The 50,997-nt window shown below is 51.5% G+C and overlaps 7 protein-coding genes across 9 annotated transcripts; 2 read left to right on the top strand and 5 right to left on the bottom strand.

The window, feature by feature from the left end:
- The first annotated feature begins 1,052 nt into the window (after window positions 1-1,052).
- On the top strand, window positions 1,053-11,697 carry OTUD3 (OTU deubiquitinase 3). Its single transcript, XM_058818833.1, has 8 exons — window positions 1,053-1,246; window positions 2,394-2,542; window positions 3,519-3,631; window positions 7,282-7,404; window positions 9,582-9,701; window positions 10,263-10,359; window positions 10,600-10,781; window positions 11,096-11,697. The coding sequence occupies exons 1-8, from the start codon at window positions 1,053-1,055 to the stop codon at window positions 11,267-11,269; spliced, it is 1,152 nt and encodes a 383-aa protein (XP_058674816.1). The 3' UTR covers window positions 11,270-11,697.
- A 3,607-nt stretch (window positions 11,698-15,304) lies between these two features.
- Window positions 15,305-17,071, bottom strand: LOC131567233 (basic phospholipase A2 caudoxin-like). 2 transcript variants are annotated; one of them, XM_058818782.1, is made up of 5 exons: window positions 17,035-17,071; window positions 16,757-16,904; window positions 16,439-16,545; window positions 15,781-15,962; window positions 15,305-15,657 (listed from the first exon to the last, which is right to left on the bottom strand). In XM_058818782.1, the coding sequence occupies exons 1-4, from the start codon at window positions 17,060-17,062 to the stop codon at window positions 15,820-15,822; spliced, it is 426 nt and encodes a 141-aa protein (XP_058674765.1). In that variant the 5' UTR covers window positions 17,063-17,071; the 3' UTR covers window positions 15,305-15,657; window positions 15,781-15,819. The 2 variants fall into 2 exon arrangements, with proteins under 2 accessions (XP_058674765.1, XP_058674764.1); XM_058818781.1 differs by having other exon boundaries at window positions 15,305-15,962.
- Window positions 17,072-19,444: 2,373 nt separating this feature from the next.
- LOC131567234 (phospholipase A2, membrane associated-like) lies at window positions 19,445-21,554 on the bottom strand. Of its 2 annotated transcripts, none has more exons than XM_058818784.1 (5): window positions 21,438-21,554; window positions 20,867-20,923; window positions 20,586-20,712; window positions 19,965-20,071; window positions 19,445-19,869 (listed from the first exon to the last, which is right to left on the bottom strand). In XM_058818784.1, exons 2-5 carry the CDS (start codon window positions 20,904-20,906, stop codon window positions 19,742-19,744), a joined length of 402 nt encoding a protein of 133 aa, XP_058674767.1. In that variant the 5' UTR covers window positions 20,907-20,923; window positions 21,438-21,554; the 3' UTR covers window positions 19,445-19,741. The 2 variants fall into 2 exon arrangements, with proteins under 2 accessions (XP_058674767.1, XP_058674768.1); XM_058818785.1 differs by having other exon boundaries at window positions 20,867-20,997; window positions 21,438-21,492.
- A 310-nt stretch (window positions 21,555-21,864) lies between these two features.
- On the bottom strand, window positions 21,865-22,733 carry LOC131567236 (basic phospholipase A2 sphenotoxin subunit B-like). Its single transcript, XM_058818787.1, has 4 exons — window positions 22,688-22,733; window positions 22,276-22,420; window positions 22,065-22,171; window positions 21,865-21,989 (listed from the first exon to the last, which is right to left on the bottom strand). Exons 1-4 carry the CDS (start codon window positions 22,725-22,727, stop codon window positions 21,865-21,867), a joined length of 417 nt encoding a protein of 138 aa, XP_058674770.1. The 5' UTR covers window positions 22,728-22,733.
- A 2,305-nt stretch (window positions 22,734-25,038) lies between these two features.
- Window positions 25,039-27,473, bottom strand: LOC131567235 (phospholipase A2, membrane associated-like). Its single transcript, XM_058818786.1, has 4 exons — window positions 27,437-27,473; window positions 26,590-26,734; window positions 26,288-26,394; window positions 25,039-25,184 (listed from the first exon to the last, which is right to left on the bottom strand). Exons 1-4 carry the CDS (start codon window positions 27,471-27,473, stop codon window positions 25,039-25,041), a joined length of 435 nt encoding a protein of 144 aa, XP_058674769.1.
- Window positions 27,474-34,886: 7,413 nt separating this feature from the next.
- On the top strand, window positions 34,887-35,762 carry UBXN10 (UBX domain protein 10). The gene has a single exon (XM_058818912.1). The coding sequence runs from the start codon at window positions 34,887-34,889 to the stop codon at window positions 35,760-35,762; it is 876 nt and encodes a 291-aa protein (XP_058674895.1).
- A 2,374-nt stretch (window positions 35,763-38,136) lies between these two features.
- LOC131567343 (ATP-dependent RNA helicase DDX19B) lies at window positions 38,137-50,524 on the bottom strand. The gene is made up of 12 exons (XM_058818919.1): window positions 50,396-50,524; window positions 49,409-49,457; window positions 48,941-48,994; window positions 47,937-48,072; window positions 46,055-46,147; window positions 45,363-45,465; window positions 44,316-44,430; window positions 43,983-44,160; window positions 42,709-42,946; window positions 41,569-41,731; window positions 40,134-40,325; window positions 38,137-39,735 (listed from the first exon to the last, which is right to left on the bottom strand). The coding sequence occupies exons 1-12, from the start codon at window positions 50,450-50,452 to the stop codon at window positions 39,674-39,676; spliced, it is 1,440 nt and encodes a 479-aa protein (XP_058674902.1). The 5' UTR covers window positions 50,453-50,524; the 3' UTR covers window positions 38,137-39,673.
- Between the last annotated feature and the right edge of the window lie 473 nt (window positions 50,525-50,997).

The raw sequence follows: 50,997 nt of genomic DNA, 5'->3' as shown, positions 1-50,997 counted from the left end.
AGGCGTCTGCCTCAGTGCTAGAGGAAGCAAGGCGCGGAGCCTCAGTTTTATTACACTTATCACATTTAATTCATCATCGCTGTCTCGGCTCGGCTCCTGCCCTGCCGCTGCTGTCAGCCCTGCTCTCCTGGTGCCACCTCGCGGGTACTCCTTCTGCTCAGCTCCCTGTTTGCTGGGGGTGCATTTCTGGGGCTGAGCAGCGGGACTGGGGCTGAGCAGCGGTGATTTGGGATTGAACAGCGGGACTGGGGCTGAGCAGCGGTGATTTGGGATTGAACAGCGGGATTGGGGCTGAGCAGCGGGATTGGGGCTGAGCGGAGGTGATCTGGGATTGAACAGCAGTGATTTGGGCTGAGCAGCGGGATTGGGGTTGAGCAGCGGGATTGGGGCTGAGCAGTGAGATTGGGGTTGAGCAGCGGTGATTTGGGGTTGAGCAGCGGTGATTTGGGTTGAACAGCGGGATTGGGGTTGAGCAGCGGTGATTGGGGTTGAGCAGCGGTGATTTGGGGCTGAGCAGGGGTGATCTGGGGCTGAGCAGGGGTGATCTGGGGTTGAACAGCGGTGATCTGGGCTGAGCAGCGGGACTGGGGCTGAGCACTGGGACTGGGGTTGAACAACGGTGATCTGGGGCCGAGCAGACGCGGTGGCGTGTCCGGTGCAGAGCGCCCACCCGTGAGGTCAGGGCCGGGAGCTGTGCTGGGCAGCAGGGAAATGCTCTTGGACGGGGGCAGTGCAATTAGCAGCAGAGGCCAATTAGGGGGAATCCGGCAGCTTTTGGTACAACATCGGTGACTGTGGCGCCTCCCCAGCCCTTCCCCACGCACACGCCGCTCCCGGCGCTTGGCTGCGCCATCCTTCCCTTGGCCGCTCCTGCTTTTCCATCCGCAGCCTCAGTTTCTCCCCGGGACCCCTCTGTCCCCTCTCTCCTTCCTCCCCATCCTCCTCCTCCTCGAGGCTCCCCGGCGCTCACGTGACTGAGTCCCGGCGCCGCGGTCACGTGAGCCGCGCCCGGTTTTGGTCACGTGGCGCGGCCGGTGCCCGGTGCGGCGGGGATGTCCCGCAAGCAGGCGGGCAAGGCCCGGCCCGCCGTCCCCGCCAACAGGAAGGGCCGCCGGCCCCGGCAGGCCCCCGCCGGAGCGGCCCCGGGCCCCGCTGCGGGCGGCGACGGCGACGGCGGCGGCGGCGGCGGCCTCGCCAGGCAGCTCCGGGCCCTCGGCCTCAAGCTGCGGGAGGTGCCGGGAGATGGGTGAGCGCCGCGACGGGTGTCCCCCGCCACCCCGGGGACTCTCCCGGCATCCAGCCCTGAAGGCTGAGGGCTTCCTCCTCCCAGGGCGATGTGAGCCCGTGTCCCCGGGGCCGAGGGCTTTCATTGCTCCCGGGGTGGGAGCCCAGGGCCGAGGGCTTTCATTGCTTCCGGGGTGGGAGCCCGTGTCCCCGGGGCCGAGGGCTTTCATTGCTCCCGGAGTGGGAGCCCGTGTCCCCGGGGCCGAGGGTTTTTCCCTCCCGGTTGAAGTGAGCCCTGCGCTCCACAGGGGTGGGGATTTCCCCGCTGTGCCCCTCAGGGATCTCTGCTGTTCTCTGCGGTTCTGCAGGGCATGACGGCTCGGCCAGTGCCAGCCCTGGTGCCCAGGGACCAGTGTCCAGCGGAACTGAGCCCCCAGGTCAGTTCCAACAATGGCCCCAGGAAGGGCCATTGTCACAGACATCTTTTATGAAAAAGCCTTTCCTTAGGATTTTTCCTCCTGAGAAGCTGAGAGGCCTCAGGGACAAAATGCAAACAATGGTTATCTGCTGCTGTGGAATGCAACAGGTGCATCTGGGATTGGTCTCGTGTGGTTGTTTCTAATTAATGGCCAATCACAGTCAGCTGGCTTGGACTCTCTGTTATCATTCCTTCTTTTTCTATTTTTAGCCAGCCTTCTGATGAAATCCTTTCTTCTATTCTTTTAGTATAGTTTTAATATAATACATATCATAAAATAATAAGTCAAGCCTTCTGAAACATGGAGTCAGATCCTCATCCTCAGACCCCGGTGAATGCGGTCACAGGCCATAAATGCTCTTACAGAATACTTTCACCCCCTTTTTTTCTAGAAGGTGAAAAGGTAGAAAACGTTCCTGCTGAGTAGTTGCTCAGTGGGGCATTTGTTTGTCCTTTGGTGCTTTATGTCCCTTGTCTGGTGTCAGTGTGGGACAGTTGGGCCCAGCAGTTTTCCCATGACACGATCATTCAGGGCACAGGGAATGAGCAGGAAATTCAAAGCACAGGGAGCGAGCGCTCCTCCGCATTCACAGCCTCACTAAACGGGGCAGAATGAGCACGGCCCCTTTCCCTGTGCCCTGTATTCCTTCTGCTGCCCCAGGCACTCCCTCCCCTCATTCCATCCCCGCAGGAACTGCTTGTTCCGGGCGCTGGGGGATCAGCTGGAAGGGCACTCCCGCAACCACCTGCGCCACCGCCAGGAGACCGTGCAGTTCATGGTGCGGCAGCGCGCCGACTTCGAGCCCTTCGTGGAGGATGATGTGCCCTTTGACAAGCATGGTATGGGCTCCCTGGGAGGCATCCTTGTGTCCTGCAGCTCCTTACTAAGCTGTTCCCCCTCCCAGAACTACCTTAGGGCTCCTCTCTAGTTTTTAGAAACAGGGGCTTTATGTTTAGGGCTGTTGTGGTGCTGTGGGAATCCTCATTGAATTTGTCCTGGATGTTATTTAAATTTAGGAGAAACTTGGAGAAGGAAGGAGAGACTAAAAAGGCAAGGAGTAAAAATTGTGTTAATCCCTATTGAATTTGTCCTGGACATTATTTAAATTTAGGAGAAACTTGGAGAAGGAAGGAGAGACTAAAAAGGCAAGGAGTAAAAATTGTGTTAATCCTCATTGAATTTGTCCTGGATATTATTTAAATTTAGGAGAAACTTGGAGGAGGAAAGAGATACTAAAAAGGCGAGGAGTAAAAATTGTGTTAGTCCTCATTGAATTTGTCCTGGACATTATTTAAATTTAGGAGAAACTTGGAGAAGGAAAGAGAGACCAAAAAGGCAAGGAGTAAAAATTAGGTGTTTTCAAAAGGAACTTAAGAAAAATTGTCTAGTTTTCCTTGAATATTGGTGGGTATTTGGCTGTTTTGGTGAGTGGCTGATTTCTTTGGGTTTCTTTCTCCTTGGCACTCAGTATTTCCTCCTGGGAAGCGAGGGGAGGATCCAAACCAGAGACAAATACAGCTTTTGATGTATCAGGAACCATGGAGGTGATGCACAAAGGTAGTTTGGTCATGCAGTACATGGCACTCCTCCTTCTGAGGCCTTACTTTGTCTAAGGGTGGAGTGCCTTTTTTAGAGATTTCTGTGGTCCTCTAAATGCTTCCCCTCATGTTGCAGCCAAGTTCTTGTTTCACAGGTGGGATTTCCCTTCCAGAATTTCTTGGGCTCATGTTCAAATCTCACCCCTTGTTATCCCTCCACTGCTTTTGGAAGTATCAGAAATCAGGTTCCAACTCTTGTGAATGTTTTTTCCTTTAGTTGCCAATTTGGCCAAGCCTGGTACTTTTGCTGGCAATGATGCTATTGTGGCCTTTGCAAGGAACAATCAAATGAATGTGGTTATTCATCAGCTCGACACTCCACTGTGGCAGGTGAGACACAAAGCTTCTACATTTTTGCCTAATTTTTACCTGAGGGATATAAATACTGTGGAAAATTCCTGATTTATTAAAAAAGAGCATTAGCTGCAATGATCTGGGCATGGTGCAGAGCTATGCTTGGTCTTTGAAGAGGGGAAACACTTGAGATTTTGGTTAGGAGGAGAGGGAAAGAAAGAAAACAGTGAGTGCATGAGATGGGTATGTGGGGGCAGAGCAATGTGTTGGGTTTTAAGCTGTGACCTTCAGTGCCATGCTCTGTCTCCTGAAGCTCAGAGTGCATTTGAGCTGAGTTTGCTGCCAGGAATCCCAGAATGGGTCAGGTTGGAGGAGACCACACTGGATCATCTTGTCCTGTCTCCCAGGCCCAGCTTCCTCAGCCTCTCCTGGGCAGAGAGATGCTCCAGGCCCTTCCTCATCTCTGCAGCCTCCCCTGGCCCTGCCCCAGGAGCCCAGGGCTGGACACAGCACTCAGCTGTGCCCCCCAGGGCTGGGCAGAGGGGCAGGGTCACTCCCTGACCTGCTGCCAGTGCTCCTCCCAGTGCACCCCAGGGCCCCCAGGACACTCTGCTGGCTCCAGGACAGCTCAGTGACCATGAGACCCCCAGGTCCTCCCTGCAGAGATGCTCCAGCAGGTCACCCCTGCCTGTGCTGGTACTTGGGGCAGTTCCTCCCCAGGGGCAGGACCTGCACTGCCCTTGTTGAACTTCAGGTGGTTCTTCCCTGCCCATCTCCAACCTGGTGAGTCCTTCTGAAGGGCAGCACAGCCCCTGGAGTTTCAGCTAGGCTTAAGGAATCCTGTGCAATAAGACTCAGGAAGGTGGAAATGAAGGTATAGCAGGGTGTTGTGTTCACTCACTGTGTTGGAGTGAAGCTCCATCAATTCTGTGTGGGATGTGGAATGCCAAGGTTTGTGACAGATAGAGAAACAAGGTTTTAAAATAATTTTTAAAACGTTAAAGTGGTGTTTAGTCAGCTCATGAAAAGAACTGTGTGGTGTGGTTTCCTCTGACAGGGACACTGAAACAAGTAATCCATCAGGTCCCTGGTTTTCTCTTTGTTGTTGTTTTCCATGGCAGGTGAGAACCTGTATTCAAGCCAGGATTGTTTCTGGCCTCTATTTACTGACAGAACCAATGAAGTGTATAGATTAAACAGGGCAATAAAGATAAAAAACCAGATGAAAGCTGTCAGTGCCTTCTTAACTGCATTTAAAACAGCCTCACGTGGATTCCTGAAATCAAGCAAGTTTAAACTCTCATTTATGGGCAGCCATGGGCAGAGGGACAGGTGGGTGAAGTACCTGCAGGGGAGGTCACAGGGGTGCTTTTCATGTGTTGTTCCTCAGTGCAGTTTTGATGTCCTTGATTCTTTCATCTCCTCTCAGTGACCGTGTCAGGGTGTCAGTACAGAGTTTGTGATGAGGTTCTGTCCTGCCTGAGCAGTGCTGTTAGTGAAGGGTTGTCTCAGGCCCTTGGGAATGGTGTGGGTTAGGAGAACTGTGAGTAGTTGTACCATCATGAAAAGCTCTTTGCAGATGGACATCTCTGCATGGAATTTTTTGGTCTTTGAACACCCCTTAACTTTTTTGTAGTGACTGTAAATTATAGAATTGTTAAAGTTGGAAAAGACCTTTTAAATCATGGAGTCCAACTGTGTACTCAAGTTAGCTGAGATTTGTAGGTTATTTGTTGGCTTTTTGGATAACAGGCTGGCTTTTTTTTCTCTCATTTTTTAATCAGCAGCTCTAATTTACTTACCAGTTTCAGTGTATTCATAGAATGAGAGAATCCTGGGTTGGTTTGGGTTGGGAGGGACCTTAAAGCTCATTCAGTGCCACCCTTGCCATGGCAGGGACACCTCCCACTGTCCCACTGGTCTTGGGCACTGCCAGGGATCCAGGGGCAGCCACAGCTGCTCTGGGCACCCTGTGCCAGGTCCTCAGCACCCTCATAGGGTGGAATTCCTTCCCAGTATCCCATCCAACCCTGCCCTCTGGCAGTGGGAGCCATTCCCCCTTGTCCTGGCACTCCAGGCCGTTGCCCACAGTCTCTCCTCATCTTTCCTGTTGGCTCCTTCAGGCACTGGAAGGTCACACTTAGGTCACCCTGGAGCCTTCTCCAAACTGAACAATCCCAATTCTCCCAGCCTTTCCTCACAGGAGAGCTGCTCCATCCCTCTAAATCAATATGGTGACCTCCTCTGGGCCCACTCCAGAGTGGAAAGAGGCTTCCCTAATGAGAGCTAAATTGGCTCATTTTCAAATCTTTCAAGAGCTTTGGGATTTGTTAGATACCTATTCAAGCTCTGGCAGAGGAGAAATGTTTAAAATAAATCTTACCAACTTTCTACAGTGGAATAATTTAATAGAATAAAAAGCTGGAGTTAAATGTAACCAAGTGTTGAGTTGGAACCTGAAGGTGAGCAAGTGTAAAATACAAAATAGATGAATGGAGAATTATTTGTTGGAAAACCTGATGTCATTAGTGCAGCACAGACTGCAGGCAGGGCTGAAAGGTGCCTTGGTGTGTGGTCTGGGAGCTGAGATAAGGCAGTTCACAGACGTAAAAGGGTTGGGAAACTCTGGAGCCCTAAGCAAGGAGTTCTGGTCCTTTGCTTGCTGACGTCTGGAGAGCTTTGGGTGAACTTGGGCTGGCAGGTCAGGCCAAGCTGGTCTGCAAGTGCAGTGGGACTTTCTGCATTCCTGGCAGGAGCTGGAATGCTGTGTAGCTCTTATCTAATAGTTCAAGACACTGATAATCAGGGTAGGAACTATCTCACATCAGTACAGATAATACTCAGAGCAGGAATTTTCTGTGGAAATTTCTGTAACTTGGTGCTGACAAAGCAAAGCAACATTTGGTTGTTAACAGTGTTCCTGAATGGAGTTAATACATTTTCATGGATTTGCTTTCTTTTAAAAACAATACACAGCTGCTTGGAATGCTGTTAAAACAGCATCTTGTCCCAGCTGCAAATCAAAATTTACTCTGTTTCCACTGTTGCTGTCACTTGAATGGCCTCTCTTCCCTCGTGTTTGAGAGTAAAATGACATGGTCCATTCGTGTTTGAGAGTAAAATGACATGGTCCATTCGTGTGTGAGAGTAAAATGACATGGTCCATTCGTGTTTGAGAGTAAAATGACATGGTCCATTCGTGTTTGAGAGTAAAATGACACGGTCCATTCGTGTTTGAGAGTAAAATGACATGGTCCATTCGTGTTTGAGAGTAAAATGACATGGTCCATTCGTGTTTGAGAGTAAAATGACATGGTCCATTCGTGTTTGAGAGTAAAATGACATGGTCCATTCGTGTTTGAGAGTAAAATGACTTGGTACATTCCTTGGGACCTCTTGCTGAAGCTGGTTCTGGGAAGATGATCAGATAACAGATAGCTCCAGTGGAAAGTTCAGGAAATAGTTCTGAGCTTTCCACAAAAATATTTTCATTCCACATTTTGTTTGTTCTGATGTAACTGCCCAATATTTTGCATCTGGCTTTCATACTTCTTCTCTTCCTGTTTCAAATGCTCAGCAGCCACATACTTACCTTCTTCCCATCGCTGCAAAAAACGAATACTCTGAGAAATCAGGTGCTGGAGCCGATTGCAGATGCTCATTTGCAGTTTGTTTCTTTTGTTGAGATCCGGGGCACGGACAGGAGCGGCGCCAGGGAGCTGCACATCGCCTACAGGCACGGCGAGCACTACGACAGCGTCCGCAGGCTCAGCGACGACTCGGAGGCGCCGGCACACCTTCAGATGGAGGTGGGTTCTGGTGGGATGGGCCAGCTGGGGTGGCACACAGCGCTGGGCAGTGCTGCCTCTTCATTTCCATCCTCGTTTGTGTTATGAATAAGAAGCTTGACTAGGCCAATATTCAAGCAGCAAGCAATTTATTGTTTAATGTGGTAAAGTATGAGCAATACAGCGCTGGGTACAGTGGGGGAAGTTTTTCCCTTCAACTGCACACCGATAATTGATGGTTACAGGTATTTATAGGGGTACTTATCAGCTTTTTTCAGCAGTTTCTATTTCCAGTCTTTTACTCATCAGCAATTTTTATTCCAAATTATTACATCACAATTCTATACACTATTGTGATTTTAATTTCTCAGGATGTATCTCAAAGGAGTATCCCCAGATGGTGATGGTCTAGTTTTGGAAAGAAGGAAGACCAATCCCATCTGGTGGGGTCCAGCTCCCCTGATGTGGGTCCACCTTTTAATTGCAGAGACTCTAAATCTCATAACAGCGATGTCCAGCTTCCCTTTGGTCGAAACCATAAACCCTTGAGGTGATGTTCATCTTCCTTTCTCAAGCTGTTTTTCTCTGCTTCAATACGGCATGAGATAAGCATATTTCCTTTATATATATTCCAAAGCTATAGTTTCAAGGATACAAGAAATATTCTAAAATTATACTTCAAAAGGTTATTATTGCAGAGCTCTTTATGGATTAAATGCAAGCAAAAAGCAGCATCTTTAACACCTTAATTCCAATGCTCCTAAATCAACCAGGGTTAATTGCAAACAAAAGATAGGTTCAAAGGCCTTTTTCTATGCTTTATTCTCTTCAGTTATTATTAGAATTCACAACTATCCCATTGTCAGTGTCCACACATTTCACATTCGCAAGTACACACGTCGCCTGTTTGTACCTGACACGAAACACAACTTTGCATCTCACATTTGGGAGGGAGGGAGGAGCTGGGTTGTGTTATGCTGGGAGAGCAAAGCCCTGAGGGTGTGGCTCATGCTGCTGGCTCTCTCGGAGGGGCTGTGAAGGATTCAGCCTCTGGGCTGGAAATGAATTCAAAGCTGATGCTCTGATGTGGGCTGTCTGGAAGCAGCCTCATCTAAAAGGTGTAATCATGAACCTCAAATGGAAAAACAGAGGGGAGGGAGGAAAGAGCTGGAAATGCAACAGCTGGATGTAGTTGTCTTCCTCGTATCTCCTTTTTTGATGCTGAGGAGTAATTGTGCTGTGCTTGAGGTTCTCTGCACACAGCTGAGGTGTGGTATTGATTTATTAAAAATATGGATATCGATCTAGTACTGATATCCAGCTGTGATGGACAAAGACTCTCTAACAGTTTAAAGTTAGGAAGTGTGTGTTTATTGTGGGATAGCTCCCAAATACACCCTGTGATTTACAGGTGATTACAGAGTCTTTTTATCTATACAAGTATTGAATATCCAAAATACAAATGCATATTCATAACTTTGGTACATCCCATTCCCCACTTCCCATGGTAATTAGTTCAAAAGCCATTAAGCATGCCTAGTTTGTTCCTCAAAATGAGTTGGTGGTCCCTTTCATGGGGAGGGGTCCCAAAATGAGGAAGTAAGTGAAGTGTTCCTCGTTCTGACCTTTCTGCCTTTTCAATGCAAATATGACAAATGAGCCCTTGGTAGAACTGCTCCCTGTCTTCAGTTGGTTTCAGAACAGAGGAGGCCACAATTGTCTTTGTTCCTAAAAGCTATTTATCAGTTTCTATATTCTTCATTATAAACCCAGCTAACCAAACATTGTGCTGACAAGCAATCAATTCTTAGTTAACTACTAACTCTTAACTTCATCAAGGCCTACCCATTTATTTTAATTAACTCAAATAAAGCTTATCTCTAACTTAAACCTCAGCTCCTCTAAAATCCCTAAATTCTTTAAAGTATGTCTCAGTATTGTATTAAAAATACTCAGTTTAAAAGCTCATTTATTGTGATTCATGTTGTTGTAGTGCACTGGAGTTTGTTCAGCAGTGCAGGAGATGTGGGAAGCTCTCAGCCATGGTGGAAGTTACAGTTTCCAAGAGGGCTTGACACGGATGTTCCCAAGAAAAGTGTGCCTTGATAATTACTGTTGTTAGGATGTCAGACTTTGTTGGATTGCATGCTTGTGTGATCTGCTGGGTGTGTGATCTGCTGTGCTTTGCTCTTCTTCAGATGCTTTGCAAGAACGATTCCAATAAGGCAGAGGAAGTGAAGCCACAGAAGGGCAACTCTGAAGCTGAGACTGAGGTGGAAGATGCTGTACAAAAAGTGTGCAGTGCAACTGGGTGTTCAGTAAGTATCAAGGAACCTTTCTGGGCTTAATGTTCAAACCTTGATACATGGACGTAGTCCTGGGAAAAGTTCTAAAAAACTCTCATCTTGTACAAACTTGAGTACCATGGCCATCAGTCAGGGTGCATCTCATCCTAGAGTCAGCCCTTTAATGCAGGTGAAATGCCAGCTTTTTTGTGGATGCCTGATAATTTTAGAAAGTTTGTTTTGAGGCTCTCCTAAAAATTCACTTGGAAACAAATCCTGTAAGTTCTGAAATCCTTTGGGGGTATTGAAGATCCCAGATAATTGGATAATCTGTGACTTTTGGCTATTGGCACTGTGCAGATGCACAGAACAGAAAGGGCCAAGAGGGAAGCTTACACTGAAACCAGCATATTCCTCTTTCCTGATAGCTTCAGGAATTTAAGGTTTTCCCCCTCACCCTTTCAGAAATGAAGCACAGACCAACTGAATGATCATAAAAGCAGCAGCCCCCTCTCAGTGGTGCAGGTGTTGTTAAGTGTGTGTGGGTCACAGATTTGAACTTCTTCAGTGTTCTCCTTCCCCTCTTGTGGACAGGACATGGATTTAGTGAGCCACATTCTTGAGGTGGAGGACTACAACGTGGAGTCTGCAATATTTGTCATCTTGCAGATGAAGGAAGTGGAAGGAATAGGTGAGTGCACAGTTTGTCCCCTGGGGCTTTGGGTGACCATGATGTTGGTGTTGGGGACAGGAGCAGGAGGGGTGGGGTTTGTGTGCTGCCATTTCAGCCTCCTGTGCTCAGGAAGGTTGTTAGTGAGGGCAGCTTCAATCCAGCTTCCAATAAACCCCAGGATTTCTGGGGAAAAGAATTGGCTGACAGTGCAACAGCTCCTGGGTAGAGCATGTCTGAGGAAACCTCTGGTGTTGGCAGGTGCTGAGGAGCAGCAGGAGCCCTCAGGCAGGGAGCAGAAACCCTGCAGCAGGACACTGTGGGAAGAGAATGGAACAGGTTCAAGAATCTTTGGAAATCAGAGCTTGCATCAAGGTGAAGCAGAGAACAACAAGGGACAAGGTGGATCCAGGGAAGAGACCCGAGCCAGCAGGAACCCAAAGGTGTGTGAGGGGTTTGGCAGCAATGTGAGCACCCTTCAGTGGTTGTGGGATGCCTTAGCACTGCTTACCCAGCAGCTCTCTTCTCCTTTCAGTTTAAAAGAGCTCCTGCTTGCTGCAGTTTGTCACTGCTGCAGCTGTGGGTGCTCTGCCACAAACATTTCCTGGTGACATGCAGCTCAGAATAAAGTCCTGATAAATAGTCAGGAATGTCCTCTGGCAGCTGCCTTGCTATCTGCTTGTCTCCTTTATTACTTTTCCCTGGCTGAGCAGAGCACGTGTGGTTTGAACTTTGTGTTTTCATCCTTCCCCTGCAGGGGGCCAAGAGGCAAAGGAAGGAGCAGCAGCGGCTGGAGAAGAAGAAGCGGCAGGAGGAGAGGCACAGGCAGAAGGTCCTGGGCACCAAGAGGGACAGTGCAGACACCAGCACAGAGACAGAGCCAGCCAGCCATGTCACCCTGGTCAAGGCCATGGCTGCCCTGAACATATGACTCAGTGCTCTGATGAGAAAAGCAAATAAAACTGATGAAGACAAAATTCCCCCAGGAGAATTTCCAGGCACCCGTGTTTATCTTGAAATCCATCTCTGCTGGGATTTCCAAACACAAGAGAGCTTCCTCTTCCTTTGCTTGTGGGGAGGACAAATGCTCATTGATTCTGCATCAATCTGTGGTGAGAAGAGCTGTTTAAACTTAACAGGAAGTAGAGACTTGGGTCTGTAATCTTGGAGTTACATGAAGGTCAGGACCTTTTCTTCACACAACGGTGTCAGATTTATTTTGACATCTCTTGATGTGCCTGATTTTATTTTGTTTTGGTTTTTTTCTTTTATTTGGTTATGCCTGGAGGAGCTTTATTTTACCTCGCTGTCAGGGTGTCAGACAATCTCTTAACAAATCTCAACTCAGGAATATCTCTAGTGGATCTTTTTCTATTTAAATTCAAATAAAGTAAGAAAACAGAGTCCCAGAATCCTTTCCAAAGCAAAGTGTGTCAGCCAGCACTGCTGTCTCAAACATGACATTCCTGTTTTGTTTGCCATGCAGGAATACAGTGACAAGTTTTAATCTCACTGGAACTGCTGGCAGTGCACTGAGCAGGTTCAGAAGTGATGAATTCATGGAGGGAGGTGGAGATTGCTGCATCCATGCTTGCTGAGGTTTGGTATCAGCTCCTTTATGATGAGACCTGTAGGAGGGAAAAAAAACCCCCAAAACAATAATCCCAGTTGACTCATGAGAATGCAGAGCTGATTCTTCTGATCAGGTAAAATGTGACAGGAACAGGCTTCAAGTTTCTGATGAGTGGTGTTACTTGGACACCTGGAATCTTGTCCCCTTTGCCCTGTTCCAGAGCTTTTGGGCTACTCCAGGGCTTTAGTCTAAGTCAGGAGGTGTCAGTCTCCAAATGAAGTTAGTATAGCCAAACAACCAAGAGTCCTGGGAAGAAGCTCCCAAGCAGCATTGATCCCAGGAAAACCTGCCTGTTTCACTTCATAAATCAAGCTTTTTTTCCGGGGTAGTTTTTTTTTTTCTTCCTAAATTCCATTTTAGTGAGGTCACCAAATAGGATGCACAGCTTGACTCCTGTGATGTTTTCCACTGTAGGACTGAGAATTTGGATTTTAGGTGAAAGGACTGTGGGACTGATCAGCCTTTGATTTATGGCTCCCAGTGTTTCAGCTCCACTTGGGTTTTTGGGCTTGTAACAAGCACTAAGCTTGAGGAAAGCACGTGTGCACTTACACACTGAGACACCTCCTCAGCCAGGGCAGAGGTGAGAGGGATTTTTTAAAAGTAAGGAGTGTTGCATTTGAAAAACTTGTCTGTGCTTAAAAGTTTATAAATCAGCATGGAAATATTAATGTTTTTTTTACTGAACTGCCAAGAACTGGGCTGGTACTTGAAGAGTAAGAAGGAAGGACTCTCCTGTAAGAACTGGTGGTGTAGGAATTCCTTTTTCTCCAAGACAGTCATTTTTACAGTAGTGGGAAGGGAGGTGAGTCACAGCTTAGTGGGGAGAAAGTGCAAATTCTTTCAGGGGGTGATAAATTGTGACAGCAGGTTTGGCAAGGCAGTGCAGGTGACTGTGTCACCCGTGTCCTGCCCTGTCCTGTGTTTTGGTCTGAAAGGCAGGTGTGTTCTGAGGTTTGAAGAGGTAAGAAATTGCAGTTGTGCATTGTGAGTAAGAGGTTTGATCTCAGTGATTTGGGTTTTGTCCTGTGGAGCCAGAGCTGACAAGGCATTCATTGTTGCCTGGAACCTGAGAGCTGTGAAGGGAGTTGGTGTGGAGGGTGAGGAGGGAACCCAAACCTCACCCCATGGTGTGCAGGAGGAAAGGAGGGTCTGCAACAGCAGCACCAACAGCAGAGGGAGAGAGTGCCCCACAGCTCATGGCCTCTGATACATGAACAAAGTCTGGGGCTGAAAATGCTTTCATTTCCAGGTGTAACATGATTAAAATAAACTCTTAATGTGCTGGGCTCATAAATCTTGACAAACCAGTCAAATTCCCTTTATCTTGCCAGGGTAGCTTTGTGCCTGCACACCCATTCCATATCCAAAGATGTTAAAGCTGATTTTGTCTCTTTCACATTTTTCCTGTTGAAATTTCCACCTTCCCAATGTATGTTTTTTTCCTAGGGAATCTTTGTGCAACATTCTTCACAAAACTCAGTTTATGCAGTGAATTTGCTTTGCAAACTGATGGTGGGTTTTCCTGGGAGGAGGAAGGGAGGCAAGAGAGCAGAGCAGGACAACACCATGATTCATGCATGGTGTGTGTTTACTCCTTGGTGGAGCTGAGTGCTCCGTAATCCACGGGCCAGGGGTGGACAATGAGCCCTGGATGTTCCCCTGGGCTCTGAGGAGCATGACTGTTTGTTCTTAGCAGCTGGCTGACACATAGCAGGGTGTTCTGGCTGTTGCTGCAGCAGGGTCACTGTGAGCCTCTCAAGGGCAAATACACAGCAGGAAGATGTAGAAAACCACTGTCCCTGCCTCCTGTCTCCCTCCATCATCTTCCCTGGAATTATTTTCCCAAATCCTGCCCCTGCAGGTCAGGAATTCAGTTGACCTGAAAGTTTTAAGCAGGTTCTGGCTGAGCTCCATAAGCATGGCTGTGGATGGGAAGGGTTTCTGCCCGTGCTGCTCCGTGTCTCCTTTCCCTTGTTCCTACTTAGGAGCTGCCTTGTGGTTTATCTCACATCACCCATGGCCTCCATGCCTGCAGAGCTTTGGGAGCTGCAGAAAGGGAGAGAAATTGGGCATGAAGAATGATCCACAATCCAGTGTGGGATAAAAGAACAGAAAAGGGAGAGAAATTGGGGATGAAGAATGATCCACAATCCAGTGTGGGGTAAAAGAACAGGAAAGGGAGAGAAATTGGCCATGAAGAATGATCCACAATCCAGTGTGGGGTAAAAGAACAGGAAAGGGAGAAAAATTGGGCATGAAGAATGATCCACAATCCAGTGTGGGGTAAAAGAACAGAAAAGGGAGAGAAATTTGGGATGAAGAATGATCCATAATCCAGTGTGGGATAAAAGAACAGAAAAGGGAGAGAAAGGGAGAGAAATTGGGGGTGAAGAACGATCCATAATCCAGTGTGGGATAAAAGAACAGGAAAGGGAGAGAAATTGGGGATGAAGAATGATCCACAATCCAGTGTGGGATAAAAGAAGGTGGTTTGTGCTGGTGTTGAGCTGTGGGGTGGTTCTTTGGAGCTTCCTGGGTGCAAGCACCAGCCTTAGAAGGCAGCATTGGCTCTGTCTCAGCTTCTAGAATCCTTATTGCCTGTAGAAAATGAGAAGAAATGGGTGGTTTGGAGTTATAAAGGTACCACATTTACTGTAGGAGCTTGAGGCAGGGATGCTGTTGCTTGTAGTGAAACACTTAACCAAGGCAGGAGCCCTCAGCACTGATGTGGAAATCAAATAAATTACTCTTAGACTCCTTTATTTTAGGCAGATCACATCTCAGAGGCAGCATTACAGCTGGAGGTGCCTCCATCAAGGCCCAGGGTGCAGCCAGCCCTGGCTGGTTAGACTTAATTAGGGCTAATTTGGGATCATGTGCAGCTGTGATGTGGGACAAGGTGGCTGCATGGAGCATGAGGAGACATCTGTGTGCAAGAAAGGGCCACCCAAAAATTGAGACCCCACCACTGGGCTGCCCTGTGCCTTCAGTGAGCATTAATTGCTATAACAGTCATTAGAGGTGGGATGGGGCTGGATTGTGGATTGAGGCTGAGCTCCTGGAGAGAAGCTGGCCTTGGAGCCTGCTTTGGGGTTAGGGTGCAGCAGCCACTTGCTGTGTCTGTGGGCTTTTTTTTTTTTCCTCTGGAGCTCTTAAGATTTACTGGTTGGCTGCTAGAAAGTCACTTCTGATCATTTTTAAAGAAAAAATGTATGCAGGAAGGAACATTTCTTCAAAAAATCAGCCCTCAATGTCCATGCTGTTACCTACCCCTTCCACCACTGATTCCCAAAACACAACACTGGCCACAATTTTGAAACATATCTTTATTTGCAGGCTTTACCTGATTTTTATGAGTTATGCAACCATGAGAAGCAGGATTTCCCCGTGCTAAGGCTCGGGGGAAGGGCGCTGGACAATTCTTCAGTGCCACAGGGAAGGCAGAACCCGCCGGTTCTGATGGTTCCTGGCAGGTTTGGAGCTGGGGCATGGCAGAACCTGCCAGTTGTGATGGTTCCTGCCAGGTTTGGAGCAGGAACACGGCAGAACCCTCCAGTTGTGATGGTTCCTGGTAGGTTTGGAGCTGGGGCATGACAGAACCCTCCAGTTCTGATGGTTCCTGGCAGGTTTGGAGCAGGGGCATGGCAGAAATCCCAGTTCTGATGGTTCCTGGCAGGTTGGAGCTAGGGCATGGCAGAACCCACCAGTTGTGATGGTTCCTGATGGGTTTGGAGCTGGGGCATGGCAGAACCCACCAGTTGTGATGGTTCCTGGCAGGTTTGGAGCTGGGGCATGGCAGAACCCACCAGTTGTGATGGTTCCTGGCAGGTTTGGAGCAGGAATGCTCAGCAGGAGGGTGTCCTGCCCCTGCACTTGGAATTGGGGTAGTTGCTGTAGGATTTGCGGTAGGAGCTGGCTGCCCTCTGGAAGCACTCCACAGCCCTCTTGTCGCACTCACACGCCCGCTTCTGGCACGGCTTCCCATTTCCTGGAAGAAAATTGGGGAGGATGGAGGCAGGGGAAGGGTGTGAGGGTCAGGGGGTGTTTTCTGACCGTCCCCACAGCCCCTGTGTTGAGTTTGGGGTGTCTCAGGTGGTGTCGTGTCTGGGGTGTGGAGCATTCACATCACTTTGTCTCTGATGTGTCTGTGGGTGTTTGCCTGCATCTCTGGGATGTGCTTTGTAACAATGAGCACTCAGGGCAGCTGTGCCAGGTCCCCATCCAGCATGGGAGGCTCCTCTCAAACCCTTGGTGTTTGGCCTCTTGGGAAGTCTCCAAGCTCTGACACTTCACCATAATCCAGCAGATGCTTATTTGCCTTATTCCTGGCACTTTTCCTCTATTTCCACCCACTTCCCTGTGTGTGATTTCCAGGCCAGGATGATCTAAAGGGGATGTTGGAAGCCAGGCTCCCCGGGTGTGGGTGGCTCCCCGCTCAGAGCGCTGCCCCCGCCCCGCTCTCACCGCAGGTGATTTGGTTTTTTCGGAAGCTGTATTTGTAGGTGGTCGTCTTGGGGCTGCAGCCGGCGGCCACCAGTTTCTTGTAGCAGCAGTCATGGGCGTGGCAGCACCTGGGGGCAGGAGAGCTGAGGTCAGGGACAGGTGGGACAGCAAGGTAAAACATCACCCACTGCATCTCTGCTGCTGTGCCACTTCTACAGAGACTTTAAGGACGAGCAACAATTTTCTCATTGCTGCTTCCACCCTCAAGAGCAGGAAGGAGATTGCAGCGCTGTACCCAGGGAGGGGAGGAGGGCTGGGGGCCCTGCCTTGTCCCAGTACCTGTCAGTGGCATCCAGGGGCTGCTTGGAGCCGCCCCAGCCGCAGTAGCAGCCGTACCCGTTGTAAGTCAGCGCCGATTTCCCCGTTTTCTTCTTAATCATCGCTGCAAACTGGGCCAGGTTGCAGCTGGCAAGGGCCAGTCCTAGGACTGCAGAAGGTGGGTTAAGAGCACCAGGAAAAGCAACCTCCCATCCCACATTTCCACAGCAAAAATGGGCATCTCACTGTGCCCACCTGGCCGTGGGCAGGGCCTGGGAGCTTTCCCGGGGGATACTCACAGAAGAGGAGCAGCGAGAGGAGCTTCATCCTGGCAGAGGCAGCTCTGGGGTTTGGTGAGCCCAAGGTGCTGCTGGTCCCACCTTTTATGGCTGTGCACCCTCAGCAGGGCCCCTCCTCTGGGGAGCCCAGAGTGGGCAAATATTGACAATGCTCACTGCACTGGTTCCGCTGCTGTGCAGGTGTCCTGGCACTGCTGGAGGCTGTGGGGTGCCTTGTGTGGGGGAGGTCTTGGCAGGAGGTTTGGGATGTGTGGAGCAGCCTGGGGCTGAGTCTGTGGGTGTCTCAGCATTCCCAGTGCTTCCCTGAGTGAAATGAAAGAACTTGAGGGAGAACAGGAACCACTTAGCATGAGGTGTCCTTGCCATGGTAGGGGGTGGAATGAGGTTGTCTGAAGAGTCTGTGATTCCATGATCCACCTTCTTCCTGGGTGACAGATTTTTTAATGCCTTGGCTAGAAAACACTGTTTTGTGTTTTACTGTTTCCATCCTGGCTTAGCTGGACAGGGGGAAAATGCAGCCAGAGCAAAGATTCCTCCCCTTCCAACTTACCAGAGTGGCTGAGATGCAGCATTTTGAGGGGAGGAAGGTCCCATGGTCTCCAGAATGTCTGTGGCTGGAGATAGAGCTGAGCAGAAGCCATGGTTGGTGGCTTTCTTGCTAGTGGGGCTTTCTGAGTGCCCAGATGCTCCCTGCATGTGGGGATGCTCCATCCCTCTCCCCATGTGTGCTGGGCACTGTTTTACTCTCAAATATCTCATGGCATGAGGTGTGTGGTTCACCTTTATTTAGAAGCAAAATAAGGCAAGTGGCAGAGAAGAAAAAATGCAAGTGATGATGTATGATGGAAGGTGAGGGAAAACAGGCTGCTTGTGTCTTTTGCTTGGAGAGAATCTGATTAAATTTGTGGTACTGAGCAATCAGTTAGCAGATACCTTCTGGCAGAGATTGCAGCTGCTCTGTGGTGCTTTTTGGGGAACCCCAGCATGGGCTGGCCCTGAGGCAGGGGAGGAAACCCCCCCAGGGCTGGTAGGGAAACTGAGGCAGGGAACAAGGATGCAACTTGTGTGGGAATCAGAGAGATGCTGAGAGAAGGGAACTCAGCAAAATCTCTTCCCCCCTCTGCCATGGGCCCTTTGCCTCATCACCTCTCTGGGCTAATTTAAGTTGTCCCCTGGGGTGGTGAGTTAATTGGCTAAACCAGGATTTGCTGTAATTCAGGATTTTCCAAGTCCACAAGCTGTTTTATGACAGGGAATAAGGGATATTCTTGTCCATTAAACTGGCTGAGCTCCACTGAGAGCCTCTGCACCCCACTCCCTCTACCTGTGGGAGGTTTGCAGGATCCCTTTTCCAAAAGGGAAATAAGACCCCCCAAGCCAAATGCCTCCTGGGAATCTGTGGATTTTGTTTCATAGTATGAAAACCACAACTCTTGCAGCCCAGTGTATTGCAATGCTCTGAGGGGCTGCAGCATCTGAGCCAAACCATCAGCATCTGGAGGATTTTTATGAATGGGTTTGTACAGCCAGATGTCCAAGCAGGAAAATTCAGGGATAGTTAAAATTCACCCAGAATTTACAAAGGGAGAGGGTGATGCAGTGTGTCCCAGCCTGCAATCTGTCTGGGCTATCCATGCTCTCGGTGAGGGTTTGATCCTTGATTTATGCCCTGCAGTTATCAGCTGCCGGGCAGAGAGCTCCTTCCTCCTCTCCCCCGGGATTGCACAGGAGATTCCCTGTCAGCATCGCTGATTTCAGGGCTATTTCCTGGTACCATTGACTGCAGCTATGGGGCAACCCAGGGTGGCAATTCCAGCTGGGCATCAGCCCCTGAGGAAAGTGTTTTGTTGCTGTTTCTGTGGCTTTATTTCCTTGCTGAGCCCCCCTAAGGCGGTTTGGAGCCAGAGACCTGCCGGGGTCAGCACCCCGAGGCACAAATCCTGGGGATGCTGAAGTGGGGGGAAGCAGCCGCTGCCTGAGCTGCCTTTTTCTAAGGAATGTGCTCAGGGTTGTTGCAGAACCGGGCCAAAACATTCTTTTCTGGTGAGAACTCTGTTTTGCTCAGCGCTGGGTGTGACGCAAGCTCCCGGCCGTGGTGTCACAGCAGAGATTTGGGGGCTCACAGAATGTCTCGCACTGAAAGGGACCCACAAGGATCACCCAGGTCCAAGCCCGGCCCTCCCACGGCACCGTGCCTGCCCCCAGCCCTTCCACCAGCCCCATTCTCCCTCTCTCAGGAAAACTGGGCATTTTCAGAGCCCGAAGGTTTAGAGCTGAGCTGAGGCAGTTCAGGGGTGAATGTGTCACCTCCCAAGCGTCGTTTTTGCGGGATACTTCAACAGGAAACCTGCCTGAGAGTGAGGGGCGCTCGCTGGGCTCAGCCGAGTCACTGCACGCTGCCAAACGCTGCTTTGGGCTCTCTGGTTTTATTTTGGAGCGACAGGAGGGAATTTGCTGAGAAGCAGAAGCGGAGGGAGCGGACGGGCTGCCCGGGGGACGCTCCCCATCCCGGGACAGGGCCAGGAGTCCCCTCCTCCCTTGTTTTGCTGTGCTGCACCTCGGGGAGCGCCGCTGCCCCGGAGGGCTCCTGTCCTCGCCTGGAAGCCCAAAGGCCCCGAGGGGGAGACTCGCCGGGGCTGGGAGGCGCTGCCGGCGCCGTCCCCTCGCCGATCAGCCCGGAGATGGTTCCGCACAGGGAGTTCTCGGTTCAGCAGCGCCCGGCTCGTCCCCGGCACCCGGCGCGGCGGCGGAGCTGAGCCCGGCCCAGCCGAGCCCGGCACAGCAGCATCGCCCTCTCGCACCTGCAGGCGCCTCGCTGGCAGCGCGTCCCAGAACCTGCGGGCACCGACAGCGGGCTGGGAGCTCGGAGCAGCCCGGGACAGGGCCCGCGGACGGGGGATGGTGCGGGAAGGGGCGTCCCGAGCACTCACTGCAGGCGGGGATCCCTGCCCGGGGCGCAGACAGCGGCTGGGCCGGTCCCGCTGGGCAGCGCCGCGCTGCCAGCCTGGCATAGCAGCAGGCTCGGAGCAGGCAGCACCTGCGGGAGGAGCAGAGCTCGGGCTCGTCGGGAGCCTGGCACCCGGACAGCCGAGAAATCCATTTCCTGCGTGCGGCACCGGCTGCTGGCACAGGCTCTGCCAGCTCTGCCTCCTCCTGCTCTGCATCGCCCAGAGCCTCCTCTGTCCTGCCCGTTCCCACGCCTCTGCCTCCCCCTGCAAGCCCTGCCCCGCATCCCGGCTCCAGGAACGTGCCCCTGCTCTGGTGCCATCCCACGGACCGGGCGCTGTCCCTGGCACCGCCCTGCCCTCTCCGGGATGGAGTTAGGGGTGAGCCCTGCATCACCTTCCCTGCTTCCCGAAAACCTGATGCCTTCCTGCTGCTGCTGCCAAGCACCCGGTCTGCATTTTGCAAAGCTTCGGCGGGGGCTGCTGGGGTGATGCAGAGCCCCGGGATTACCCAGTGTTATCCCTCTGGGACCAGCGTTAGCCCTGTGGGACCAGCGTTAGCTCTCTGGGGCAGCGTTATCCCTGTGGGACCAGCGTTGCCTGTACCGATCCACCGAAGCCCTCGAGGTGCCCCATCCCCTGTAGCATCCATGGGCAGTCAGGTTTCCTACGGTGCTTCCCTCGAGTCCCGGTGTGAACGGGCGTGGGTGTTTCCCGTGTGCTGTAAACACACCTAGAGTGACCGTAAAATGTGATTTGTTTTTTGTGAGTTATGTGCCTGTTGTGAGGCCTGGGGAGCTGGGGAGGGAAGGAGGCTTTGCTGGGAGTCCCCCTGAGGAGTTTGGGGATGAGCCTGGCTCCCGTCTGTGGGTGGGGGATGCACTTACTGCAGGCAAACAGCATCATCAGCACTAGCAGGACCTTCATCTTCCTCTCACCTGGGCCTGGGAGGAGAAACAGGGCACAGGCTTAGCCAGGCAGCGTGGAGTTTGATAGGAGCAGCCGTGAGAAGCTTCCTCTGAAATCGGATCAACCCCAAAATCTGGAGGGAGGAAAGCAGCTGTGCCCCCTCGCACCAGCGTTGCTGCCTCTTGGCCGAGAGCGAGCGGTGTCACCTGCTGAGCATCCCCAGCTCCTGTCCCACTCCTCCAGCACCTCTCAGCTCCTGTCCCACCCCTCCAGCACCTCTCACGTCCTGTGCCACCCCTCAGCATCCTCCAGCTCCTGTCCCACCCCTCCAGCACCTCTCAGCTCCTGTCCCACCCTCAGCACCTCTCAGCTCCCGTCCCATCGCTTTTGGCACCCAGCGCAGCTCTCCCCGCTCACCGCAGCCCCGCACCGTTTCCCTTTGGAAGCGATCTCACTTTTCCCACCGGCACGGGCCGCTCTCTGCCTCCTCCCAACATCCCCCCGGATTTTTCTCCCCGCAGCAGCGGAGTTGGGGAGCGGGTTGCTCACCGGGGCCCTGGCTCGCTGTCCGTCTGTCCTGCCGGGCAGAGCCTGCCCTCCGTGCGCAGCCCAGCTGGAAGCTCCAGGAGGACTCGTCTGTCCCAAGCCGGGAGTGCTACGCCCCTTCCCCGGCCAGCCCCCTCTGCCGCGGGTGACGCAGGGGCCGAGCCCGAGTTCTTGGAAAGTTTTGGGAAGATGTTGATTATTTACGGGGATTTCTCTCCCTGCCCAGCAGCAGCTCTCAGAGGACCGGGGATGTTGAACAAGAGCACTGTTTATTTCCGCGCTGGTTTAATTTACAGCGGCTCTGGTGTGGCCAGCACAGGCAGAGGGATGGAGGGCGATCCCAGCTCCCATCACGGGCACAGATTGTTGGGATAGAATCGGCAGCGTTTCTGGTGGCTCCAGGCGTTTCGGGGCCGCATCCCAGCTCCCATCACCGGCACAGCCAGTTGGGGTAGAACCTGTAGCGTCTCTGGTAGCTCCGGGCGTTTCTCCTCAAGCACAGCGCCAGGCTGCGGTCGCACTCGCAGGACAAGAAGTCGCACCGGGAGCCCTGACCTGCGGGACAGGGGGAGCCCAGGGTCAGCCCCGGCCTTGGGGGGATGGCACCCCCTCTTCCAGGGCCGTACTCACCGCAGGAGAGCCTGCCGTGGTGCCAGCTGTAGTAGTAGGGGCGTGCCTTGGCATCACAGTCGTGCCTCAGGAGGCTGCCGTAGCAAGCATCGTGCAGCTGGCAACATCTGGAGATTGAAGCTTTAGGGAGTGGCATCTTCGCCCCCTCACGCCACAAATTCAAAAATATTCAAGAAGGTGTCCGTGCATGGGTTTTTAAGTGGATTCTCACCTGTCTGTGGCATCCTTGGGCTGCCCCCTGCCCCCCAGCCCGCAGTAGCAGCCGTAGAAGCCGTAGTACACAAAAGCGTTTTTCCCTGTCGCCTGTGAGATCATCTGGTGCAGCTGCAAGAGGCTCCCGTGGGCTGGGGACAAGCCTGGAGGGGGGAAATCAGGGAGACCACACTGATTCCCTGCCCCCCAACAGCAGCTCCATCCCTCCAGCCCCCACACTGGCACCAGGGTGGGGATGTCTTAGGAATTATAACCCAACAAAGGGGAAATGTGCTCCCAGCTTGGCATGGGAGAGTTGTGGCATGTCTGGAGAGCTGGTGATGGGGACAGGTGGAGAAATCACCAGCCTGATCCTAATTTAAATGGACGTAACTGCACAGAGAGCCTTGGTACTGAGAGAAGACACTTACCCCACACAAAGAGCATGGAGAGGCTGAGGAGAGAGTTCATCCTTCTGACGGCTCTGGGAGAGGAAACCAAACCATTCTCTGTTACACCAACCCCTTCTTTCTTTCCTCATCACCCAGGAGCAGAGGTTCTCCCTCTCTCTGGGGAGTAGGAGCAACGAGGGGGTAAAGATGCTCTTGTTTCAGCACAAAGCATCAGGGATGGGAAGCGATGGGAATCAGATGGGGGAGAGGTGGGAAAAAGCAGAATCAGGAGAAAGGGAGAAAAATTGGAGGGATGTTCAGCCCTCAAGGGCTGCACCCACTGCTCCTCTTCTGGACTGGCATCTCAGCAGCATCTCCTTCAATCCTGCTTCCCAGCATGGCACTTGCACAGCTCCTGGTGAAAGGAGGAGAAGAGGGAAAGCAATCCTCCATCCCCACTTACCCTGGGAAAGCCCTGCTGGCTTGCAGTGCCCTGCAGCCAGCTCTGCTTGCTTTATATAGCTTGCTCCTGTCTGCCTGACCCAAAACTCGCTGACTGGGCTTCCCTGCAGAGGAGAAGGTGCCATCCTTCCCCTTTTGAGGAATGCCAGAAATCCCCCGAGGCCCCAGCCCCGGACCCCACGCACGGGTGGGTGCTGGGTGGGATGAGGTGGAAAAGCAGCGTCACTTCCAGCCTGAGGAGGAAGCAAACACACTCTGCATCTCAGCCAGAGATGCCTCATCCTCTGCCCTGCCCAGCACCAAGGAGCCACAGCAGGGGGAAAAGAACAGCTCTGGTTCAAGCTGGGCATGGACACAGCAAGTTTGGGGCTTCCAAGGAGGTGTAAGGTGGCTCAAGGAGAGTTATCACTTCTTTGGGCAAAGTCCGCGGGCAATACTGAAACCATCTCTAAATGTGCAGTTCCCAGAGTCACGAGGCTGGGCAGACACCGGATGATTCTCACTCACCATGAGAAAACAGAAGCAAAATTAATCTTCTGAGGTGAGAAAGCCCAACTTCCCTTTATTTCTCTCCTTGAGGTTTTCCCACCCCCTCATTACACCCTCCTGCAGAAACCATTCAGTCATCAACTGCCCTCCTAAATTAGCACTTGTCTAATGTATGTGGTCAAGGCTTTGAAATCTTCCTTCCTCTGTGGATGATTATTCTTTAACCCTTATTTCCAAGAGTTATGGAATCCCAGACTGATTTGGTTTGGGAGGTGACTTAGGGAAGGAAGGTGACTTGTCTGTGTCTTTTGTGCTAGAAAAACAGTTTTTTGTTGTCCTCCACTGACAAAGTTTTCAGCCAAGCCCTGATTCTGGCTCCACTTTGGTGTCACAAGTGATGCTCCCTGGCTGGCATGTGCCTTGTGCTTATCTGAATTGCTCACAGCCCATTAATGTTCCTCTGGCTAATTACTGCAGCATTAATAATTTGCAATTAATTTATGTACTCATGCTGTTTTCCTGCTTTTAGTGTGTTTGCATAACAAAATGTGTTTCTATGAAATGCTTTATATGGAATTGTTTATAGCAGGAAATAGATATAAAAGAGCAGTTGTGTCATTGCTAGTAAAATCCTCACGTGCCACAAGCCAAACATCCCAGAAGATCCTGGGGATACTCCCGTGAGCTTCTCCCTGTGCTGAGCTGTGCTTCAGGTGGACAAGAGGAACAGAAAAATGACATCCAGCTTAGAAATCGCTGTGATGTGAAGCCTCTTCTTGCATTCCTGGGACTGTTCTGTTAGCGTTCCTCACAAAGCTGTTGGGATGTGCCCTCTGAGCTGGGAATTGGAGATTCATTGAATCCCAGATTGGTTTGGGCTGGAAGGGACCTCAAAACTCATCCAGTGGGATGAGCAGGGACAACTTCCACTGTCCCAGGGTGCTCCAAGCCCTGTCCAGCCTGGCCTTGGGCACTGCCAGGGATCCAGGGGCAGCCACAGCTGCTTTGGGCACCCTGTTTCCCAAACTTCTAGCTCTACATTGGGATAGGTGTGTGAATTACACCCCTGTTGGCAGTTTTGGGGTGTCAGGAGATGGTGTGGCTGAGGGATGCAGAACTGCTCCCCAAACTCAGCAGCCACCATTGCAGTGCCTCAATCTCAGCAGCCCTTACACAAAAACACCATGGAGAACCGGTTTGCATCCCTTTTATTGTATCTGTTATCTTTGCTGGGAAATGAAATCAAGAGAGGAGGAAGGGACACAAAAGAGGAAGCTGGTGTGACTTTCCAGGAACTGGTGGCTCTCCATCCGTGGTGTGTGTGCTCTTCTCACCCTGAGCTGCACTCACAGGGGCTCTGCCTTTAGTGAGCCCCCAGCCCAAGCTTTTCTTGCTGGGGAAAAGCAAAACCTGGAGCTCTGTGTGCAGATTCACCCTCCTCAGCACTGGAGCTTGCTGCCTTGGCACTTGAGCTTGAAGTAGAAGCGGTAGGAGTGGTTGTAGGAGGGCAGGGAGCTGGCGAAGCACGAGGCCACCGCGGTGTCGCACAGGCAGGTCTCCCTCTGGCACCAGCTCTGCTCGGTACCTGCGGGGGCAGCACGGGGCCCTGCGGTGCCTTTATCCCCCCGGGGCAAGGGGAGAGAGCAGCGTGTGCCGGGACTCGCCCTGCACACACCCTCAGTGCCCGTTTAATCAGCACGGCCGGGCGGCAGCGGGGCTGGATTCAACCGGGGATGGATTCAGCAGCTCCCATGTGTGTGCCCTGCTCGGGGATGGGGCTGGGATGGGGCTGGGATAGGGATGGGATTGGGATGGGATGGGGCTGGGGCTTGGATGGGAATGGGGATGGGATGAGGATGGGGCTGGGGCCTGGAATGGGGATGGGGATAGGACTGGGATGGGGATGGGAATGGGGATGGGGATTGGGATTGGGATTGGGATTGGGATTGGGATTGGGATTGGGATGGGGCTGGGGATGGGATTGGGAAGGGGATGGGAACTGGAATGGGGATGGGGATGGGGATGGGGCTGGGATGGGGATGGGGATGGGGATTGGGATGGGGATGGGGATTGGGATGGGGCTGAGGACTGGAATGTAGATGGGACTGGGAGGGGATCGGAATGGGGACTGTGATGGCGATGGGGATGGGACTGGGATTGGGAAGGGATGGGGCGGGGGGCTGGGATGGGGATGGGACTGGGATGGGGATGAGAAGTGGGATGGGGATGGGAACTGGGATTGGGATTGGGATTGGGACTGGGATGGGGCTGGGGCTGGGATTTTGATGGGGCTGGGGATGGGGATGGGGATGGGGAAGGGTATGGAGACAGGATTGGGATGGGACGGGGACTGGGATGGGGATGGGGGACAGGGATGGAGATGGGAACTTGGATGGAAACTGGAATGGGGATGGGGATGGGGACTGGGATGGGGATTGGGATGGGATTGGGAATGGGATAGGGATGCTGATGGGGATGGGTATGGGATGGGGCTGGGCCAGGGATGGAGATGGAGACGGGATTGGGATTGGGATGGGATGGGGGTGGAATTGGGATGAGGATTGGGAATGGGATGGGGATAAGGTTGGGATGGGACTGGGATTGGGATAGGAATGGGGATGGGGACTGGGATGGGATTGGGATGGGTCTGGGGGCGGTGCTGCTGCCCGCTGCCCGCTCCGTACTCACTGCAGGTGATGTTCCCGTCGCTGGAGGTGAAGCTGTACGGGGTGATCAAGGGGCTGCAGCTGCCCTCCCTCAGCCTCCTGTAGCAGCAGTCGTGGGCTTGGCAGCACCTGCGGGGACACCAGGTCAAAGCGCGGCCCCAGAGCCCCCCGGCACAGCTGGAGGCCAGGGGAAGGTCCAGCCTCAGACTGAAGGCGACCAGCGAGAGGAGGTGGCGAGGGAGCGGTGCAAACCCCCCAGCGCTGGGGGGCAGACAGCTAGCACCTCCTCGGGGGCTGGGGGCGGTGGGGCCGCCCGGTACTCACCGGTCCGTGGCATCCACGGGGCTCCCGGAGCCGCCGATGCCGCAGAAGCAGCCGTACCAGCTGTAGGAGAGCAGCGCGCTCCTGCCCGTGGCCGCCCGGATCATCCGCTCCAGCTCCAGCACGGAGCCGCCGGCCCGGAGCAGCCCTGGGGGCACAGCGGGGCTGGGCAGGGCAGGGCAGGGACCCGCGGGCATCCCTGCACCGGGCACGGGCATCACCCTGCGCTGGCACTGCCCAAACGGGCGCTTTCAGGAGTGGAACCATGAGAGGCTCTATCCTCTCCCCCAGAATGGTGGAATCATGGAATGGTTTGGCCTGGAAGGAACCTCAAAGCCCATCTGGCTTTGTTCCATCCCCTGCCATGGGCAGGGACACCTTCCACTGTCCCAGGTTGCTCCAAGCCTCATCCAACCTGGCCTTGGGCACTGCCAGGATTGGGCCACAGCCTTCTCTCAGCCACAGCCTCCTCTCAGCCACAGCCTCTTCTCAGGGAGGATGGCTTTTGCAGTCTGGCATTCACAGCCTCTGTGAATGATATTTTGCCCCCTGGACACAAGATATTTTGCCCCCTAGACCGGCTCTGCCGTGCTGCAAACTGCAATCCCCCATCACCAGGATCAGCCATGGGCATGGCACAGGCAGGAAAGGTGACAACAGGCTCCAAGGGCCTCCCAAAAGAAATCTGGACATCCCAAAGTCTCCCCTTCCCCAGCCCTCCAGGACTGCAGCAGCTCTGCACGAAGCACTAGAGAGAAACTGCCAGATTTAAACAAAAACCTGAACTGTGCACAGAGGCTCAGGGGTTGTGGGTGGATTCTGGCCTGGCCAGGCACAGCAGGGCACTTACCACAAGCCAGGAGCACAGCAAGGAGCAGATTCCTCATCCTGGGCTGCCCTGGGGAGGGAACAAGGATGGGTGATGATCCAGGAGCTTCTCCAGAGGAGCTGGGTGCCCCCGGGCAGTGCCTCAGGTGACACTGCTGTCCCTGTGGGTGCACAGCCCTGGAAGCATCCCCAGGTGAATCCTGGCTGCTCTGTACCCCAGTTTGGGATGTGGGGCTTGGCAGGGACACAGTGGTTTCTCCTGCCTGGGGCTGCTGGAGCAGCTCAGGAGCTGCAGCCTTCCCCCCCTGCCCTGAGCAGCCTGAGGAGCACCAGGGCAGTGAAATCCCCTCCTCTCACCCTGCCTGGACCTGCAGTGCAGCGCTGCCAGCTCAGCAGGGTGGGTTTATATCCCTGCCAGGCCCACCCCCTCCTGGCTGTGCTGATGGTGTCAGCTGTCCTAAGCCAGGCTTGCCTGGAGCAGGGAGCTGATTCCCATCCTTCTCTTCCCCAAAACCCACGAGTTTTCCCACTGCAGTGAGCACCAACTCTTCCTCCATCATCCTGCTCATCACTGGGCATGAATCCATCCCCATCCCTGAATGAGGCCACTCAAGGCCTTGGCCATGGCCATGGTTTTAAAATCCATGGGATTTGGTGGCTGGAGTAGTGGGGCAGAAGTGATTTGTCACCTCAGAGGCCATTGAATCCTTGTTCCAGGTGTGGAGGCAGCACTTTGGGCTCAGTATTTCCCCAGTTTTGCCAACTCACCCTCTGAAGCCCCAAAGATGCTTTCTGTTGGCTCCTTCCTTGAAACTGCCCCCCAAATCCATGGCTGCATCCAAATTGCAAGGGAGAACAGCAAGCACCAGGATTGCAGTTCCTGGGTCTGCAGTTTTCCTGTTCTGCCCTCAGGTTTTCAAGGCAAGGGGTCTGTGAAATTGTAGCACCAGCAGCAAAGGCTGGAAAAGCCATGAAAGGAAAGGAAAAGCCATGAAAACCCAACTTGGAATGCTTTGGGAATACAGTTTATTTAATTACCACAGCCCAAACATGATACAGAGACACGGGGGAGACAGAAAAGCAGAGAAGATAAGGAACAAAAGCTGCTGTTTTCCCTTGAAGCCGCGGGGCCAAGAGCAAACACAGACACAAATGCAGGTATCAGGCAGGGCCCCACCCTCAGGGATTAACCACGCTCCTGGGGAAGGGAATCTGGGGCTGGGAATTGTGAAGAAATGACCTCCAGACTGGTCTGGAATTAAGAAAATAAACCTTTCAAATTCCTGAGAGCCACCAAAGCTGACACTGAAGGGATGTCACCTCTCAGCTGCCCTGCAGGGTGGCAGAGCTGTCTGTCCCAGGGTTTTCCTTCCCTCCAACCCTTTATTTCCTGCTGCAAGTGGAATAAAACCCCATCCCAGCCTGGTAAGGATGGGGGGGTGACATCTCACCGGCCTCTCCACTCACCATCTGCACAAGAAACCTCTCCAAAATACCCCAACCCCTGCTTTCCCCACCAGGCTTTTAAAACCAGGGCATCCCTAATAATAAATTAATCAATCCCTTTCCCCCATCCTCCACAAAATGTTTCCAAAATTGCAGAAGGTTTTCCCCACTGTGGCAGTTGCTGTCTGTGCTGCTCCTGCTTTGCCATTGCAGGCCCTTGGATTTGGGGGGGAAATCTGGGGTTTTGCTGTAGAGTTTTGATAAATCTGTGTGGAAAGCTTTGTCCAGAGACATAAATGGAGAGCAGAGAGCTGGGATCATGTGGATTTGGGATCCACACCTGGTTTTAACCAAATCCCCTCATTTTAAGCCCTCCCTCTCTGTGGAGGACCCATTCAGGGGAGTGCCCACATGAGGCTAAACCCTGTCTTTAACTAACCCACAAACTCAAGGGCTTAAAAACCACCTGTAGAAGTTATTATCCCATTGGAAATGTGGAACTTTTCAGCCTTCCTATGGAGCAAGGAGAGCTGGGTATCTCCCTCCCATCTGTTTGCTCAGGCCCTTACTGAAGTGCAAATACCCCGCATGCTTTGATCTGCAACATTGCTAAACATCCTGGGCTGGGGTGAGCTGATAGCAAACTATTCCCCCACTTATTTTATTTCTTTTTAGTGCTCAGGTTGGCCTTGATCCTCCCACCCTGCAGGGTGGAGACCCCAAGTTTATGGTGGAAATTTATTGCTTGTGTCTTGCTGCCTTCGATGGGCATCTGTCAGTGGGAGCAGCAGCTGCTTAAGGAGGAGTGGGTTTGGAAAGGGATTAATGGGGGGAGATGGAAAAGGTTGGTGCTATGTGGAGTGTTCCCAGAAGGAAAATTGGGATGTTTCCCAGAAGGAAAACTGACTCAGGGATCATTTGTAGCCGGGGGAGATCAGGAGGACTCCCCCTCCCTCCCAGCTGCACCTTTCCCAGCACAAAGAAACTCCCCCAAAAAAGTTGCATTAGGTCCCCTTGTGATCTTGTGTGTGAAGTATAATTTTAAAAAGGTGTTTTCCTCAGAATTCATGAGTTTGGGGTTATTTGTCTGGCTTGATTCAGTGGCCACTGAATCACAGGGAGGTTAAAGCCAGTCTTGTGCTGCTATCCTGCTGCCTTTGCTCAGGTGGGGCTGTAGCACCTTGGTTTTAAACTGTTGGCGCTAAACCCCAAAGATTTGGGTGTTTGAGCAGGGTGACACTGCTGTGGTTTTGCTTTGGCTGAGTTGGAGGAATGGGAATTCCTGCAGGAGGGCTGGGACACCCCAGTGCCAGGGTCAGCTCTGGCTGGGGTTTGTGAGAGGCCCCGAGGCACCCCCTGCTCCCCCCACTCCATGTCCGGCAGGACAAAGCTTCCAGAACCTTCCCAAAGCCACGGGGCTGCTCCTGTGCCACGCCAGGCCTGGGGCTGTGTCACAGAGCCCACAGTGGGTCACGGCTGTCCCTGAGCCTGGGACATCCCCTGGGACAGCACAGCCCTGGCTCCATCCACCCGGGACAGCCCGGTTGCCCCATCCCTGTGTCCACACTGGGACATCCCAGCCATTCCCAGCCCTGGGGCCACCCTGGGACATCCCAGCTGTCCTTTCCCCTGGATGTCCCTGGATCCATCCCAGGACATCCTGACCATTCCTCCCCCTCTCCCCCCGATCCCAGGATCCGTCCTGGGACATCCCGACTGCCCCACTCCTGCCTGTTTCCATCTCCATCCCCATCCATCCCTGTTCTGTCTCGCATTCCTATCCCTGTACCCTTTCCTGTTCCCATCGCTGTTTCCAGCCATCCTGGTTCCCATTCCCCATTCTCATTCCCCATTCCCCATTCCTATTCCCATCTTCGTTCCCATTCCCCATTCCCATTCCCTATTCCCATTCCCATTCCCATTTTCTGTTGCCATTTCCTTCCCCATTCCCTGCCCCTGTTCCTGTTTTCATTCCCTGTCCCATCCCCATTCCCTATCACCGTTCCCTTCCCATTCCCATCCCAGTTCCCGTTCTCATCCCCATTCCTCGTCCCTATCCCTGTTCCATTCTCCATACCCATCCCTATCCCTGTTCCCCATTCTCCATACCCATCCCTATCCCTATTCCCTGTCCCTGTTCCTATTCCCATCCCTATCCCCATTCTCCATTCCCATTCCCTGCTCCCATTCCTGATCCCTGTTCCCATTCCCGTTCCCTGTTCCCATTCCCCTTCCCCATTCCCCATATCCCGTTCCCATCCCCATTCCCATCCCTATCCCCTTTCCCATTCTTATTCCCTGTCCCCACTCCTGTCCCCTTTACCTGTCTCCGTTCCCATTCCCTGTCCCCATTCCCATCCTTATCCCCGTTCCCGTTCCCGTTCCTGTTCCCATTCCCTGTTCCATTTGCCATTCCCATTCCCTGTCCCCATTCGCCATTTCCATTCCCTATTCCCATTCCCATTCCCTGTCCCCATTCCCATCCTTATCCCCGTTCCCGTTCTCGTTCCCATTCCCTGTCCCCATTCCCCATTCCCATTCCCTGTCCCCATTCCCCATTCCCTGTCCCCATTCCCCATTCCCATTCCCTGTTCCCATTCCCATTCCCATTCCCTGTTCCCATTCCCATTCCCTTTCCCCATTCCCATTCCCATTCCCTGTCTCCATTCCCATTCCTATTTCCCATTCCCGTTCCCATGGGCGGTGCCGTGGGCGGGGCCGTGGGCGGGGCCGTGGGCGGGGCGTGGCGCGCGCCGGCAGCCCCGCGGTGGCCGCGGTAACGGCGCCGTGAGGCGGGCGCGGGGCAGGTGAGGGGCGGCGGGGCCGCTGCGGGACCGGCACCGGCACCGGCACCGGGGGAGGGAGCGGGGGCGGCTTCTGGGGCTCTGCAGCCGCGCTACAGCGCCCGGCTCTGCCGGCGGGGCTGCGCTCCTGCCGCGGGCCCGGCCGTGGGCTCGGCCCCCGGCCCAGCTGTGGGCCCGGCCGGGCGGTGGCACCGAGGGCTCTCCTGGGGCTGGGCCAGCCCGCACCAGGACAGGGGCACTGGGCAGGGAGTGATGCCCAGGAGGTTCCAGCTGAGCATGAGGAAGGACTTCTTTAAACACCTGGAACACATTGCCCAGAGAGGCTGTGGAGTGTCCCTGCCAGAGGTATCCCAGACCCATCCGCACACAGGCCTGTGCTCTGTGCCCTGTGCCCTGTGCTTTGTTCTGTGTCCTCTGTGCCCTGTGCCTTGTGCTCTGTGCCCTGTACTCTGTGCTCTGTGCCCCATGCCCTGTGCCCTGTGCCCCATGCCCTGTGCCCTGTGCCCTGTGCTCTGTGCTTTGTTCTGTGTCCTCTGTGCCCTGTGCCTTGTGCTCTGTGCCCTGTACTCTGTGCCCCATGCCCTGTGCCCTGTGTCCTGTGCCCTGTGCTTTGTTCTCTGTTCTCTGTGCTCTGTGCCTTGTGCTCTGTGCTCTGTGCCCCGTGCCCTTTGGTCTGTGCCCCTGGCTCTGTGCTCTGTGCCCTGTGCCCTGCTGTGCCCCGTGCCCTGTACTCTGTGCCCTCTGCCCTGTGCCCTGTACTCTGTGGCCTGTGCCCCGTGCCCTGTGCTCCATGCCCTGTGCTGCATGCTCTGTGCCTGTGCTCCATGCCGGGTGCCCTGTGCCCTGCTGGGTCAGGGAGGTGGCACCCCATGAGCTGCCCTTGTCCCTTGCAGCCTGGCCCCGCTGGGATCCTGTGGGTCAGGGTGTGCAGTGCCCACCTCCCGGGCCCTGGGGGCACCTGTGGGCACGGCCCTCCCTGGTTGTGGTTCCTCATGCCAGCCCTCAGCAGACCCCATTTCCAGCCTGTCCCCTCTGTCACACACTGTGCTGGGGCAGTGCAGGAGGGCCCCACCAGGGTTCTGCCAGCTTGTTTGGCTGGGGGTTCATTCTTGGCAGTGGCAGCGTTGCTGGGGATGTTTGTCAGTGCTCCCTGGGAGCTGTGCCTCAGTGCCTTGTTGCCTTGGAGTTTATTTGTTAGCAGCAGCAAGCGGGAGGCGCAGCCCCTGTCCCTCCCACGGGCTCCTGGGAAGCTGGGCTGAGTCACCTGGGCCCGTGTCCCTGTCCCCTTCCCTGGAGGCTCGGCAGGGACAGGTCTGTCAGTGTGACAGGTCTGTCAGCTGGGGCTGGGCAGGGTGTGCTGGGACTCTGCCTTGGCCGTGCTGAGCTGCAGGAGAAGTGAAATGTTAAATAACAAACACATCCCTGGCGAAGTGCCACAGGGGCTGTTCTCTCTGTTTGGTTTAGAATGGAGTCCCAGAAGGGTTTGGGTTGGAAGGGAACTTAAAGAACATCTTGTCCCACCCCTGCCATGGCAGGGACACCTTCCACTGTCCCAGGTGCTCCCAGCCCCATCCAGCCTGGCCTTGGGCACTGCCAGGGATCCAGGGGCAGCCACAGCTGCTCTGGGCACCCTGTGCCAGGGCCTGCCCACCCTCACAGGGAACAGTTTCATCCCAAGATCACATGTAACCCTGTCCCCTGTCAGTGGGAAGCCATTCCCTGTGTACTGGCATTGCCCAGCCCAGGTGTGCTGGCATTGCCCATCCCAGGTGTGCCTGGCATTGCCCCATCCAAGTGTGCTGGCATTGCCCCATCCAGGTGTGCCTGGCACTGCCCATTCCCTGGGGAGCCTGGGCAGTGCCAGCACCCTCTGGGGGAGGAACCTTTCCCTGATATCCAACCTAAACCCCCCTGGCAGAGCTCCAGCCGTTCCCTCAGGTAAATCATTCTCTGTTAAACAGAGAATTTTGGACACTTTTGGACCAAGCTTTTGGTCTCTGGAGAGTCAGAACAGGTTTTTGTGTATTGAATCAGGGATTTTCAATTTCAATGGTTTTGATACCTTTAAAATATGAAGTGAAATCTATCTTATCCCAAAATCCACAATGGGCACTGAATCTGCCCCTGCAGGAACAGTGCAAAGGCCAGAGTTGTGCTCTGAGCTTCACTCCTCTCCCATTTGTGCTGACTTTTCAGCTTCAGAAGAAAGAAATCATTATTTCCATCAAAAACTGACATTCACTGGCAAAGGGCACAACTCCCCAAAGCTCTGGGTCAGCTTTGCACAATCCCTGCCAAAGCCAGTCCCTACACAGAGCACAGCTCCCACCCTCTGGGACCTGGCCCTTACTGCACTGCAGGGTGAGTGCTGCCCAGTGATGCCCAGTGCTGCCCAGTGATGCCAGTGATATCCATGTGATTGATACCCAGGGATGCCCATTGATTCCCAGTGATACCCAGTGCTGCCCAGTGCTGCCCAGTGACGCCCAGTGCTGCCCAGTGCTGCCCAGTGATATCCCTGTGATTGATACCCAGTGATGCCCATTGATTCCCAGTGATTCCCAGTGATGCCCAGTGCTGCCCAGTGATGCCCATGCAGTGATACTCAGTGCTGCCCAGTGATGCTCAGTGATACCCAGTGATGCCCAGTGATGCCCATATGATACCCAGTGATACCCATATGATGCCCAGTGATTCCCAGTGATACCCAGTGATGCCCATGTGATACCCAGTAATATCCATGTGATTGATACCCAGTGATGCCCATGTGATACCCAGTGATGCCCAGTGATACCCAGTGATGCCCAGTGATGCCCATGTGATTGATACCCAGTGATTCCCAGTGATGCCCAGTGATTCCCAGTGATACCCAGTGATGCCCATGTGATTGATACCCAGTGATGCCCATGTGGTACCCAGTGATGCCCATGTGATGCCCAGTGATGCCCATGTGATACTCAGTGATACCCAGTGATGCCCATGTGATACCCAGTGATGCCCATGTGATTGATACCCAGTGATACCCATGTGATACCCAGTGATACCCAGTGATGCCCATGTGATACCCAGTGATGCCCATTGATTCCCAGTGATGCCCATGCAGTGGTACCCCAGGTTTACCTGGCATTACCTGCCCCAGAGCCCAGTGTGGGAGCCCCAGGGAGGCTGAGGGCTCCTGCCCAGTTCCTGTAACTTTTCCCTCTTTGCCACCCCACAGGTGCCATGGCCACAGCGGCTTTCCAGGACTCAGCACCAGCTCAGCTCCGCTCCCCTCTGGGCACAGCCACTCTGCTGTGGGCCAGCACCATCACCATGCACGTCTCCAGGCCCAAATCTGCCAAGGGACAGAGGCCAAGCTTGAGCCACCGTCAGGGCACAGAAGGCTGTCCATGCCCTGTGCCAGGTTCCCCGCTGGCACCTTCTCCTCGGGAATTAGTAAGGAGCCGGAGAGCGCCGCTCACAAAAGCGGCGTTCCCACCTGCCCAGGTGTCTCCTGGGAAGATCCCAAAGCTCCTGCAGCAGGTGCCTTTGAAGACTCCCTCCTCCTCCTCCCTGAACAGGTACCGGGTGCTGCCCTCCATCGGCCGGAAGGGGGCGGGGAGCAGCGCCGTGGAAGCCTTGGCTGAACGGACCAACCGGCTGGAAGTGAGCGAGGGCCAGGAGGATGCTCCAAAAGCCACCAAGGCTTTTTCTGGAGGACAGGGATGTGCCAGCACACTGTCAGGAAGCGGCATTCCCACCGAGGAGAGCTCCCGTGTCCTCTGTGCCCCTGAGCAGTGGGGAGGGCAGGGGAGGCAGGAGAGCCCCTGGGTGCTCCCTGCAGGCCTGGAAGAGCCGCAGGTGCTGCTCGCTGTCCGCTCTCCCTCTGGGCAGAGGTTTGAGCACCACTTCAAGCCCTCTGACAGCCTCCAGACCGTCCTTGCTGTGGCAGGACAGAAACTGTTGGCCAACTACCAACACTGCAGCGTTGAAACCATGGAGGTGCCCCGGAGGAGCTTCTCTGACCTTACCAAGTCCCTCCAGGAGTGCAGGATCCTGCCCAAGTCCGTGCTGTGCATCCGACAGCACAAGCAGCACGATGCAGCAGCAGATCTTTAGGCACACAGAGACACTGTGGTGCTTCTGCTCAGTGAGCTGCATTGCTTCTTCCAAAATACTGAGAGTCTGATGCTTCTTGCACCTACTTCTTAATCTTCTATCTCCCACAAAATCCCCAGGAAGCAGAGTTATGGATATTAATAGTACTTGAAATAGTATTTCAGAGAATAGCATTTCAGATGGATAAACCTGATTCATACAGAACAGCCTGTGTCACCTGTGCCATCACAAATTTCTGCCTCAGCACCACCAACCTTCAGCCTTTCTGGTTTGTTGAAGTTCCTGATGTTCTTTGAAAACTCAGGTTTCCAAGACCTCTCCTCTTGTCCTTTTCCATGTTTTGAGAAGTTAGAAACAGAACTGGTTTAGCTACAGGACCACCTTCAGTAGCTTGTAATTATCCTAAATGTCTTCTCAAGAGACTGAAAAGGAGATCAACCCCCAAACCCATCTGCAAATAACAGTAGTGACACAGGAATGAGTTATTGTGAAGTATTAAATTGCAAGACATTGTAAAATAGCTGTGAGGACTCAGGTGTTTCTGGATAACCTCAGTCCAGCTTTAACTGTGACTAAATCATCTTTTTAAGAAGAAATAGTTATTAATTTGGCTGTCTTGGGGAGCAACAGGATTTTCTCCTTAGTTTTTATTCTCTTATTTGGCTCATGTGATCCGTAGGTAAGAAGAGGTGGATAGTTAAGAAGGGATGTTACAGATAATTCCATTTAACCCTTTTGCACTCAAGTGAGTTAGTCCAAGGAGCAAGTGCTCCTTTGGGAATTTTAAATAAGATACTAATGGGATTTGACTGGGATCTGGCTCAAGGAGTAAGCCATCTTTGACTGCACCATCATTAAAATGCTGGTTGGGTGACTTGGCAGATTTAGGCAAACACAATGTCCTTGTGCTAAAAAGAGAAATATCTCCTAGTTTCTAATGGAATTTCAAAGGCAGTAATTTTTAATCTCCTTTAACAATGGACACTTGCCACACAGATGAGTGAGTTTAAATGTCTTGAGGCAAACCAAATTTGTTTTGAAGTTCAGTGTAAGTGCCAAACCAACTCTGCACAGGAGCACAAACACAAGAGGAGCAGAAAGCTGATGGCTGTGCTGGCTGAGTGTGGTACCTCAAGTGTTCAGAGTCCAGCAGCTTTGTAAAACCAGTGTCTGATGGAACAGTGGTCCCTGCTGCTGTTGGTCATGGGAATCACTCAGCAGCAGTCACAGATATTGACACATATGGATGCCTTCAACAGAACCATGAAGTATTTCACTTGGTTTCAGGAAAAGGGACCATTTTCCAGGTTTCCTTCAGAGTTAGGTAGTTAATTCCCTATTTCTGCCTGTTGTGGGTACTGTATTACTCCTGTATTTCAGAGTATTTCCATCCTTGTTAAATAAAACCTTTAAGGCTGAAACTTGAACTTTAAATGATTTACATGAGCTGAAGTTTATCCATCACACCTGCTCTTCAGAAACCTTCAGTTTGATGGCAAATACCTCAGGGGCTGCCCAAATCAGCCTTTGGATGGTCAGCTGCCCTCCACACCACCCTCCTGAAGTCTGGATCTGCATCCTGTGCTCAGCACAAGCCTGCAGCCAAGGAGGAAGCACTCTCCATCAGTGACAAGCTGTGAGCAGAGCTGGGGAGCAGCAGGCAGCTGTGAGAGCACAGGGGCTCTGAGCAAGAACAGAACCATCAGACAATTCAGAGTAACTCGGCTCACAGTGGATTTCTCACACTGCAGGATGTTCCTCCTGGTAAAGCTGGATGAGTTTGGTTCTAATCACCTCACCCAGGCTACAGCATCTCCAGAGATGGGCAAAAAGTATCAAGTCTTGATCTAGGCAAGCAACAGCACAGGGAAAACACCTCTTTTCTCCCTCAGTTCTTCTCTTCCCTTCAGAACTGTTCTGGGGAGATTTTAGCAGCAATTCTAAGTCCAGCACAAGAAGCACGGGGCGAAGAACAATATTTGCCTGACCTCATTTATTGTGTGGCATCATTTAACAAACTTCTTAGTGGGAATCTTTTAAGAATTTCAGCATTAAAGTCACAAATATAAAACTTATCAGGACTTTTGGCTGAGAATGTCCTTACTGAGGCTTTTAAACACCAACAAAGTATTCAAGCAAGAAGTCAGCAAAGGGATTGTTCAGTATGTGTTCTTTAATTCCAATTAAAAGTACATTAGAAACAGCACACAGGACCAGCAGCAGCTTCCATGACAATTCAATCCAATACTCTGCTGTCACCAGGTCATTCAACTGTACTAGGAAAGTAGGTGATTAAATCAAGTCTTCCACTCCACACGCACTCACTCACCTGCCACTTTAAATAGGATTCCAACAGAATAAAAATAGATACACCCCAGAATACAAAAAGTTTAATTTTAAGCTGTTTTTTTTTCTTCACTAAAGCCTTTATACAAATTGATAAAAGGGTGCACAATTTCCTAAAATTTTAGGTACATTTTAAATGAGCCTTTTTTTACTTGGTAAAAGGATCCATATTCCTGTCTTTGAACAGAATATGATGGCCAAAATTGCAAAGAAAACAATTCAGTTTAAATTTACAATTTATACATTTGTTTTGACATGATTCCCACGCTGAGTAGCAGGCCCATGGCTGCTCATGCATGTCCCATTTCCCCCCCAACAAAGAGCTGTGCACCCTAAGTTCTGGTTCAGGAGCCTCCTTCTCCTGGAGACTGGGCTGGGGGACAGCCCACAGTGTCCAGCTGTGTGCACAAGAGTGGTCCCAACACACAGGAGGCATCTCCTTTCTTCTCCAGGAGCTGTGAATCCTTCCTTCTCCATGGAACACCCCGGGGCAGGGAACAACAACCTATTTTGCACTATGGAGCACTTCCCACCTGCAATTTGGCTGAGCAATTTGACTCAAAACTCTGGTACTGAAACCTACTGCAATAGGTAAATTTGGTGTACTAAGGGTACATGTTTTTGGTCAATCCAGGCTATCATGATTTGTTGGTTCTTGTAATCCTGTATCTGATGGGTGAAGCCCAACAGCTCTGTACATTACCCATGCTGAGCTTCACAGCATGGTGCATTTCATCAGATGGTGAATTTCACTCACAGAGGTGAATTTAATCAGGCAATCCATTAGTACAGTTCTCTTCATACTGCCCCTCCCAGCCCACCCACCCACACCACAGCCAGGTTAAACACTTGGGATGAACTTGTGTAGTGTCACCACCACCCCGTCACGGAGAGCGGCAATCCCAACAAATCCAGGACAAAGGAAAAGAAAATGCTGCCCAGCAAAGCCACACTGCACCTGTGTTTGCGAGTAGGAGCTACTGGAGACATCCTCAGGACAATTTATGGAAGGAAAAGCAGGGCAAATCCATCAGAAAGCCAGAAATGAGTCTTAAAGAGCTCAGGGGAGTGACATCCTAGTTTGTACAAGTTAAGTATTTAGCCAAAAACCAGCTGCCTTGTTTGGGGTTTTTAGGTTTTCTTTTTTTAAATTTTTTTCCCTTTCCTTATGTCCGTTATATATTCAGCTGTTGGATTTAAACTGACCAGGTTAATGCTGCACATTATCCCAATTAAAGATAATAGTATTTTTTTTTCCTTTTAAAATTTTAGGTATTCCCTATTGCCTCTCTTTTGGCAAGTGTATTTCTCAGAATTCCAAAGATCATCCCATTTTAAGGCTAAACTAAGAAATGTTAAAAGCTTCTGTAAACATTTCCTCTTCCTCCCCATAGTTGCACAATTTGAAGTCCAACTGCAATTTTGAACATGAGGTAATTTTTGTGTACTCATATCTTGAAGAGTCCTTTTCGGGACGAGCCGAGAGGCTGTGCCAATCCAAACGTTGATCCAATTGTAGTGGGAGAACTTCCACAGCAGGGCACATACCAGTTCCAGCAGCTATTTCAGTTATTTATCTTCTCAATTTCATCCAAGTCATCGGTATCCAATTTGTTTATCTTTTTGTCTGGGAAAGAAGAGAAATAGGTCAGATTTCTTAACACTGAGCAGAGAAGGGAACGCTGCTCAGCTGGACCTGAGTTTTGGTTTATCAGTGAATAGTCAGTCCGGTTTTAAAAATACAAATTAAAACTGTTTCCTTTTATCAGAGGCCCTTCTGGGTACTCCAGAACATCCACTTCAAGGACTATCCATGCAGACAGCAAACAGAGCCTGATTTATTCTGTTCCTGTCCCAGGCAGCAGGTCACAATCCCAAGTGATGCTACACCAAACACTCCTGCTGTGCTCCTCTGCCACCTGTTTAAGGCTCAACAAGCACCCTGAGACCTGCTCAGCATCCAACAAGTCAAATTCTGCAGTGATTCAACAGCTTAGGGAAAGGAGAAAGGCTGAGGGTACGTACTGAAATGTTCCTGGATTCTGTTGAGGATGTTCATGCTGTGCTTGCTGTCCACCATGTTAATGGCCAGCCCTCGCTTGCCGAAGCGGCCGGTGCGGCCGATGCGGTGCAGGTACGTCTCGTTGTCTGGATTGCCATCCTTATCCACAGGCAGGTCAAAATTGATAACAACAGACACCTGCTCTACATCAATCCCTGACAAAAAGAGAGCATCAGGTTACACAACTTCACTTAAATCTTTTTGCAGCAGGAACAGCCTCCTCACACTCTGAAATGGAGCTTTTCCACAGTACCCTCATGGGGTGGAAATATAAGCTATTGAGTTGTTAGGGCAGAGAGTCCCACTGAAACAGCCAAAGGGACTGAAATATTCTGGAAATTCTACCAGCACTCAAGTATTTCAGAAACTCTCTCCTTCCCTGCAAAGCTCTAAAGACCACTTGATTTTTTCCAAGTACAATCCTGTCTTAGCTGTTCTAGGATGTCAAATTACACCACAAATTCCTACTGGGATAGTGAACTGGATTTCACTGGTTTTTAGTTTTCTGTGCTTGGGGACAGGTTCACTGCAAACTGGCTTGGTGCCAGACTCTCACAGGATGGACTTTTCCATCTCAAGCAGCAGGAAGCCAACAAGCAATCCCATGTTTGCCCACAGGCACACAGTGTAAGGACACCAATTCCTCCCAACTGGAACACCTGAGGATGTGAGTTCTCCCTGTGAGCTGGCCAGGGGTATGTGTTATCTTAGGAAGTGCTGCTTGCAGCCTCCCTGGGATGCCTTCTCAGGCCACCAAAAAACAGAGGCCAGACAAAATAAAGGGAATAAAATGTGGGTGTATTTATTGAAGGACTTTCAGGTACATCTCAGGCAGATGAAGCTCCCCAGGGGCTGAACCCAAAAATGAACCATGGGGTCAGGGGTTTTTACACTTTTATAACTTTGGTTCATTTGCATATTGGGGGTTAATCCTCCAATTACAGCTTCAGGTAATGAAATAATTTACCCCAAATTTGCTCTCCCCAGCTCCCTTTTGTTTAATTTCTTGGAGCCTGAGGCAGTGAGGTGTCCTTGAGTGCCAGGCCTGGAGAGGAATTGCTGTATCTGCCCCAAACGGGAGACCAGCAGGTGGCACTGCGTGTGGGGTTTGGAGTTACACACTAAAGAACTGCAGGGTTATAGTACAAATTAAAAATTGTAAATGCAAATTATAAAGAATATATTAAGTGAATATATGAAATCCTGAGGCAGTGAGGTATCCTTGGTAGCCAGGCATGGAGAGGAATGGTTGTGTCTGCCCCAACCAGGAGAACAGCAGCTGGCACTGCGTGTGGGGTTTGGAGTTCTACACTAAAGAACTGCAGGGTCACAAATACATGAAAAGTATGAAAGCCAAAACCCTGGAGCATCACCTGGCCCCATTCCTCCACATCCTACCTCTGGCACAGACGTTTGTGGTCACCAGCACCTTCTCCTTGCCCTCGCGGAAGCGCTCGATGACGGCCGCTCTCTGCTCCACCATCATCTCCCCGCTGAGCAGGGCCACCTGGTGGCCCTCCCGGGACAGCTCGGCCGCCAGCCACCCCGCCGTCTTCCGAGTCTGCAACACACAGCCAGCCCCACGGTTGGAACGGGTTCTAATGCTGGAAAGTGACAATGAACCTCCCTGGGGGCCCACTGGAAGCTCCCTGGCTGCTCAGTTTTTGTCTCCCTTACAAACTGTATCAGAGAGGACAATACACCTCAGCCACCACAGGAGCCCCTGATTAATAAGACAGGTTTTCTTTGTGCTCTGCTCCTTGGATTTCACTCTGCTGGAGACTGACACTACATGTGTACACTGAAAACTCATGAAACTTGTCACAAAACCACAACTACTCAGTTTGGAAAATGGCAGGGTCCTGAATGTGATTGTGAAATCCCAGAGCTCTGAACAGCCTTGAATTAAACAGTTTTCTGAGCTCCAATTATGTCTTGAGACAGCCTAAAAGCAAACTGCTGCAGCAGATTCCAAACACTCTCATCCTGTCTGAGCAAACTTTGCCTGGCTGTTTGGTGCTGTCAGCACTGATTTTCCACTAAAAATTACTATGGCAGCTTCCAGAAAAAGATGACCAAGTCAGTATGATTCACAGTGAGATCCAGAGGTGTATCCTCAGTTACCCGAGAGAAATGAAGTCCCAGGAACAGCTCTGTATCAGCTAGAGAAGCAAAAGACTTCCCAATCCCTCATTATGCCCTATTTTCATCCATTTTCCAACCCTACTTTTTTTTCTTTTCAGTTCAGAGTTTTGGAATAATGTGCATTACTCTGATCTTTCCTTCAGAGGATTTAAGAGATAACAATGACCACTGAGGAATAAAAAAGTCCAGTGTTGTCTCCTGGATGGACAAACCCAGGAAATCAAACCAGCCAGTATTAATGTGGCTTTCAGGATTTCCCTCAAAGATGGAGCCAGAGAAGCCATAAAGGGCAATTTTGTTCTCAGCTCCTTTCTGGAAACGCTGTCTGGCTTGGTTTTAGCACTTGCAGACTCTGAGGGGTCACTAGGACTAGCACTCCCTGGAAGCACTCACATGGCAGAAGATCATGGCCTGGGCAATGGTGATGGCCCCGTAGATGTTACAGAGAGCCCGGAACTTCTCATCCCTGTTACTGCACAGCACATAGTACTGCTTGATGGTGTCCAGGGTCTCCTCCTCACGCTTCAGTTTGATAATGTTTGGATCAGGAACAACTTTTTGAGCAAACTTCCACACAGAATCCTCAAAAGTGGCAGAAAACAGGAGCATCTGGCAGTCCCTGGGGAGCATTCTGAAAGAGAAAGAGAAATAGGGAAGGTTCCCATACAACATGGTCATCTCATGATATCCTGATGGAATGCTACAGGCAAAGGAAAACCACAATGCTGGAACCAGTTATTTCCAGGGCTGGAAAGACTAAACCCAATCTTATCCACCCATGATCACTCCCTCATGGACCATAGCATCCAGACATACCTTCTTAAAGAGGAATAAACTCCGCTCCAGGGACAGGATTTTTATTCTGTAAGGTGGCCAAGAAGGCCAATGGCATCCTGGGCTGCATCAGGAATGGCGTGGCCAGCAGGAGCAGGGAGCTCATTCTGCCCCTGTACTTGGCACTGGTGAGGCCACACCTTGAGCACTGTGTCCAGCTCTGGGCCCTCAGTTTGGGAAGGACGTTGAGACATGTCCAGAGGAGGCAACGAGACTGGAGAGGGGCTTGGAACACAAACCCGTGAGGAACAACTGAGGGAGCTGGGGGTGTTCAGCCTGGAGAAAAGGAAACTCAGGAGTGACCTTATCACTCTCTATAACTCCCTGAAAGATGCCTGTGCTCAGGTGGGGTTGGGCTCTTTCTCCAGGCAGCACTGACAGAACCTTAAGCTGCATCAAGGACCTTAAGAAGACACCTTAAGGTTAAGGACACCTAACCTTAAGAAGACACAGCCTTAAGCTGCATCAAGGGAAATACAGGTTGAATATTAGGAAAAAAGTTTTATATGGAAAGGGAGATAAAAGTTCTGGAATGGCTGCCCAGGGAGGTGGTGGAGTCAACATCCCTAGATGTGTTTAACAAAACCTGGACATGGCACTTGGTGCCAGGGTTTAGTTGAGGTGTTGGGGCTGGGTTGGACTCAATGATCTGGAAGGTCTCTTCCAATCTAGTGATTCTGTGTTATCCTGTGAAATGAAACTGCTTGTCATCCCCTGACACTGTGCCTCTGTGAGCCCCCTGGACTAGAGCTAATCTGTCATTTCAATCTTGTTGCTTCACTGGTGAGGACACCAGTCCTGACTGCAGCCCCACTGTCCCTGTCCCTCCGTACCTCTGAATGCGGATGCTCTGGTCCTGGTGGCCCTGGGTGGCGATCATCACATCTGCCTCATCCAACACAAACACCTTGATCTTCTTGGGATCGATGAATTTCAGTTTGGAACACCAGTCCAGCACGGTGCCGGGCGTGCCGATGACGATCTGCTCCGAGATCTTCTGCCCTCTCTCCACTGCCGAGACAGAAGGAAGGGCTGCTCTAGGGGGGCTCTGCACACAGGGAAATGTTCCAGCCCTCTCTGACCGAGCCATTTCACCCCCTGACTGCCCTGGTGCACCTGAGAGAATCATTCCCTCGTTCCTGTTTGTGGTGTCTCCCCTTACTCACGTTTGTTGCCTCGGACAGCATATGCAAGTTTCAGCTCTGGGTAGAAGTTTCCCATCTGTTCAATCACTTTTCCTGTTTGAAGTGCCAGCTCATATGTTGGGGAAAGGCACAAACACTGGAGGAACAGAAGGATAATGAGTGAGATGATCAACACGCAGGGCAACACTATCACACCTGCTTTTTAAAATCCTTGTTGAAGTTTTCTTCAAGATAAATATGCAAGTGGATGAACAGTTTCTCGACCATCTTATGAGGAAATCTGATTTTAAAAGTCCCTCTCCAGGCATTTTCTGCTATGTTGTCACAGTTACCTTCTCTTCCACCCCAAAGGTACTTAGCCAATCTTCTTCAGCCTGCACTATTTCCCTGATTTAAGTCCTCCCAGAAAAATTTAATTCCTCACATGTGGGAAATGGATTTGCAGAAAATTCTCAATGTTTGATAGAAGGTTCACATAGTATACATTTGAATGTAAACATACATTACTTAAAAATGTTATAAAATAGGATAAACATTGTTGAGAGAGAAATGGAACAAGAAAAAAGTTTTAAAAAATGACTTTATAAATAAGAGTAGATATTTTGGAGAAATAGAACTATGAAAGATATATTGAGTAAGACTTATAATTTTAGATTATTAGTTATTTGGTATTTGGTTATTTGGTATTAGTATAAGGTATTTGTAGTATGGTGTAATATAAGCTGGTAAGTAAAGAAATGCTTATAATGTATTGTAATTAAGAAATAGCTTCTGATTGTGATAGTGTGAATTATAACATGTGTATTATCTCACCCTTCATACACTCACAGAGCAGTGGCATCCTGTGTGATGCACAGGAAGGACTGACAGGAACAATTTTTGAGCAAAATCTACATCTTTTGCACTGAATTGATAAATCCCCAAACCCCCATCCCCTTTAAGCAGCTTGAAGAAATAACACCATGGCTCCATCAAGCCATGAATTTACATCTGAAGGCCTCCAGCAGCTGAGGTTCCTCACTAGATGGCACTGCACGGCCAGGGTGAGACAGCCCCATCCCAGGTTACCTGTGGATACTTGTTCCCGGGCTCAACCCTGCTGAGCATGGCCAGCACGAAGGCAGCTGTCTTGCCGGTACCGGACTGCGACTGCGCGATGAGGTTCTGCGGGCTGGGGGCACAGCAGGCACAGCTCAGAGGGTGAAGCACCACGGGGGCACCTGAATCCTGTCACATCTACCCCTGCTCTGCATCCATGGCCAACCTGACCAGCTATGCTCCATGGGGCAGGGATTTCTTCCTGCCCAACACCCTCCTTCAGCGTTTCTCAGTTAGGGAGATTTGGAAGGAGAGCTGTGGTTGTCTCTCAGTAATTTCCCATTTCACACTTCTTCCCCAGTGTCTCAGTACCTCACATGTTCCAGCTCAGGGTTGTGGAGAGGAAAACCAGCACCTCAGCTACTCCTACCCACCCAGATTTCTGAGCCATTTCGTATTATTTCTTCCCAAACTAATGAGGAAAATGGCAACGACCTCCCAAACCCCACAGCACTGCATGCTCAGTACCAGCCCTAGGAAAAGGACAAATCCAGGGCTGCTGGCACATAGTTAATAACCACAGAAACACTGTGACATGGGAACCCTTTCTCCATACCCTGAGAGTTTCTCATCACCCTCCTCCCACCCAAAATTCAGGAGCAGTACACTGAACCTTTCAAATCCTTCTATTCTGGTAGAGAGTAGGAAGAATGTGTACATACGGTTCAGCAAGCATCATGGGCAGGGCATTCTCTTGGATTTTAGATGGTCTGTTGAAGCCCATGGCATAGACTCCTTGCAGGAGCTGTGGTTTCCTGAAAAGAGAAATTTTCATATCATGACCTATTTAAGTCCATTTAGTTTTCATTTGTGTACAAAAAGGTGAGAAAAACCCTCAAGAAGACATCCTAGAGCAGTCTCTGGTACAATCCCACCTGTGAAACAACTGTGGTCAGCATCTGGAACCATAAGTGACAGCAGGAAGTCTAGACAAGGAGCTTTGCAAAAACCCCTGGATTTTATTAATAAGTCAGCCAGCCTGTCCCAGCTGTGTCTAAGGCCAGCACTGCTTGTTCCAAAGCAGCTTTTCAGACAATCCAGGAATCACAGAGCAGAAAGTGTTAATCCTGCCCTTCAGGCCAGTCCCAGTTCCTCAGCCAGGCCTAATCTTGGTGCCAAAATTATCACTCCTTGATGACTCAAACGTGGGACAAAGCGTGAGGAACAGGATGAAGGGATCATGAGATCCTTGCAAGGACTTCAGCAGGTTATGTGGATTCTGTACTACAGCTGAGCAATGCTGGCTCAGGTAAATGACTGATAATTAGCTCGGTTTGCTGTGACTACACCTTGTGATCTGTGCCTGCAAGCCAGCCCTCACACCCAGAACTGTGTGCTGACACTGCTGGCCTGCAAACTCTCATCTGCTGCTTTCTCTCCAGGGAGCCTTCTGCTCTCAGCAGACACTTGTGTAGACAAGGAGACCCCAGAACAACCTAAACCTGGGTTATGGTGCTGGAAATTCTCAGCTGATGACCCTCAAGTGCTCCCTGGATGCTGTGAGTGCTCTCAGAAGGGCTCTCCTTTCCAAGCAGGTTACAGCTCTCCTGCCCACATCTCCCACTGCAGTAACTTCCCATTCAGCACAACATAATTTTGCAAAAAACCTGTATTGCTTTCCAATGATGGCTGGAACAAAAGCCCTTTGAAAACGTAACCTTGTGCTGCTCCAAGCAAGGACAGACAAAGCCCAACTCTGCACCAGTTGCCAAGGATACCCCGAGTCATAACAAAATGAAGACTCAATTAGGCTGGCTGTCCCTGTCATTAGCTCCCTGGGATTGTTTGCCTTTTGAAACACAGGAATGAATTAGTCTAACAGGCACTGCAGGACCTCAGCTTCTTTTTGCAGACACTCAACCACAAACACCAACAAAGCAAAACACCCTGGCATTTCATGGGGAGAAGGCTCTTCAGCTCCCATTTTGCTGCAGAGCTTGTAGAGCAACAAACCTGAGATCAACACAAGCACAGCAATCCCAACAGGATGCACTCTTCAGCATATTAATACATATATCCATCAACCATGCCCTAAACACAGTTATCCCTTGAAAGCTGCACTGGTAGAGGTTTTCAAGGGGAAGGAAGTCAGAAAATACTGGTGTCTCCAGTACATAAATCCAGTGTTGCTGGAAAAGAGAAGCTGTTCCCTTTATGCTGTTCACTGCTGTTGTTTCAGATGGAAACCCCCATCAGGCACCCAGATAAACCAACTCTCCTTGCACTTAAATAATACAAATGATACACTCACTTATTAATGACAGGTTGGCATTAACCTGATACACAAACCCATGTACTTTTAAGTGGTACCTCCTATGCCACCAGGGAATTTTTTGAGGGAGAGGTTCCAGTTACCTGATGGGCTCCAAACTCATATCTGCTCTGGCAGTTATAGCAAAACTTCTCTCTCTCAGAAGTTACAAATAAGGCTCCCCATGACAAACTGAAAAACCCAGTTATAAGGGAGCCTATTTAATATATCTGATCCCAGGATTTGACAGCTCCATGCAGAGAAGGCTCTGGCTCATCCCAGCAGGCACTTACAGGCGCAGCTCCTCAAAAGACTTGACAGAGTAGAGGGGTGATGTGGGGTCCCTCTGCAGCACCTCCACCTGATTTGTGGTGTCAACCAGGTTACTGCGGATCAGCTTGTTCAGCAAGGACTGGGCAGCTCTGTCCTCTGGGAAAGGAGGTGGAAAACATCAATCCATCAGTCACAGCCTGTTCCAGGCCTCGCTCCCACTGAACTCCTGAGCCACTTAAAAGGGACAAAATCCCTCCAAATACTGAAATTCTTCATTAGAGTGTGATGGCTTGAAGAGCCCAAACCTCCTGGATGAGACATTGAGAGATCCCAGAGATTCCCCCATTTAACACCCAGGAAGACAAATCAAACAAGCACTGTTCTAAGGGAGACTTTAACACATCCAGATCTCTGCTTATTAAGATTCTTTGAGCTTAGCATTTACCTGGGACAGGATAAGGCCTCCTCAACCCTCACTCTGACATGTGGGCAGACACCTCCCAGGGTTTTATTTTTAAGGAAGGTTTGAGGATAAACGGTACTTTAAAAGATTTCAGAGCTGAAACACAAGGGTTGAGGATAACAGAGATCAAAATGAGGTTAAACTGCTGCACTTTGGGGTTTTGCTACTAAATCTGTTTCCTAGAACCACCTTCTGAAAGAACGTGAGCCTTTACCCACCTCTGAGCAGCCACTGCATAAACACAACTCGTTGGTTGCTACAGCAATCCCAGCTCCAGGTTATCCAACTGCTCCTGTATCCAGTCCTGCCTTGAGGACACTGCTATCCCCTTATTTCTCTCCACTCTAATCCAGGAGTCTCCCAAGTTATTACAGGACACAATGCCTTTAAAAGTGTTATGCAGGAAGGACATGTCTTACAATTAAGTCCTTGGGGCAGGATACAAGATCAGCGCTCCTGAGACATAAGGCAGACTTACTTTAAGTATATATTAAATCAATATAATTAAATTTAAATTAAATTAATTCCCTTGCCAAAGCTTTTTTTCTGGAAGGCACTTACCCTTCTCCTCATCCTCCGTCTTCTCCACATTGTCATCTGCCTTGACAACGGCACCTGCATGGGAACAGGTGAGGGGGGCACAGGTGAGCTCAGGGTGTGGGGGCAGCCCACACCCCAGAGCTTTGGAACATCCTGAAAATCTCCAAACAGCTCATTTTCCTGAGGAGCTGATTGGAACATCCTGGGAACAGCTACAAACAGCTCATTTTCCTGAGGAGAACTGCCCTGCTCCACTGCTGTGCACAGGAAACCCAAGCACCACCCCCAAGTGCAGTTTAGCAACCACACCAATGGATTTTGCTCACCCAGCTCCCTGAGACACCAAAATATTTAGTCTGTGTTGCTATTTAGTCTCAGCTCTTCTGGAATCTCATGATTTACCAGGAATTTACTTTGGCAGCAGTGCTCTGAAGCCCCACAGGGAAACATTCCCCCCTTTCCAAGCCCATCTGAGCAGCTGGGACTCACCATTGGCATCTGGTTTGGTTTTTTCATCCTTCAGGTGTAAAGTGCTCAACTAGAAATGAAGAAAACACAAAATCAGAGAAATTCAAATATAGCTCCATATATTCTAATTCCCCAGCCAGGAAAACCTGAGCTTTGGATTTATCAAGTATTGCACAAACCCTGGTCAACTGGAAGGGATGAAGACACAAGAGGAACTTGATTTCAAGAGTTTTAATACAACTATTTCTAAGCAGGAGTTCAAACAAAAATACAAATTTTTTAAACTGTAATGACAACACAGGGAAAGGGTTGTTTTGTGTCCTGTACCCTCCACTCCCCCAATAGCTCTGCTGATGGAAAATGGAAGAAAATCAGCATTCCAGGATGGAAATAGGATCTATGCCCTCTCCTGGCTGGCACAAGCTGCCCCAGGATGAATTAGTTTCACCACCTGAAATGTGCAGGGGGAGCAGCCCTGAGGATCTTCCCCCACATCCTCAGTTAGTGTTCTGTGCCCAAGCACAGAAAAAACAGAAAACAATTTTTTCTGAGGTACTAAATTACATCTTTTCATTAAAAAAAATACGAGAGAAAGAGGAATTTTTTTGGATGCTGGAGGACAGAGGTGAGGCTGGGTGAGTGCCTGAAGCGCTGTATTGTCTGGATGGAGGGCGAGTGGGATCGCAGGGAAGTCTCTGCCCTTCGGATACGCAAAAAATGGATGAAGGCGAAGAAAAATTTAAAATAATGGTAAGTAAATAAATAAGTAAATATATAAATAAATAAAAATTGGGGGTTTTGCTTATAAAAGAAGAGCCCAAGCCCAGGGACAATCGGATACCCCGGGCCCTCCCTGCCCCCACGGCAGAAAATGGGGCGAAAAGCGTTTCTCGATCGCTGCTTTCTGTGAGGAGGCGGCGGGGGCCGCGCGGCCCGGGGGACCCCGCGCCGCTGGACCGGGCCGGGCCGCGCCATCCCGAGCCCCCGCGGGCCCCGGCGCGCACTCACCGACTCGGCCGCCGCCTCCTGCTCGTCCACGGCCAGGGCCCACGAGTCGGTGGCCATGGCCGGCCCGGGGTGGCCGCAGCAGCCGCGATGGCGCCGGGCGGGAGCGGCGCCTGCGCGCCCGCGGCACCGCCCCGGCACCGCCCGGACCCGCGAACCGCGGCCGCGCACCGGCGTTCCGGGGACTGCGCGTTCCGGGGGCGGCGGGAGAGGGGGCGGGTGGTGAGGAGTGACAGCGGGGTGACACGGGGTGAGGAGTGACAGCGGGGTGTCTGGGGTAGGGAGGGGTGACACGGGGTGAGGAGTGACAGCGGGGTGTCTGGGGTAGGGAGGGGTGACACGGGGTGAGGAGTGACAGCGGGGTGTCTGGGGTAGGGAGGGGTGACACGGGGTGAGGAGTGACAGCGGGGTGTCTGGGGTAGGGAGGGGTGACACGGGGTGAGGAGTGACAGCGGGGTGTCTGGGGTAGGGAGGGGTGACACGGGGTGAGGAGTGACAGCGGGGTGTCTGGGGTAGGGAGGGGTGACACGGGGTGAGGAGTGACAGCGGGGTGTCTGGGGTGGGGAGAGGTGGACACGGGGTGGGGTGAGGCTGTGACCCTGTGA

This window comes from Ammospiza caudacuta, chromosome 22, assembly GCF_027887145.1.
Source record: "Ammospiza caudacuta isolate bAmmCau1 chromosome 22, bAmmCau1.pri, whole genome shotgun sequence".
Taxonomy (NCBI): domain Eukaryota; kingdom Metazoa; phylum Chordata; class Aves; order Passeriformes; family Passerellidae; genus Ammospiza; species Ammospiza caudacuta.
This window is presented reverse-complemented; position numbering and strand designations above follow the sequence as displayed.

Bases quoted from the DNA above. Each gene is read 5' to 3' on its own strand.
- LOC131567233 (XM_058818781.1), bottom strand. From the start codon at position 17,062: ATGAAGCTCCTCTCGCTGCTCCTCTTCT. The intron at 16,905-17,034 runs GTGAGTATCCCC...CACCTTCTGCAG, and splicing joins CCTCTCGCTGCTCCTCTTCT to TCCTAGGACTGGCCCTTGCC. The intron at 15,963-16,438 runs GTGAGAGCGGGG...ATTTTCTTCCAG, and splicing joins AAAAAACCAAATCACCTGCG to GAAATGGGAAGCCGTGCCAG.
- LOC131567234 (XM_058818784.1), bottom strand. From the start codon at position 20,906: ATGAAGGTCCTGCTAGTGCTGATGATGCTGTTTGCCTGCA. The intron at 20,713-20,866 runs GTAAGTGCATCC...CGGTCACTCTAG, and splicing joins GATGATGCTGTTTGCCTGCA to GTGTGTTTACAGCACACGGG. The intron at 19,870-19,964 runs GTGAGTGCTCGG...CGGTGCCCGCAG, and splicing joins GGCAGGGATCCCCGCCTGCA to GTTCTGGGACGCGCTGCCAG.
- LOC131567343 (XM_058818919.1), bottom strand. From the start codon at position 50,452: ATGGCCACCGACTCGTGGGCCCTGGCCGTGGACGAGCAGGAGGCGGCG. The intron at 42,947-43,982 runs GTACGGAGGGAC...TTTCTCTTTCAG, and splicing joins CAGAGCATCCGCATTCAGAG to AATGCTCCCCAGGGACTGCC. The intron at 39,736-40,133 runs GTACGTACCCTC...CTTCTTTCCCAG, and splicing joins CAGAATCCAGGAACATTTCA to ACAAAAAGATAAACAAATTG.
- LOC131567235 (XM_058818786.1), bottom strand. From the start codon at position 27,473: ATGAGGAATCTGCTCCTTGCTGTGCTCCTGGCTTGTG. The intron at 26,735-27,436 runs GTAAGTGCCCTG...CTGTGCCCCCAG, and splicing joins TGCTGTGCTCCTGGCTTGTG to GGCTGCTCCGGGCCGGCGGC. The intron at 25,185-26,287 runs GTGAGTACGGAG...CTGCCCCCGCAG, and splicing joins CGACGGGAACATCACCTGCA to GTACCGAGCAGAGCTGGTGC.
- LOC131567236 (XM_058818787.1), bottom strand. From the start codon at position 22,727: ATGAACTCTCTCCTCAGCCTCTCCATGCTCTTTGTGTGGG. The intron at 22,421-22,687 runs GTAAGTGTCTTC...TCCCCCCTCCAG, and splicing joins CTCCATGCTCTTTGTGTGGG to GCTTGTCCCCAGCCCACGGG. The intron at 21,990-22,064 runs GTGAGTACGGCC...CCTGTCCCGCAG, and splicing joins CCACGGCAGGCTCTCCTGCG to GTCAGGGCTCCCGGTGCGAC.
- OTUD3 (XM_058818833.1), top strand. From the start codon at position 1,053: ATGTCCCGCAAGCAGGCGGGCAAGGCCCGGCCCGCCGTCCCCGCCAAC. The intron at 7,405-9,581 runs GTGGGTTCTGGT...GCTCTTCTTCAG, and splicing joins CGGCACACCTTCAGATGGAG to ATGCTTTGCAAGAACGATTC. The intron at 10,782-11,095 runs GTGTGTGAGGGG...CTTCCCCTGCAG, and splicing joins GAGCCAGCAGGAACCCAAAG to GGGGCCAAGAGGCAAAGGAA.
- UBXN10 (XM_058818912.1), top strand. From the start codon at position 34,887: ATGGCCACAGCGGCTTTCCAGGACTCAGCACCAGCTCAGCTCCGCTCC.